The following is a 72,089-nucleotide window of genomic DNA, read 5'->3' as shown; positions in this document are numbered from 1 at the left end:
AGTCCCTCTACACAATTCCCCCTGTAATCCTTTGGGAAACTAGTCTCCCCAATGGAACATTTAAACATAACTATCTTATACCTGTAAAGATCTTCTAGCTAAAAGTATATACAATATTGCACTTTCTAAGAGGATGTTACAATAGTTAGAGATAAGAGGGGAAAAAAGAAGACGAAAATAAAAAATAATAGATACACTGAGAAAATTCTAATTAGGGGGAAGTGCAACAACTGATGCAGATTCTAAGAATCACAAAAATCCCCAAAATTAGAAGAGCCCATTAATGACAATAGAAAGCAAACCCACTATCATTAGGATTCACATGAGGTTTTATATAGCCACTTGCTGTATGCTGTATTATGTATGCTGTATTAAATGTATGACATATAAAAAATCTATGAGCTCATGGATACTTGTCACAAGTTCTTCAGACCTTGCTAATATTTTAACCTTGGCTGAGATATTTTTAACAAAGTCTATTATTACTATCATTCCAAAACTTGGCAAGAGAAATCAGAAAAACCTCTGTACTGTTGATGAAAACCATTTGGATATAAAAATGTCACCAAGAATCTAGATTATTCTGGTGGAAGGGTAGAATAAACCTGATTTACAAATATACAAATCCCATTTCAAAGCTATAGACATCACAGGAAAAATCATTCCCACATCCCAGATGAAATTATAACTCATTTCAAGGTAACAAAGCCACTTGGGCACCTCCCTCCCTCTGGTATGAGACTGTAACAGTGTAACAGAACTGTCTTCAATATGCCCCACCCACTTTCACATGGGGCTGCAGTCTAAATAGTGAAAATCTCTTCTAATGTCTCATCTATTCCATTTCCAACAAATTTGGAGAAGGGAAAATATAACAGTCCCATCGCACACCACTTCAACTACAAATGCACCCTTACCTCTTATTACAAACAACTGAGAGGCAGGTGATTGATCAGTCAGAGGTAAGGATGCTACTAGATATCTGAAAAAATATTTCTGAAGACCCATTAAAATCAATTGAGGATTTTAGCTCTTTAAATTTTCCAAAGGTCACTGATACAGGTTGTAATCAGTTTGATGATGTCCATCTGTCATCATCTATATGACAATTAACAAAAGCAAAAAGGAATAAAAAAACTGTTAAGGCAAAATGTGAGCTTGATGAAACTATTGAGAAATCTATCATCCATAAGGACTTATTGTTTTGCCAGGAAAAGGAATTTTTCAAGATGTTTATGGGTTTTTACAATGATATGTCATTCAGTACAGTCATATGGAAGGTACAAATAAAGACAGTGTAATCTAATATATAATTAATAGCCAAAACACAGTAATTTAAAGTAACATGGTATAATACAATGTAATAGATTAGATTAATATGTGAACTTAAAAACAAAGTTAAATTTTAGAAAAGTCAGTAAATACAACAAATGTGACAGGATATAGCCATTCAGTGTCAATAGATGGTACCCATTTTACATGGGATCAATGAATCAAAAATTCTTTTGTTCCAATTTTGATAACTTATGAAGTGGTTAATAGTAAATTACATACATCTTGTATTTTGAATTGTGTTACAAAGACTTCATTATGGGGAGGGGAAAAAACTGAAACAGTTAACATCAATAAGGCAATGGCGTCTGAAAGGTCTTAAAATTCCTTCCCTTCATGAGTACCATAATTCATCTAAATTCCTTTGTCCACACCTCTGGAGTCCCCCAAACTGAGGAGGGTTCATGCACTGAGTACAGATGTTTGCCTGTGAGTTTTTTTTTTAATTTGCCTCATTCAAATTAGTATTCCTCCTATTTTTATCATTATTCCTGAAGCTTCTATTTCTATTTCCCTGATTTCTCTTCTTATAATTCATAATTATAATTATGTATAATTACAATTAATACATATCTTATATATAAGGGAAGAGTTAAAGTAAAGGAAAACATGCAAACTCCAAGAGAAAACTATGATTTGGACCCAGATTCTGGAAGAACACAAAAAAGACTTCAAAAACCCAATAAGAAAGGAAGAGGAAAAGTGGGGAAGAGAAATGAAAGTGATGAAAGAAGTGATAAATTAAAAAAGGAGAACCAAAAACTGACAAAAGAAAATCAGTTCTTAAAAATCAGAATTGATGATCCAGAAATTAATTATTTCATTAAAAATTAAGAAACAATAGAGCAGAATCAGAGGAATGAAAAAAAAAGAGGAAAACATGGAAAATCTTATTGAAAAAACAACTAAGTTAGAAAATAGGACTAGGAGAGACAATTTGAAAATCATTGGACTATCTAAAAGTCTTAATTAAGAAAAAAACTTTAAACATCATATTATGAGAAATTATCAAAGATATCTGCCCAGAGATCTTAAAATAAGAAAAATAAAATTGAAATTGAAAAAAAAAATCATAGATCACCCCCCCAGAAAGAAATTCTCAAGTGACAACTTCCAGGAATATAATAGATAAATTCAAGAGTCACCAAATTAAGGAGAAAATACTTCAAGGAGGCAGAAAGAACTCATTCAAGCACCATGGAGGAATAATCAATATCACACAGGTCCTAGTGTCCTACATTAAAGGATCAAAAAACATGGAATATGATATTCAGAAAGACCAAAGATTTTGGTTTACAAACCAAAGTCACCTCTCCAGATAAATGGAGTGTATTGTTTCAAGGAAAAAATATACATTCAAAGAGATAGAAGATTTCCAAGCATTCCTGAAGAATAAGTCAGATATAAACAAAAAAGATGAAGTCCAAATATGAGACAAAAGAGATGCCCAAAAAGGTAAATAAGAGAAAATTTAAGGGACACTTTAGAGTAAAAATGTTTATATGTATACATGAATGGAAGATTTATGTAATTCTCAAAAATTACTCTTATTAGTAGAGATGACAGAAGGGATTTACTTAAAAAGAAGGTGGGGAAGAAGCTGAATATGATATGATGTATATAATGATATATGATGATATGTGTATGTAAAATAAATGATATGAAACAAAATGTGTGCTATGATATGTATGCATAGGAATGATATATTAAAAAATAGCAGTTTGAAAGGGAGGGTTGTACTGAAAGAAATAGGAATGGAGATATAGAATGAGGTAAATCATATAAAATAAGAAGATGTGAAAAATCATACAGAGGAGAGGCTAAGGATGGTTATGGGCAATGCTTAAACTTTATTCTGTTCTTAACTGGTTCAGAGAGAGAAAAACAAGTATACTCTGTGGCATATAAAATTCTATCTTAACCTACAAAAAAGAAGAAGGGGAATAAGACAAGAGAAAGGAGAGGCAACTGGAGGAAGGGGGAAGTAGGAGGGTGACAAAAAGCAAAATACTGGTGAGGAGGAACAGAGCGAAAATGAGAAAAGCAGGATCTAAAAGGGATAATGTGATGGTGAACAATAAAGGGTTAGTAATCATAATGTTGAATATGAATGGGATGAACTCATCCATAAAATAGAAGTAGATAGCAGAGTGGATTAAAAACCAGTCTCCTACCATAACCTGTTTACCAGAAGCACATTTGAAGTAGAATGACCCAGACAGATTCAAGGTACAAGGCAGGAAAATAATTTATTATGCATCATCTAAAGTAAAATAAAGCAGAAGTAGCAATCATGATAGCAGACAAAACTAAGATAGAAATTAATTTGATTAAAAGAGATTAGGAAGGAAATTGCATTTTGCTAAAAGGCACTATAAATAAGGAAGTAATATCATTACCAAGCATTTATGCACCAAATGATATAGCACCCAGATTTCTAAAGGAAAAAATTAAAGGAATTCAAGGAGGAAATAGATAGTAAGACCATACTACTGGAGAACCTCAAACTTCCCTTATCAGAACTAGACAGATAGAACAAAAAAAAAAATAACAAAGAAGGGAAGTGAAAGAAATGTTACAAAATTAGAGTTAATAGATATACGGGGAAAACTGAACAGGGATAAAACGGAATATATCTTCTTCTCAACAGTACATGGTACATATAAAAAGATTGACCATGTACTTGGGCATTGAACTATTGCAAAGAAATGTAGAAAACCAGAAATAAAAAATGCAATTTTTTCAGATCATATTATGATAAAAATTATTATTAATAATGGTCCATGGACAGGCAAATTTAAAATAGAGCAGAAAATAAATAATCTTATTCTTCCAAACTGGTTGGTCAAAAAACAAATCATAGAAAAAATTACTGACTTTATGATAGAGAATGACCATGAGGAGACAACATATCAAAATATATGGGATAAAGCTAAAGTAGTACTCAGGGAAAAACTTAGAACTCTGAATACCTATATCAACAAAATAGAGAAGAAGAGCAATGAATTGGAATTGCAACTAAAAAATTGAGAAAGAGGACCAATCAAAAATCCCCAGGTAACAACCATATTAGAAAATTCTAAAAATTAAAGGAGATATTAATAATATTGAAAGTAAAAGATCTATTGAACTAATAAATAAGACTAGGAGCTGATGCTTTGAAAAAAACAAATAAAATAGATAAAGAACTGGTTTATCTAATAAATAAGAAAGAAGAAAATCAAATTAACAGTATCAAGGATGAAAAGGGTTCTCTTACCTCTAATGAAGAAGAAATTAAGTTAATTTAAAGAGCTATTTGGCTCAATTATGTGGCAATAAATTTGACAATCCAAGTGAAATGGGTGAATATTTGCAAAAGTAGAAATTGCCTACATTAACAGAAGAGGAAATAGAATATTTAAAAAATTCCATTTCAGAAAAAGAAATTGAACAAGCCATCAAGGATCTCCCTAAGAAAACATCTCCTGGGTCCAGATGGATTCACAAGTGAATTCTACCCAACATTTAAAGACAACTAATCCCAGTACTATACAATTTATTTGGCACAACAATCAAAGAAGAGGTTTTATCAAATTCTTTTTTATGACACAAATATGGTACTGATTCAAAAGTCAGGCAGACAAAAACAGAAAAAGAAAACTACGGACCCATCTCCTTAATGAACATAGATGCAAAAAATCTTAAATAAAATACTAGCAAAAAGACAACAGTGATCACAATGATTATATACTATGACCAGTTGGGATTCATAACAGGAATTCAAGGATGGTTTAATATTAGGAAAACAATCCATATAATTGCCTATAACAATAATCAAACCAACAGAAATCATATGACTACATCAATAGATGCAGAAAAAGTCTTTGAAAAATAAAATACCCATTCCTATTGAAAATTCTAGAAAGTAAAAGAATAGACCTTTTATCAAAATAATAAACAATATATATTTAAAATCATCTGCAAGTTTCATCTGCAATTGGGATAAGTTAGAAGCCTTTCCAATAATATGAGGAGTGAATTAAGGATGCCCATTATTGCCACTGTAATTAAATATTGTACTATAAATGCTACCTGTAGCAATTAGAAAAGAAAAAGAAATTGAAGGAATTAAAGTAGGCAATGAGGAAACTAAACTATCAGTCTTTGCAAATAATATGATAGTATATGTAGAGAATCCTAGAAAATCAACTAAAAGCTGGTAGAAATAATTAATAATTTTAGCAAAGTTGCTGGATACAAAAAACCCACATAAAACTTTAGCATTTGCATATATTTCCAAGAAAACTCAGCAGCATGAGTCAGAAGGAGAAACCCCATTTAAAATCATTCCAGACAATATAAAATATTTAGTAATCTATCTGCCAAAACAAATACAGGAATTTTATGAACACAACTACTAAATAGGTTTCACACAATTAAAACTGAATCTAAATAAGTGGAATAATATTAATTGCTTATGTGTATGACAAAATTATATAATAAAAATAACAATTCTACTTAAATTAATTTACTTATTTAGTGTTATAAATATCAAACTACAAAAAAACACTTTTATGGAATTAGAAAAAAATTATTACAAAGTTCATCTGGAAAAATAAAAGACCAAGAATATTAAGGGAAATAATGGAAAAAAAACATGTGATGGATGGACATCTAGCAATACCAGATCAAATTTAAAAGGAAAGCAACAAATTAGCAAATTTTCATGACAAAAATCTCTGACAATGTCATTTTCTCAAATATATAAGGAACCAAGTCAAATTTACCAAAAAATCAAACCATTCCCAATCAACATATGGTCAAGGGATATGAATAGGCAGTTATCAAGATGAAGAAATCAAAACTATCAATAATCATATGAAAAAGTGTTCTAAATCCCTCCTTATCAGACAAATGCAAATAAAAACAATGTTGAGGTACCATCTCAAACCTAGAAAATTGGCCAATATGGCAGCAAAGGAAATTAATAAATGTTGGAGAGGATGTGGCAAAATTGTGACACTATTACACTACTGGTGGTGTTTATTAATCCAACCATTCTGAAGGGCAATTTGGAATGATGCATAAAGAGCTTTAAAAGAATGTTTATTCTTTGATCCAGCCATACCACTTTTGGGTTTGTATTCCAAAGAGATAATAAGGAAAAGTACTTGTACCAAAATATTTATAGCTGCCCTCTTTGTTGAAGCAAAAAAATTGGAAAATGAGGGAGATATACATGGGGAATGGCTAAACAAATTATGATATCTGATGGTAATGGAATGCTATTGTGATAAAAGGAATGATGAATTGGAGGATTTCTATATGAACTGGAAAGACTTGAAAGATTTGGTGCAGAGCAAAAGGAATAGAATTAGGGGACCAAAGTACACATATATTGAAGCATTGTGTCACAATCAAATGTAACACATTTTTCTACTAGTAGCAATACAATGATTCAGGACAATCCAAAGGAACTTATGAGAAAGACCACTATCCACATCCAGAGAAAGAACTATGGGAGTTGAAACACAGAAGAAAAATATATGATTGATCATGCAGTTCGATAGGGATATGATTGGGGTTTTGATGTTAAAACATCACTTTATTGCAAAAATGTATAATATGAAAATAGATTTTGAACAATGATACATGTATAATTCAGTGAAATTTCTTGTCAGCTGTGGGAGAGGGGAGGAAAGAAGGGGAAGAAAGAAGGAAAGAAGGAAGGGAAAAATCATGAATCACATAACCATGAAAAATATTCTAAATATATAAGTAATATTTTTAAAAATTAAAAAACTCCTTTTTATTTATTTGTTCTGTTTTACCTTATTGAAAATAAAAGCCCAAAATGAAAAGACTATTTCATTCAACAATACCAGGAGTGGGTGAAGTTGTATAGAATACAAGTTACAATGCCTCTTTCACTAAACATATAAGTAAAGCACTTCAAGGTGCAAGGTTGCTGTGAAGATTAAATTAACTCTCCCTGCCCATTTTTAGATTTAATCATCAAAAGTGTAAACACCTCACTCACAATTGAGTCTGTGACTCACATGTGTGATAGTGGGTGATGAATCAGAATCAACCATTTTCCCTGAAGGCACAGGAAGTGATGCAAAAGAAGTGTCTTTAAAAGGAGTTACAGCTTCCTGTGAGAAGGATTTCTTTGTCCTTGGGACTTCTGAGTTCTCTCATTCTTTGGAGTTTGGAGTTGGAGTTGGAGGCTGTTGAAGCATCTGCTGAGTGGAACTGAGACTTTAGACTTGGTGAGACTGTCCTTGAATCATTCTCTTTGGACTGACATGTGGTGAGTGAAAGAGCTGACTCCTTTCCTGGATTTTCTGAAGAGATTAGCCTCAGGAGAGATCTATCATCTTGAGAGATGCTCCCTGCATCCCCAGGTCTTTGGCTACAAGGGCTGAGGTCTCTCCAGCTAAGGGCTAAACTCCCCTGCCTGTTTTTGAGCCAGAGGTTGGAGCAAAATACTTAGTGCTTAGGCTAGATATCTTACCCAATCTTCTCTCTCATTTTCTTACTTTCACTCTTTCTGTATTTTATAAATAAAATGTTAAATAAATCTCTTAGAATTAATTATAATTCCTGGTGACCCTATTCTTAAATAATCCAGTCCACCCTTTTATAAAAACCCCTCACAATTTCTACCCCTTTGCAGTGTCTATATGCCAATACTTTTAGATCACAAAGTATCCATGGCAGTCATAGTGCCATTGAACTATATAATTTTTCAAGCAGGAATGGTTTTCAAGAGAAGTATTCCTCTATTATAAAAAATGAAATATCTTTTATCTGGAAAATAGTCTTATTCTATAGAATCAATATTTCATTAATATTCTAATTAAGACTGGGGCTGAGAGTCAATAAGCTTCTTCTTACTTGATACCTCCTTCTATATGGCTAGCACATTTATATTTACTGCTCAAATTATCATTATAAATTAGAAATGTAAAAAATCCAGGCAAAACTTATTTCACAATCACATATCTATACCTTCTCATCCCTATCCATTTCATCCTTCCCTAAACCATGTATTCTTTCAATATTCCATTCTATTGTGCCCTGTGGTCCTCCAAATCTATTTTAAAAGTTATCTTACGGTATTATTAGTGACTTTACTTTTATATTAAATTTATTTCTGAGATTTATCTGTGGTAACAGCATGACAAGGACAGGGACTTCCATCAAGCAAAGCTTTGGAATGCCCAATATACTCCAGCTTTCAAATCTATGGGAAGCCATGGCTTGTTCTTTGGGCAGGGAGAACATTTTCCTTAAGGCATTAGCATTCTGGTGATGCACTGCACAGGATTCTTTTGCTTTAGTAAAAGAATTGGCTGAGCTTGTGTTGGTGTAGATAAAAGTAGCTACATCAGTCATGGAATTCCCATAAGTCAGATATCCAGGTAAAGCAGTATGTGATCTAATATGAGCTACAAAAGATAGTAGGATGCTGTCAAACTCATTCCTGTAAATTTTTAAACTGCTGGAATAAAGATTCTTCTATTTTTGAAGTAATTAAAGCTGTCTTGATATATTAGAGTGTGTTATATACATACTGACTGTCCACATAAAGGTTAAGGGGGTACATAAGGAAATAGGATTAAAGCTAATATAACTTCAGCTATTTCTGCCCTTTAAGCAGAGAGATAATTGGTAGCTTGGGAATAGGTTTGATCTTGTGAATGAACTACTATCTTCCTATTAAAGGATTTGTCTGCAAATACTATGAGGCTTATGATTAATGACAGAATGGTAAAGAAAGGAATTTTTAACTGCAAATTGAATGAATTTATTTGGAGGGTAAGAGTATTTGATTTGTCCAAGGAACCCTGTGATTGCTATTTGAAAATCATCAGAGGTGTTGTTTAATGTAATTATTTGTTCTTTGGTAAATGGTGTCACTATAGCTTGTGGTTCTATTGAAAACAGTTGTATTGTTCTTTCTTCCCTATGTTATTTGTTTTGCTACTAGTTGATAATACGGGGTAATTGATTTGTGAGGGGTTGATGGAAGGTGTAACCATTCTAGTAGGCCATGGTCCTGGTAGAGTATCTATTCTGTGTACTTAGGCATTATAGTTTAGAAGAATTCATTTGTGAATCCATCTGACCTGGGAATATTTTCTCAAGTCGTTCATTTATGGCTTCAATTTCTTTCTCTGAGATGGCATTGGGTATGTATTATATTTCCTTTCTTGTTAATTGGGGCAATTTATATTTTTACAAATATTCATCCATCTTAATTAGATTTTCAAATTTGTTATATAATTGGTTAAAGTAACTCCTAACAATTAGTTCTATTTCCTCTTCATTGGTAGTGAATTCACCCTTTTTTCTCATTTTTGATTTGGGTAATTTTGTTTTCTTCTTTCATCTTTTAAATCAGTTTTTGTCTTCATAAAACTAGTTTCTAGTATGATTTATAATTCATTCATTTTCTTACTTTCAATTTCATTCACTTCATTTTTTATTTTCCAGACATCTAATTTTTTTTGGATGTTTTAAAAAGTTATTTAAAATAAATATTCCATGGTTACATGATTCATATTCTTTTCCTCCCCTTTTCCATCTCCCCTCTCATAGCCAATAAGCAATTCAACTGGGTTTTACATGTATCATTGATCAAGACCTATTCCATATTATTAATATTTGCAATAAATTGATCATTAAGAGTCTACATCCCCAATATTATCCCCATCCAAACATGCGATCAGGTAATGTTTTTTCTTCTGTGTTTCTACACCCACATTTCTTTCTCTGAATGTGAATAGCATTTTTTCTCACTAGTCCTTAAAATAGTCCTGTATCATTACATTGCTATTAGTAGAGAAGTACTTTAAATTTGATTGTGCCACAGTGTATCAGTCTCTATGTACAATGTTCTCTTGGTTTGCTCCTTTCACTCTGCATCAATTCCTGAAAGTTGTTCAAGTTCACATGGAATCCCTCCAGTTCATTGTTTCTTTGAGCACAATAGTATTCCATCACCAATAAATATTACAATTTGTTCAGCCATTTCCCAATTGTAGGACATCACCTCACTTTTTAATTTTTTTTTGCCACCACAAAGAGTACAGCTATAAATATTTTTGTACATATATTTTTCCTCATTAACCCTTTGGCGTAAAAACCCAGCAGTGGTATGGTTGGATCAAAGGGCAGATAGTCATTTAAAGCCCTTTGGGCATAATTCCAAATTACCTTCCAGAATGGTTGGATCAATTCACAACTCCATCAGCAATGTATTAATGTCCCAATTTTGCCACATCCTCTCCAACATTTATTCCTTTTCTTTGCTGTCATATTAGCCAATCTGATAGGTGTGAGGTAGTACCTCAGAGTTGTTTTGATTTGCATTTCTCTAATTATGAGAGAGTAAGAACACTTTTTCATGTGATTATTGATAGTTTTGATTTCTTTATCTGCCCCTTGCCCATTTATCAATTGGGGAATGGCTTGATTTTTTTGTACAATTGATTTAGTTCATTATATATTTGAGAAATTGGACCCTGTCACCATAGTATCTATCTAGAATTAGATGCCTTTTTCATTTTTATCAGTTTATTTTGTGATTTTTTTTTTACTATATCATACACTTGAGCCCTATTATTGGATTGGAGATGGTGCTATCCCACATGTCTTATGCTAAGGCTTGGGGCTTTCTTCTAGTTTGTACTAGACCTCAAGTTCTAACTGTTAGATTTGACTACTAGTAGATTACTAGATTACACTACTCTGCCAGATTGCACTGGTGGGAAATTTCACTGCTGATTTGTATTGAGGACAAAGAATGACCACTAGAGATCTACAGGATTGGATCCTCAGAGTTGGCTGGTCCCTAGATATGGAGCCACATGGGATGATTGCATGAGGTTGGGTCTCCATTGATGTTGGTGTATGGTCTCAGATGGGCCAGTGTGGCATAGGATTTTTGGTTTTCCATTAGTAAAATTAGGGAGGTGATTTATAAATACAATAAATTCATTCTCATCCTTAAAACCTATGTTCTTTTCTTTTTACCACAGCCTCTTCGTGTACCCCCTGGCACAGCTAGTATCTCATCAGTCTCTCATATGAACTATAGTTATAGTCACCTGCCTAATCACCTGACTAATTTGTCCCTTAATTTTGGCCTGACTATATACTTCACATAGCATCCAAAATAATTTCTTATCAAGAAATTGAATCTGATCATGTGAATCCCTTGCATAAAAACATAAAGTGGATCCCTTCTGCTAATAGTATAGAATGCAATCTCTTCATGTTATCATTTAATGTCCTCCAAAATCAGACTCAAACTACTATCCAGTATATCATGTTTCTCTTCTTCATAGACTCTGTATTCCAGTCAAATTGCAATACTTCTTATTCCATGAGCCTATATTTCCATCTCTACCTTTCATGCTCACCCCATATCTAGAATGTATTCCTTGGTATTTAAGTTTCAGAGGCTTTAAATTTAAGACTCAATATGGGGGGGGGGAGCTGAGTGACTCAGTGGATTGATAACCAGGCCCAGAGATGGGAGGTCCTGGGTTCAAATCTGACCTCAGACACTTCCCAGCTGTGTGACCCTGGGCAAGTCACTTGATCCCCATTGCCAAGCCCTTACCACTCTTCTGCTAGAACCAATACATAGTATTGATTCCAAGATATGACAGAGCATTTGCATTCAAAGAAGAGAGGCAATCTGAAGTTGCTGGATCTGCTCACCTCAATAGGGGAAGGGCCCCAGGAGGTCTGGAATGTTGAGAGAAACCAGAAGATTCTGATTGATATTTCAGTTGGATTTCTCTTAGCTTTGAGAGGCCTAGGGGAGAGGTCTGGCCAAGTCTTTCTTATAGGGACATACTCACCTTTTCCTCTCCCAGTGACAGTACATCTTTCTCCCCCCACCAATTCCCAACTGAAGTGATAGCTGAAGAAGACATTTTAGCATCTGTCAAACTTATCTCATAGCTCCTGATGCCCTGTTTGGATTTTAGATTTACTCCACTCTGCTTAGTCTTTAGAATTCTAGCAACCAGGAATGTATACACCCCCACTAAATCATTAAGTGTGGGGGAGGAAGGTCTATAACCCAGGTGTGATAGTAAGTGACAAATCAGAAACTGGGCCATCCAAAACCAAGTTTAAGTCAGCATGGATACATGTAATACACAGGAAGTGATGTAAAGAACTACCTTTATGTTTTGCATCACTTGTTGTGAGAGGGACATGAAGGAGTGTGAGATCTCATACTGCTTCCCTTAGACAATCACTTGGTGAGTTATAAGGCTGACTCCCCTTTCCTTGGCTTTTCTGGAGGCCACAACCTCTGAAAAGGCCCATCTTTACTCCTTTTCCCTTGGCTTTCTGGAGTCACTACCCTCTGGAGAAATCCCTTGGCTGAGGCCTCTGAACTCCTGCCAGGTTCAGACTAGGCCAGGGAAGCTATCCTTCCCTTTTGTTTTTCTCACTCATTCTTAATTTCTTACTTCTATTGTAAGTAAGCCACAATAAAATTTCATTCTGACTTGAGTATTTCATTGGGATTTAGAATTTAAATTCCCGGCAATCAACTAAAATATATATTTATTCAGTCCAACCATAAAACGTACCCCTTACACCTGCATCTGAACTGTGGCCAGGGGCCAAGACCAGGGCCCAAAAAACCTGACTCTTTCTCAGGGAGCCCAGGCTGTCAAGGCCTGAATTCCCCAAACTCAAAGAGGAGGGAGGGAAAAAAGGGTAGTTAGAGAAAGGACACTTTCCCCCCATTTCCTCACCAATTCCCTTCCTGCCAGTCATTTCTTTGTGTTACCCTAACTGACTTAGTTTATATTAAAGTTGTTGTTCTTTCCCAAAGTGACTCAAGTGTGAGTGGGACACCTTGGGTGTGACATTTAAAATAGTAGAAGCCATAAATCATAGTGATTAAAATAGTGGGAGTTATAAACTGTGGCGGATAAAAGAGTGGTTGGCTTAAATTGTGACTGCAGAAAATAAGGTTTCAAGACAGTGTCTTGTTTTAAATCAAATATAAGGTGGTCACCAGGGAAAAATTCCGAAATATGAAATATACCCAAGTCAACTGGGTTTTATAGAGATTTTAATTAATACAAATAAGGAATTAAAGAGAGAGAGAGAGAGAGAGAGAGAGAGAGAGAGAGAGAGAGAGAGAGAGAGAGAGAGAGAGAGAGGGAATAATGAGAAAAAAGGCTAGGCGAGCAGCTTAGGCCAGCCTTAAGAGAGAGAGATCAGTCAGTCTTCAATCCACTCAACACAAGATTTGTCCCAAGCAAAATTCTAGTGTTCAAAGAGACACCAGTTCAGCTTTGCCATCACCAGAGAGAGATTCTTCTGACAGTCCCCGAGAGAGTCCTGAGAGAGAGAGTCCTTTGCTTTCAGCTTTTCATCTCCTTTTAAAGGGAATTTTCTCCTATGTCACCTCCCCTAAGTTCTCACATCTACCAATCACAGTAGACATTTTCCAAAGGACAGGCCATTCTTAATTCACACCTTAGTAGATTTAAACTTTTGATTAAGTTCACAACTCAGAAAACCTCTGAGTAAGTTCTCACCTCTTTGCTCCTTGCATATTCACAAACTGCCTGACCTTTATAGGTACTTAGCACCCTTTTGTATTAGGTCCAAAAATAGGCACAGCTTAAGAACTTTTGCCTTACTATAAGTATCGGTTTAAGTATTTTTCATTGTTCAGTGAGGAGTTTCTTCCCCTAAAGCATGCTTAAGTATGAGTGGAGTAGAGTTCCCACATTCCTGATGTAAGTCCCTTCATTGTTTAAATGGGGAATGGTCTTAACTAAATCTTATGAAGTAGGGTCTGAGAATTTTTAAGATTCACATAAGGGAGGGGGGAGATAGTAATCTTCCTGAGAAGAAACCTTTAGGCTTTAGTAGTGGAAGTCAAGAGCCAGTTTGTTAGAGCAACCATAGCTGAGGAGGGAAGGCTGAAGGGAGGAAACTACTCAACCCCCCTCTTCTCTCTCTGAGCCAACACTAAACATCAGGTGCCTCTCCTGGATCCTGCTTTCAGGGGAAGATTTTAATTCCTCCTCTATCCTTTTTACCACCAACTAATTCCTCCATTACAGACAGAAGGTAAGGGTTAAAAAAAAGACTCAATTTAGGTGTCTTTCCTCTGCAACTGCCTTATGCCACCAGATGAAAAGGATCAGCATAACCCAAAAATATTAAAGATGCATTTAAATGAATCACTCCTTTGCCCATATGATAATCATTGCAAGTTATATTTTTCACTAAAAACTTAATTTTTTACTTTGTTGAATTATCAGTCATACACAATTCATCTGGTCCATTTTTATTATTGATAGATGAAGGAAAAGTGGGCCAGAGATTGTGATTTGACCAACATAACACTTATGAAAGACTAACTATCCACCTCTGACTCCAGTTTCTTTCTTTGAAAGGCTTCATTTTTCTCATATGTGAAATGAAGTTCAACTAGAAAATCTCTAATCTCTTTTCAAAATTAAGTTTTCTATAATTATGTAATTTAACAATCTGCTTCACTAGTTTTTTTTATCATTATTTAACATGGGAAATTTGGTAATTTGGCAATTTGTGTAACTAGAAGCAATTATATCTTCCACGTGGTAAGTTTGTAAATAATGTTAAGCTTAATTAAAGGAGTTTTTTCCTTGTTTGTTTGTTTTTGCATATGTGGAAAAAGAACCCCCAAATAGTAGAAGGGCTAAAAATAATTAAATGGCAAAAATGTTAATACTCTTATAATTACCATTTAACAATTTGAGAATAATGAAATATATATTTTGTGGTTTTATTTGAGAATCATAGGGAGTTGTGAGCATTTTAAATGAAGCAATCAAATCAGATTTCATAAGTTTGTAAAGCTTCCACTTTTATTTTTCAGAAGGATTTAGGAATTTAGCAATAGGCTATCTATATCAGGCTAAAGGACAGTCTTTCACTTTGAAATATTCTTCCATTTGTTTTATTTATAAATATCTGAGAAGGTGGGAAGGATGAGAATCAAATAGACGAGCATGGAAAATGTTAAAAGTTGTTGAAGCTTTTGGACTGATACTCCCTTGAAGATACTGACCTTGGGGTCATAATTTCTAGTTGTATGATTATGATAATGGATAGCATTATAATATAAAAGATAGGGACTTTTCAAGACCTCCATTTCTATATCATTTGTTTCTTGGAGGAAAAATTATAATTTCTTCTGGTTTCATTAGATTTGTAAATATTTTGATTTCACAAAATGAACATTTCTGGATTTTCATTATCAATCCAAATTGTTACCTTTGATGGATGAGTGACTTTCAATAGAAAGAATCTAATGCCAATTTTACAAGACTGACAGAAGTACTGTAACTTCTTGTTAAGCCAAAGACAGATTTCTTTGATAGTCTCCTGTTTTCATTAGTCCATTAAGTCTTCTTTTTTTTTGGTTGATATGGTAGAGAAGAGAAGAGTAAGGTGGTTTCTTTCATTAAAATACCAGCCATAAAGTTCTTTTGGTGGTAGTGAATAAATGAATATGAAAGGGATATCCATTAACTGGTGTATGGGGTGAACAATTTGTGGTATATAATTGTGATAGCATGGTATTTTTGTATAAGAAATGATGAGAGAAATTGTTTCAGAAAAACCAGGAAAGGCTTAAATTAACTTATGCAAAGTGAAGGTGGCAGAATAAGGAAAATATTGTACAAACCAAGAACAATGGACAAGGATTGCCTATGAAAGACTTAGATACTCTGACAAATATAATTATCTAAAATGATACCAAAGGACTCATGATTTAAAAAATGATTTCAGAGAAAAGAAAACAGAAACTTTGACTGAAGATATATAGATATAGATATAGATATACACATATATCCAGATATATGTAATTTTTCTTCAATTTTTTCAGTGTGGTTAATATAGAAATATATTTTTCATTGAAAAGCATTCAAAACACTATAGCAAGTGAAGATACATTATGAGTAAAAAGGATAAGGTAGGTAATAATTTAAGGAAATACTATATATCCTAGAATGTTAAAAATGAGTGGTATTTAGAGATCAAAGGATATTAGATCAGAACCAGAAGAGTTCCTAAGTGTTCTCTATTCAAACTTCCTCATTTCATAGAGCAAGAAACTGAGATAAAGAGATATAAAAGATAATGACTAAAATTAACAAAGTACCTGATCTGTGCTTTTACCTACGTTTATTGATTTCAATATATTACTACTAAGTTAATGAACATAGAGTACAGAGATTTGAGAATGCCCATATTTTCATTCTATAAAGTGTATAATGAAGCAGAGTTCACTATTTGAATTCTCCTACTGTTCTCATATGGAAAAATGCTTAATGTCCAATAATTTCCTACATTAAAAAAAACTTTCTGCTACTCATTTCTGTTTAACAGATAATGAAAAAACTCAGGATTAAAGATTAACTAAAAGTGTATTCAATAATTATCAATTTAGAGCCAATTTTAAAGTCTTTGCTTCTCAAACTATCTTTAAAACTCTCATGCATACTTGTCAAAAACTCAAATGAATTCTAAACTAATGTGTTTGAATTAAGATAAATTTTTATTTTTCATCGAACAGACTTTTAAAATGCTAGAATCTAAAATTACTTCAAAAATATCAACATCAAGTAAAAGAGAAACAAGGATCACATTCTTGCTTACACAATTTTTTTAATTCAGAGAGAAGAAAGTTTTAGTAAATTGTGCAAAAAGCCAAACAACTCCTGAGTTTCATTATAGATTTAATATTGTACCTTAAATATTGTCTGGAGGGTACCACAATGACAAGAGGCTCCAATTTCATATAAATTACAAGTTATGTGTCATTAGTTAGGAGTGTTCATCATCAACATCTCAGCAAGCTTGTTTGATAACGTTCAAAATGAGTAGACTTAATAAAACAAAAAATTTCCCATGTTAGCATATATTTTACCTCACTTCTCGTGCTTCTACTTCTTAGATGAACATCAGTAAAGGAGAGAGATGAAGGAAGGAAAAAGCAATTATAGGTTTTCTGTGAAATTTCCTATAATAATAATTTCTATTTATCATTCCCATGATGAAACATTAAAAAAACACAGAATATCATAATTTAAATTGAACAAAGGGCTATTCATTCTGCTATTTTCCTTTTTATGGTTAGGTTACAAAGTGTATTCTTCAAACACACATGGAGAGTACATAAAATCTCAAACCTTACTTTGATGTTAGATTCAGAAATAATTTAAATGTATAATAATGCAATACAAATAATATAACATTTTAGCAAGAAGATGAACCAGAAAACCTTTAGAACAACCCTTGAAAAATCTGTTTCTGCAATTACATTCCTCTTCCTCCTGGAACTTTTCCAGTTGTTTGATTCATAAACTCTACTGTGACACTGGCCATTGTTACCCAAGTATTAACAACCCTTTTAAGTCATTAGTTTCTACTTAATTTCACAGCAAGGTCTCCTTCCAAAATGAATTGTCTATGTGAAAGGGCCCTAAATGTATGTCTATAATTCACAATAGAAGCAGTATTATAAAGCTACAAAAATATAAAAGTCAATTTCAGTATCTAATTTATATGCAGAAAATGAGAATCAAGGGTTAAAATTTAATTATACTACTTTCTAATAGAAATAACATACATTATGTAGGAGCAAATAATAAAAGATTGCAAAAGAAATATATGCAAGTAGGTGGTGTTGGAATTATGTGACATAATTGAAATATTAGCATCAGAACATCTCTCCCTCCTATCACTAATCTCAGTGCTAGATGAGATTGATTAATTTTGGCTTTTTTTGTGCTTCCAAAAACTTTACTGGAATGATAGTTTTTTTTTGTTTTTGTTTTTGTTTTTGGTTTTTTTTTTTGCCTTTATCACCTGACATCTCTCCTAAGGTTAACTTAGCAAATCACTGAGAGCAAAATTCTTAACATAAAAAGGGACTTGGTAGGGAGTTGTGAGAGAACTGAGAAGATGAATTTTCTATGGAATACAGATTTCTTTAGAAGAGTAAAAGCAGGCCTTAAAATCACTCCATACAAGCAGATTTTAAATCTCTCCAGAGCACTTTTGTGTTAAGAAGGTGCTATGGAAATATAAAGTTCATCCACAAATGCTCCTTCAAAAATCCAAAAAGGGCACTAGATAAAACAATTATTGAGAAATTCAGAGAAACAACAGTAAACATTGTCATTCAGTCAAATTTGAATGCATCCAAAAAGGAATATCCTGAACGATCAAAAAATTACTAGTATTGACTGAGAAAGGAGGTCAATGTAAGCTCAAGCAAGCAGGCTGAAAATTGGCTAGCCCTCTAATCAAATATGATCTTGGATTGCCTGAAGCTACCAGCACTCAGATTCTGGATGGTATAAGGGGAACAGGAGCCTATGGGATCTCTATTTGGAAATGATCTTACAGGACAAGAAACTTTTCTTAATCATAATAGGCATATTCCTTGGGAAGCTATAGCCTACCACTGCCTTGCATCTGAATACCTCAACAAACATAGAAATAAGAAATAGAACCTCAGGAGATTGTGAAAAGCACCAAAATGAGCCTGATTTCCCCATCTAAGAGAGTTTGAAGGGGGAGGCACCAGACTTTGTAACAAAGTCCCAAATTAGTAGCTGAGAATGGGCATAGAAATAAAGAAGAAATGTATTCATAAATACATACACACACAGGCACAAAGAGAACAGATTTTAAAATACTCACAATCAAATAACACACCAAATAAAAGAACTCCATAAAAGTATGATCATATAATTATGAGAGAAAGAGATAACCACAAAGAATCCAAGAAAAAGAGTTATACTACCAAAAAAATCAAGACTCAAGCTCCCAATAGAATATGCTATGACGTTTATAAAAGAGAGAAAATCTAGGAATAACATTCCCAGTGATAAAAGACACCTATATTCAAAGATAAGTTACCTTTCCAAAATCAATATAATCTTCAAGGGAAAGTAGATCTTTAATGAGAACTGAGGGTTCCTCTTGATTGGGTGTGGCAACTTAGGTGAAATAATGATGAATGGGAGACAGCTTTTGTACTCACCCTGCAGCACAGGTTTCACAGGATAAACTGTTACACCTTGGCTGAGACTTAGCTTTATTTTATCCCCTCATGATCAAAAATATGCTTGGCACACAATTTCATTCTCAACATACATGTTTCCATAGAATCTAACAGATGTGAAGTCTAAGGAGATGGTCAATATAAATACTGTTGCTAAGTGTGGGGTCAGAGGGTAGAATCAACATGATACAGATTTGCCAGAAGTGTTTATGCCTAGAAAATAGGGTCTTATCTAAGTGGGCATATAAAAATCTTTAGGTTTAATTTTGTAAATGGGATCTCTTGGTAATATTCTGGGGGCACACAGTGAAAATCTGTATTAACCCTGCAAGCATGTTTCTATCATCTATTTTTCCTGGGCCTAAGTAAGCATAATAATCATAGAAATTCCAATTATAAGGGGATATTAATAAAGAAAGTCACTTAGGGGGTTTTCAGTGGATGTTTCCATCCATCCTGGGGGCTGCTTTGCAGTTCCTGTTTTTCATGTGTGGCCGTGTCAAACAGCGTGGTCTTTGATGGCTCCCAGCAAATCAGTAAACAGTGTAATGGCCTACCATAATCCCTGAAAAGTAATCATGCAGTATGTTAGATTAATATGATTTAATTAGAGAAATAAAAGAAAAATTGTGAAAAATGAGACACTTAAAAAATGAAATGAACTCATGTAAGAAAATTACTTAGAAAGAAAGTAAAAAAAACTTCAAAGAATAAAAAGGCTCCATAAAGCCTACAGTTAGACAAATTAAAATAATGATTCAGTAAGATATTAGTAACTGATCAAACAAATTCAAAAGAACAAAAAATTTTTAAAAATATCTGGCTGGAAAAACAGTTAATCTGGAAAACATATTTGGGAGAGATGAATGAATGAATGGATGGATGGATGGATGGATGGATGAATAAATAAAAACATATTGACTTTGTAAAGAATTTAAAACAATATGAAATAAACTTTATTTTTTGGGACATTAAGAAAATGGAAATTTATTTTGTTTGACTACCCATGTTTGTAACTGGATGAACTATTTTTCTTACTTTTGAGATATGGGTAGAGAAAATAAGTTTTTGCTAATTAAGAAAATAAAATTCAACCAAAAGAAAAGAATAGAAAGTAAACTTGTATATCCTTTAAAAGAAATTCACTATATACTCTTTGAAATGATTCTCTATCACTTGTAATATATGAAAGTTGAGATATAAATAATTCTATAGGTGATTTCTTGATAATAGATCTTGATAATATCCCATGGGTGAAAAATATAGGAAAAGGAAGTTTTCCAAATGTAACTAAGGGCTCATGTTCTTTGTGATGACAAAAAAAGGGAAATTTGGGGGTGTCCATCGATTGGGGAATGACTGGACAAATTGTGGTATATTATCATGATGGAATATTATAGAGCTGAAAATAATAATGAACTGGAGGAATTTCATGTGAACTGGAAAGACCCCTAGGAACTGATGCAGAGCAAAAGGTGCAGAACCAGGAGAACATTGTATAGAGATTATGGCACAATCTAATATAATAGACTTTTCTACTAGCAGCAATGCAATGACCCAGGACATTCTACAAGAACTTATAAGAACACAAAGAACTGTGAGAACAGAAACACAGAAGAAAAATATATGTTTAATCACATAGTTCACTGGGGATATAATTAGGGTTTTGATGTTAAACTATCACTCTACTGCAAATATGAGCAACATGGAAATAAGTTTTGAACAATGATACATGTATAACCCAGTGGAATTGCTTGTCAGTCCTGGGAGAGAGGAGAGAAGGGGAGAGGGAAATTATGAATCATGTAAGCATGGAAAAATATTCTAAATAAAATAAAATAAAAGTAGCTGAGGACTCTATGCCCATTTGTATAAGGTTGCATTGGTAGAGATAGATTACTTAATGCTCAAGGAGAGAGTTGGCTAGACTTTGGGAGAAGAGAAAGTCTGTTGTTCTGGATTATGGCTTCAAAAAGACACATGGTTGCAAATTCTGTTATTATAGGATCCTAGAGGAAGAAAAGAACTCTGGAAAACCCAAACTGTGGAGGATCCAGAACCTTGATCACAAAGGTCAATAATCAATAAACTTACTAAACATCTGCTATTTGCCAGTTATTGGACTATGTACTAGAGATACAAAGAAAAATAAAAGGTGTTCCCAGATGTCAGAAAACATAGTTTCATATGGAGACAATATGTAAATAACTATGTAAAATGAAAAAATAATTGATAAACTGGAGATAATCAGCATAGAGTAGGAACTAGATTTAAGGGGAATTGGAAAGACTTCTTGTAGAAGGATGGAGTTGGCCTATATCTTTTTAAAGGACTCTCCAAAGTGATGGCAACACAAAAAATATACAAACAAACAAATAGTAATTTTATTCATGAAGATTAATTCCCTTCTGTCTGTGTATTGGCTCCAAGGCAGAAGAGTCAAGTGACTTGCCCAGGGTCACACAGCTGGGAAGTGTCTGAGGTCATATTTGAACCTAGGACCTCCCATCTCTAGGCCTAGCTCTCAATCCACTGAGCCACCCAGCTGCCTCCAAGATTAATTCTTTTTTAAAAATATTTTTAATTCATGTAGAAACAATTTTTGACAACAGCCTACTGACATTTTGAGATTTACTTTCTTTCTCCTTACATCTTTTCCTTAAGGTAGTAAGTAATATGATATAGGTTATCCCAGTATTGTCATGCAACATGCTGTGAATTGACACATTGCATTTATAGGGGGGAAAAAAACTCATGAAGGAAATAGCATGAAAAATTATGTGCTTAGATGTATATTCAAACTTCAAAAGCTCCTTCTGTGGTTGTAGATGGCATTTTTCATGATGGATACATTTTGTATTTTGAGGGGTTAAATATGGGGGAGGCAAGAGTTTGATCAAAATCCAGTGTGCATTTTATAAAATGAAAAACACTTAGTTTATTATTAGGAAATATGGATAGGAAATAAGAAGGAGGAAAGTGAAAGTAATCTTATAATAGATTATAACTATACCCAAGATCCCAAACCTAACTATATTTCTTTAGAAAACTCTACATCTATTTGCCTTAGAGGGAAGTATCTTCTGCTAGACCCTCACTTACTCTCACTACTCTCTTTATCTGATAATACAACCACTATCTATCTACCTTATCTACCCAAGTTAATGCATAATCAATAAGGCTATTAAGCCTTTAATCCATTTCTCAGTCTCCTCACAGTCCCATAGAGATCAAACTATGAACACTCCTCTCTCCAGAGGACCCAGAGACAAAAGTCCCTTCCAACATTCTTCAATTTACAAACCATTCTCAGCAACACCCTTCTAAGTGTCACCAACTGCCAAGCAGCACAGTAGGGGGTCTGTAACTGCTAAATTGTACAGCAGGGGGCCTCGTTACTAAAAGATATTAATGCTACTTTTCCTCTTAAATGTAAAAAAGGAGAAATTAATAAAACTATCTTTAAAATATTATATAAAATAGTATTGCTGGTAATAGTTTACTCCACAGTTGATCATTATACATGTCTCTGATTGTACACAATGTTATCCTAGTTCTGCTCACTTCACTTTGCCTCAGATCATATGAGTTTTTCCAGGTCTTTCAGAAATCATCCCATTAATCATTTAATTTTTTCATTTACATATATAAATTTCTCAATTTTTCTCAAAATTTCTCAAAATTGTTTTCTAAAATTTTAAGATACAGATTTTCTCCCTCTCTCCCTTTATCTTCCTCCCCAAGGAAATAAAGAGTCTGATGAAAGATTGTTCATGTCATGTTAGAAGATATATTACACAAACAATAAGAAACTGAAGAACAAAATAAAATATAAGATTTGCTTTGATTTGCACTCAAACTCCAATAGTTCCTTCCTTGGCTGTGGTTACCATTGTGGATATCTTGGGAAATTGTTTTGTTGGTAGTTGTTTAAGACATTCGGAGCTGATCACAGTACAATATTTCTGCTATTTGAGTTTTCTCCTGCTTCTGCTCACTTCATTTTGTAGCAATTCATATGTCTTTCCAGATTTTTCTTTTCTTTTTTTATAAACCTTTACCTTCCATCTTGGAATCAATACTGTGTATTGCTTCCAAGGCAGAAAAGCAGTAAGGGCTAGGCATTGGGGGGTTAAATTACTTGCCCAGGGTTACACAGCTGGGAAGTGTCTGAGGCCAGATTTGAACATAGGACCTCCTGTCTCTAGGTCTGATTCTCAATCCACTGAGTTACCCAGCTGCCCCATTTCCAGATTTTTCTGAACTAATCCTGCTTGTCGTCTGTTATACAGTTGTGTTCCATTACAACCATATACTACAACTTGTTCATTCATTCCTGAAATCATGGACAAACTCTGAGTTTCCAATTCCTTGACACTACAAAAAGAGTTAGCTAAAATACAAGTATGGCTTTCCCCCTTATCTCTGATCTCTTTTGTATTAAGATCCAGTACTAGTATTGCTGGGTGAAAGTGTCATTATAGTTTTTTGGTCCTTTGAGCTTGGTTCTGTTCTGCTCTCCAGAATAGTTGTATCAGATCACATTTCCATCAACTGTACCTTAAGGTCTGAATTTTCTCATATCTCCTCCAACATTTATCATTTCCCTTTTTGGTCATGTTAGTCAATTTGATAGGTGTGATGTAGTATCTCAGAGTTATTTTAGTTTTCATTCCTCTAATCAATAGTGATTTGGAGCATTTTTATTTGACTATGAATATTTTTTATTTCTTCATCTATGAACTGCTTTTTCATATCCTTCAAACAATTTTCAATTAGAAGATACTTTATTTTCTTATAGACTTTGAGTCAGTTCTCAATATATTTGAGAAATGAGGCATCAAAGATACTTGTTGAAATTTGCACTCACCCCAATTTGTTGATCTCCTTTTAATCTTAGTTGCATTGACTTGTTTGTACAAAAGCTTTTTAATTTTTTAAATTAATTTTTAATTTCTTGTAACACATTATCAGATTCTGTTTCTTTTTCCTTGTTCCATTTTTATTTAATGCCATATTAACTAACTGTGCATTTCCACTTATGCCTTCATCCTCACTGTTTGAATCTTTTTCATTCTACATTATCCCTCCTCAGTTGTATAATATTCTTCAACCATTCCTGCCCCAATTCACACCTCTTCCAAAAAAGCCTTTTTTTATACTCTTCCCCCCTTGCCCTCCTAGTTCCAAATTGGTCCACCTTTTCAAGATATCTCTCTCTCTTGTCCCTTTACCCATATCTTTTAATTCTTATTCTATCCACTTTTCCAAAAAAAATCACTCCCTTATCCTCACCACCATGCCCTCCTACATTTTGATAGTTCTTTTCTAAAATCCCTTTCCTTTTTTGCCCAGAGAATCCTTCCCTCATCCCATGACAATCCACCATACCTCTTGATATGTACTCCTTTGCAGATATCTCTCCTTCCCTCCCTTTTCTTATCCCTTTGACATTTTTTCTCATTTTTTCTACCTTTTCATCTCTTATTCCCTCAGTCCCCCAAGAGATCCCCCAGCCCTTCCTTTATAGCCTCTTTCTTCACTCCTGTTTCTCTGTATATTAAAAAGATTTTTACCCTTCTAATCGTGTAGGTTGTTCTCCCCTTGTTCTAGTTCTGATGATAGTAGATTTCTCCACCGACTCCTCCCCTTCACTTGGTTTCTCTGTGGATTTTCCTCTACTCATCCCTCCTCCATATGAGATAGGCATTCCATACTATCTCCTCTTAGTCTTGCTTATTATATTCAACTAGACCTCAAGTATTCTCCCCTTATAGGCTCCTTCAAAGTACTCAAGCAATGATGGCATCCCCAGGGTCATAGAGAAATTTCCCATAGAGAAATTTTTTAAAATGACCTTTTCAGTTGTTTAGGATAAATCTTTAGTCATTACCTTTGAATGTTTCTTATGGATCAGTTTTTCTGCTGAATTCTGGGTTTTTTCCCCTAGGAATATGTGAAACTCTGTCAGTTCATCAAATATCTCCCTTTTACCTTGTATTATTATGCTCAGCTTTGCTGGATATTTTATTCTCTATTATAGATTCAGTTCTTTTGCTTTCCAAAATACTGTTACAAGTTCTGACTTCCTTTAATGTTGTGGTTGTTAAACTATTTAATTTGACTGTAGTTCCCCAGTATTTATATTTTTTTTGTTTTTCTTGTAGTATTTTTATCAACCTGAGAAGTACAGAATTTATCAATAATGTTCCTGTTCATTTTCATCTTTGGATCTCTTTGAGAGGGTGATCAGTGGATTCTTTCAATTTCAAAGTTACCTTCTGATTCGACAATTTATGGGTTAGCTTTCCCCAATGCTTTCCTAGTGTGGCGTCTAAATTCTTTTTTTAATCTTAACTTTCAGGCATCTAATTATTGTTGATTTGTCTCTCCTTGATCTATTTTCCAGGTCAATAGTTTTTGTGGTAAGGTGTTTTATATTCTCTTTTATTTTTTCATTCTTTTAATTTTGTGTTATTATTTCTTATTTTCTTAGGATATTTTTAGCTTCTCCTTTCCAAATCTAGTTGTTAATAAACTATTTTCTTCCATGAATTTCTATATCTTTTTCCATTTGAGTGATTTTTCTTTCAAATTATTCTTGACTTTCTTGCAATGCTCTTGTTTTTTCCCTAACTTTTCCTCCACCTCTCTTATTTGTTTTATTTTTAACATCTATTTTAAGATCTTCTAAAAGTCCTTTTATAAGTTTGTGGTCATTTTTAAAATTTCTTTGCTGTTTTTGAAATAGGTGTTTTTAATTCACTGTCCTCTGAGTTTGAGTAGAGATCTTCTCTGCCCACTTAAAAGTTGTCAATAGTAGAGTCATTTCTTCTTTAATAGCTCATTTTAAATTAAAGCATGTGGCCAGGAAAATTGGTTTAATTATTAGCTTTTTGATGAAATTCTAGAATTCCTAGTGTATTGGGGTATATTAACTGAGATTTCAGGATTTTGTTTGTTTATTTTTCCTTGGTCTTATTTAGTTATTTTAATTTTTATAGTTCAGAATATGAAATACTCATGGGTGCCTTGATCAAACACTAGTCCATTACTGACCTCTGGTGCTCCTACAGAGCCTACAGACAGTTCTGTCATTCTCTTGAGAGTAACCACAGCTGCCAGGGTCCCAGGATCTCATAAAAAATACTCACTAGTACACACTTCATCTTCACTCCTCCTCTCCCACTTTCCCAGACTGGCATAGAGGAAGTGTCTACTTCACATTACTTGGGCCTCCAAAGTCCTTCATTTATTAATGATATGTCCTGAATTGCTGCCCTTTAGGTCTGGCACTTATAGGCTCTATGGTGTCTACTACTTCAGTCCTGAGGTCTGGGCCAGCAGTGGTCTCCAAAACTGAGGCTATAGCAGAATCTACTCCCAGGTCCCTTTGCCTGATGATTTATATGTTATAGTGGTATAGTGAGGATTGCAAGCTTCAGGGCTCAGCAAGTAAGGCTAGATTATTAATCCCTACCCAAAAGTGTTCAGTGAGATTTCTGATGGCAAGAAAATCAGAAATCTTTCTCTGTGGTTGTCCCTGGCTATTTAGCTTCACTTCCAACTGCTGTCTGTTTTTGACACTTTTAGTAATAATTCTGTAGAGTTAATTTTGATTTTTTGGGGTGAGTATTTAGAAGGTAAGGAAGCTTCATATCCTATTTTCCTATCTTCCCACAAAGCACTCTCCAGAGTTTCCAAGGGTGGAACCAAGATGGGGGCATAGAGCAGAGAAGCTCCAAGTCACCATGAGAACCCTCTCCAACCAATTAAAATATTGCCACAAAACAAATACAGTAGTGAAAGAACCAACAAGGAGACACAGTGAAACAATTTTCAAAAAAGAAAAACCCAAAAGGTGGGCAGAGAACATCTTGGTAACTGAGATAAGAGGGGAACACAGTCAACAAAAGACTGTAGTAAGGAGTGAAGAGAAAACCACAAGCAAGACATACATCTCCACCCCACATCTGGTATTTCAAGTTGTGAACCTAAGTTCAAGACAACATTCAGACCCTGAGACCCTGCCTAAGCAAATAGTGGTCTAAGCCAACCCACACTCCTTGAAATTTTAAACTTGTGTGTTGGTCCAGAATAAAGCCAGGATCCCCAGTCTGAGCCAATGGAAAGGATGTGGACCCCAGTTTGGGGTGGCTGGTAGTAGTAAAGGGGAGCCCATATCTTTTTGCCTAAAGCTCAAAGCAGAGCTCCAGGACAGGAAAATCAATGGTTTGCCTGATTAAAACAAGTATACAGTAAGACCAAAAACTTATACCTAAGCCTCAGGCTATAATTGGAGGAGTTCCTGACCTGATAAATAATCAAAGTGAGACCAAAACTTACAACCAAGCATAAGGGAAGTCATTAAGCTATCAGGATTTCAAGGGTTAATTGAATTAGCAGTGGGAGGTAGCTTTCAGAGGTCTCAGCCCTTAGGCTATCACACCATCTTTGAAGAACTGAAGCAAGTAGAAACCCAGAAAATAAGCTAAAGATAGCATCAAGGAAGGAATGAAGTTTAAGAGGGTACCCTAACCAGCCAAAAAACAGAGCCTACCTATAAATAGGTAGGGAAAATGAACAAACAACCAAAAAAGCATCTAACTCTAATGACTTTTTATGGAGACAAAGAGCAAGGTACAGACAAAGAAGGGGACAGTAAAAGTAAAAGCAAACATATGCAAAGTCCAAAAGAAAAATATGAATTGGACACAGATTCTGGAAGAGCTAAAAAAAAAAAGACTTCAAAAACAAATTAAGGGAGACAGAGGAAAAATGGGGATGAGAAATGATAGAAATGAAAAAGGAGCTCCAAAAGCTGAAGGCAGACAATCAGGTCTTAAAAATTAGAATTGATTAACTAGAAACTAATGATTTCATGGGAAATCAAGAAACAACAAAATAAAATCAAGAGAAGAAAAAAGAAGAAAACATCTTTTTTTATGAGAAAATGAGAAAGTATCTCATTAAAAAAAATAAACACAGAAAATACATTTAGGAGAGACAATTCAAGAATTATGTTACTACCAGAAAGTCACAATCCAAAAAAAAATTAGATATCATAGTAGAAGATCATCAAGAAGAAGAATATCAAAGAAAACTGCCCAGGTATTCTTAAACAAAAAATAATATAAAAATTGAAAGAATCCACAGATCATTTTCAGGGAAAAAAAATCCCCAATGACAAGTTCCAAGAATATAATAGCCAAATTCAAGAGATCCCAAGTCAAGGAGAAAATATTGCAATCAGCCAAAAGAAAAAAAAAACAATTCAAAATCCATGGAGATACAATCAGGATCACAGAGGACTTAGGGACTTCCATATTAAAGGACTTGAAACCATGGAATATAGTATTCAGAAAGGCAAAAGATCTAGGTTTACAATCCACAGTCACCTATGCAGCAAAACTCAGTGTATGGTTCCAGAAGAAAACATGGATATTCAATAAGATAGATTCATAAGGAATGTCAGACTTAAAAAAATTGAATTCTAAACATGATACCCAAGAGAATACTAAAAAGGTAAATAAGAAAGAGAAAATTTAAGGGACTCATTAAGGGCAAAATGTTTATCTTTTTACATGGGAAGAAGATATCTGTAATTCTCAGATATTATTCATAGTAGTAGAACTGATAGAAGGAATATACTTAGAAAAAGGGTGGGGAAGTAAGTTGGTAATAATGATATGATATATTTGATGATTTCTCATATGATGTGAATGTAAATGTGATGATATGAAATGATATGTATGTATGATATGATGTGTATGTGTGTGACATAATATGTAAAAAATCAAGGAGTGAAAAAGAGAATTGCAGTAAGAGAAAAGGGAAAGGAGAGATAGAATGGGGTAAATTATACAACATAAAGAGGCTTGAAAAATCATTATGGGGAAAAGTGGATAAGGGTGATGATGGGCAATGCTTAAACTTTACTCTCATCATAAATGGCTCAGAGAGGGAAAAACAATTATACTCATCGGGGTGTAGAATTTTATCTTATCCTGCAGAGAAGTAGAAGGGAAATAAGACAAGGGAAGGGGAGGTATTTGGAAAGAGGGTTCTGTGTGGTGTGATCAAAAGCAAAATGCTTGTGAGGAGGAACAGAGTATAAAAGACTAGAGCAGGATCTAAGGGGTTAAATAAGATGGAAGGCAATATACAATTAGTAATCAGAACTGTGAGTGTGATTGAGATGAACTCTCCCATAGAACAGAAGTGGATGGAAAAAAAACCAGAATCCTACTATATGCTGTTTAAAACACTTTTGAAACAGGGTGACACACACAGATTAAAGATAAAAGACTGAAGTAGGATTTATGATGTTTCATCTAAAGTAAGAAAAGCAGGAGTAGCAATCATGATACCAGCCAAAGCTAATGTAGTAATTGATCTTCTCTGAAGTAAAATTCTCTCTCCTGTGTTGCTTTCATGATGTCATCTCCTGTCTCCTGAAAGACAGATACCACTGAGTAAACTGGGATATAGACCAGCCACCAGAAAAGAGATGATAAGAGTCATAAGACAGGAAGCAGAGATGAATCCTAGAATCAGAACCTGAATACCACCCCTTAACCCCCCCACCCCCACCCCATGGCACAGACAGAATGGGAAGCTATGATTGGCTCCTGAGATTTTACATGCTAGTGGCAGAGATTAAGCTGGATAAATTGAGGCAGCTCAGGAGCTCAAGTGCTCTGGACTTCCATGTTTTCTGGTGTCTGCTCACCTCAATGTCCATGGTAGGGGGACCAAAATGGGGGCCACAGATGAGAGGCTAAATATCTCTATTCTATTTTTTCCAGCTTCTTCCTCCTACTACTTTGGATTTAATAAAATTATTAATCTACAGCCAGTCTCATACATTTTTAAATCTTAAAATATTGAAAACCACAGAGACTGGTGAGGACTTTTATTTTCTTCCCTCCTTACATCCACTAAACTATTCTTAAAAGCAGTTAAAAATTAAGTCAGATTAGCTGCTATTCCAGGATTGCATGACACTGTGAAGCCAGGTCGCCAGAACACTGGGAAGCCAGGATGCCAGGATGCTGGAGCCAGTGAGCAGAACCAAAGCTGGGAGGTCTAGAGATCTAAACTAAAGGATTAGTGGGAACAGGATTTCCCTAGAACAAGTCTTTGAGTGTTGGGGGACGGTAGTTGGCTTAATTTTTACACTTTCCCAGGTGAGTTAGTTTTTGAGAACTAACAAGCTCTAATTGCCAGGTAGTGACCACATGGTACTGCTGGCCCAAGTCCAGAGCACCCAAATCCCAGCAAGCTTTTTTTTTTCCTTTTCTTTTCTTCCCCCATTTCTCCCCAGCAAACTGGCTCTGGCCCTACATTGCTGCTGATAAGATAAGATCTCTTGCCTTTTAAGGAGATTATCTTGCTACTGGTAGTCATTTTTGAGGCCCCAAGGTCCCCTCTCTTGGTCCCATGGGAAGGGGGTTTGAGGTAGAGCAACAAGATTCCTCTACCCCTGGCCATCAGGGCCTCCAACTGGAGATCTGGTCTCTAGCAGTGACCAGCAAGAAGAGCCAACCCACTCCAGAAGCCACCTGGAAGCCATTGGCAGCTCTGCCACTACCCTTGGCTCAGCTGATAGAAATTTCCCACCATTCAGGCATTTTCTTTCTCTACCCTTTACTCCCTATTTTTCTGCCTTTTTCTTGGGGGTGGGGTGGGTTTCACACCCATAACCCCACAACCCCAAACCAGACTAAACTTGAATTCAGGGGTTCCAGGTATTCTTAAGAGTTTGAGCCAAGAGCACCTGGTGGTCACCTAGTAAGTGCAGCTAGAAGCTACAGCCACATGGCCACTGGCTTTTTAACCCTAGCTCCAGCCTGCTCTCTGATCTAGGGGGGGAATGGGGGAAGCCCCTTTCTTACAAGCTTTGAACTAAGACCCAGACCATGCCCCAGGGAGTGGGCTTTGCCTGCAATGAGGCTTTTTTGTTGTTGTTTTTGCCTTAGAAAAAAACTTTGATTTATCTTCCTCCCCCCCCCCCCACCTTCCTTGCCAGCTTTCTGCCCTTGATAAAAGAAAAAAGTCTTTTCCCACCATCCATTCAAATGTTAGGCATTTCTGTGCCCTTGACATTTTTCCTCCCTAATCCTTAGGACACCCTACCCCCTAGCTCTGAGAGACCTTGGCCTCTGACCTAATTGCCCTTGGCTAGCACAGAGCCATCTACAAACAAGTAAAACTGAAGCCAATTTAAAATAAAATAAATAGAATCAACAAAATACAATTAAATAAATCAAATTGGATAAAATAAAATAGAAATTAACAAAATTAATGATATTTAATTAAATGTTATTAATTCAAATTAATTAAGTGTGAAGGAGCTCCGAGCAGGGAGCTGCTTGGTCAGTACAGCACATATCACTATAGAACATCTGACCAATAGACCCCTGTCAGGGAACCTAAATGTGCCAACGCCCAAAACGTAGAGTCCAGGAGAAACTTGTGGGCCACGTATGGTGGCTAGTGATATGCTGTCAGGCATTGGGTATAAAAGACTCTGCACTCACAACTGCAGGCGGAACTCCTGTGCTGAGCTTCCCCTGGTGCATACCAGAATAAAGGACCCTCCTGCTGGATTGCATTGTCTGGGGGTCTTCCATGGTGGTGGATGACGAACTGGACCTTAACAAATGCAATATTAATTATTTGGATATACTAATTCAGTGATCCATTATTTTAAAAAATAATAATCATTATCATTATACATATATTTATAGTTATTAATTCATTGCACTGATTTCTTATTTAGCCCTAATCTAGTTTGTTTGCTTTCCACAATAAACTAAAGGGCATAGTGTCTTAATTTTTTTTACTAGGGTATTGGAAATGTTTTGGGATTCTTTAATTATTCGAATACTTCAGCACTAATAGACTAGCCCCAGAGCTACTGCTGAGTTTCTCCTCAACAACAACAGGTAGAGGAGAAGCTCCAAACAGATAGTGTAAAAAGACCCAGATATTTTCCCCGATTAGGAAAGAAAGACTCAAATTTTTTTCTAAATTCAGGAACAAAATACCAGGCCCTATGGAAAATATTGTAGCAAATTAGAGAAATACAGGGGAAATTCCTCCAGGGCCACCCCTGTATAAATTATTGAGCTCTTGGAATGAACCTAACTTCCCAAAATGAGATGGTATGTCACAGAAGGAAGCAAAGAGGGTGTGTAAGGCACGGTCACTAAACTCATTTAATTCATTTGACTATAAAGTTCTAAAATAATTACAACTGGCAATGAGAATCCTAAAGAATATTGCTATTGGCTTCTTTAGGTGCTTCTCCTTAACAGTTCATCCAAACCCACTACCTCCAAAAACAGATTGGCTGAATCTGTAAAACCTGACACACTGCCTTACCAGCCTGACAGCCAAGCTTTTTTCCTCTTGATCCAGGTCATCTAGACTTTACTCCTCCCTTTCCCTACCAAGCCCCCTTCATCTCACCCCACCATGCCTGCCTCCTTTCCTCCCAGTCCATCTCCCTAAACCCCCTTACCATCTAACCCTTGCTATGCCTACCCTTGTTCTCCCTGTACCTAGTCTCTGCCTTGCCTGCCCATCTTCTCTCTTGCCTTGTCCAGCTTTTCCCTCCCTACTGCCCAACCTGGCCCTCTCCCTACACCACTACCTCTCCTTCCCTCTAGGACCAGCCTCCCCTTCTTCTCCCTACCTTCCTTTGGGCAATTTAGAATTCTGTCCAAAGGACTTTATCCTTCGATCCAACAATACCACTACTAGGTTTGTACCCCAAAGAGGTAATAACAAAAAATGTTTGTACAAAAATATTCAAAGCCACACTCCTTTTGGTGACAAAAATTGGGAAATGAGAGGGTGTCCCTCAATTGGGGAATGGCTGAATAAATTGTGATATATGAAGGTGAAAGACAACCACTGTGCTGTACAGAATGATTATCTGGAGGATGTCTACATGAACTGGAAAAACCTCTAGGAACTGATGCAGAAAAAAATGAGTAGAACCAACAGAACATTGTACACAGAAAGTGAAAAATTATGGAACAATCCAATGTAATGGACAATCCCAAGGGACTTATGAGAAAGAATGTTATCCACATCCAGAGAAAGAAACATGGGAATAGAAATGCAGAAGAAAAACATGACTTTTCATTCATTTATATGGTTGTATGAGTTGAGGTTTTGGTTTTAAAAGATTGCTCTATTGCAAAAATGAATATGGAGATAGGTATAAATGATAACATTTTTGTAATACAGTGGAAGTAATTGATGGCTCCAGAATGAGGGAGGGAAAGAAAATAACTCATCCAAGTATGGAAAAAATATTTTAAAAAACTAATAAAAGTAAAAGTAATTTTTAAATGTTGCATATGACAAATTGGAAAAAAAAACACAAAGCCCTCTCCATGTTTTTTATTGTATTTGCTATTGATGAGTCCCTTATAGTTTCCCTAAGCTTCCAGAAGATTTACATTCCTGACATGAATCCAGAGTAGTGAAAGTGTTTACCTTTAGTTTTTTTATTGCTGTAATCTCCTTGCTTATATTTAGGTTGCTTTTTAAAATTATTATAAATCAAAGAAACTAATCTTCTTCCTTTTTTCTCTCCATTGTTTAGGTATGAAAATGATTCTTAATATCACATAATGAATTTGACTGGAATTCTTTTTTCTAACAGTTTTTAGAGTATTGGAATTAAATGCTGTTAAGAAAACTTTGTAGGATAAACACAAATCTATCTCATTACCATATTTTGTTTATTTTCTTTAAGAGCTCATTTATGGCTTGCTCAAAAGATAGGAATATTTAAATATTTACATCCTCTTCTGTTAATTTGGAAAATAATATTTTAGTACCACCAATTCATTTAGATAATCAATTTTACTTCTCATAGTTGGGAAAAATAACACCAAACACCCCTTTTATTTTTGATATTATTTGGTTTTCTTTTTGAAAATTAAATTAGTTTTCATTATTATTATTTTAAATAAAACCAGCTACTTCTTTTATTTATTGTTTAATTAAAATATATTCATTCTTATTAATATCTCCTTTTATTTTAATGATTCTTATTTTGGTGTTTAATTGGGGATTTTAATTTCTCTAGGTTTTTTTAGTTAAATGCAAATTGCTTGATGAATTTTTCACTTTTATTGATGTAAATGTTGTGAATCTTAAAAATTCTCAGACCCTACTTCATAAGATTTGGTTAAGACCATTCCCCATTTTAAACAATGAAGGAACTTAGATCAGAAATGTGAGACCTCTACTCCAGCCCTACTTAAGCATGCTTTAGGTGAAGAAATTCCTTTCTGAACAATGAAAAATACTTAAACCCATACTTATAGTAAGGCAAAAGTTCTTAAGCTGTGCCTGTTTTTAAATCTAATACAAAAGGGTGCTAAGTACCTATAAAGGTCAGGCAACTTGTGAATTTACAAGGAGCAAAGAGGTGAGAACTTACTCAGAGGTTTTTTCAGGTGTGAACTTAATCAAAAGTTTAAGTCTACTCAGGTGTGAATTAAGAATGGTCTGTCCTTTGGAAAAATGTCTACTGTGATTGGTAGATGTGAGAACTTAGGGGAGGTGACATAAGAGAAAATTCCCTTTAAAAGGAGGTCAAAAAGGAGGTCTTGAGAGATTCAGCTGGGAAAAGCTGAATTGGAGGAGGCAGCTGGTATCTCTCTGAACACTAGAATCTTGCTTGGACAAATCTTGTGGTGAGTGGATAAAAGACTGACTGATCTCTCTCTTAGGGTTTTCAGCCTAGGCTGGTCTAGCCCTTTTTCTCATTATTTCCTTTCTCTCTCTCTCTTTCATTAATTCCTCATTTGTATTAATTAAAATCTCTATAAAACACAGCTGACTTGGGTATATTTAATATTTGGGAATTTTCCCCTGGTGACCACCTTATATTTGATTTAAAACAAGACACTGTCTTGAAACCATATTTTCTGTGGTCACAATTTAAGCCAACCACTCTTTTAGCTGTAACAGTTTATGACTCCCACTATTTTAATCATGACAATGTTTAGACATAATTTTTCTTTAAAGTGGTGCTTTAACTGTCTTACAAATTTTAATATTCTCATTGTTATTATTTTAATGAAATTATTGATTGTTATATATTTATTATTCTTTGACATTCATTCTTTAAGATCCGATCATTTACAGGGGCAGAGCCAAGATGGCAGAGTAATTCAGAAAAGCTCTGTGCCACCACAGGAATCCTTTCCAACCTAGATGAAAATATTGCCACAAAAAGAATACAGAAGTGAAAGAACCAACAAGTAGATAGAGTAAAACAACTTTCAAGAAAAGAAAAACCCAAAAGAGAACATTTGGGGGGGGGGCAGAGGAGAGCAGAGCCAGTAAGAGGCTGTAGCAGGGAGAGAAGAGCAAGCCAAGAGCCCTTTTACCCCATATCTGTTATACCAGGTATGGAACATAAGCCCAAGACAACATCCAAGTGTGGAGATCCTGCCTGGGAAAAGTGTGGTACAAGTTAACCCACATCAATTCAAATTTCAAGTGGAGAAGTCTAGTGTCTCAGCCCAGGGCAGTCTGGGCTGAAGTGAGTTGGTCCTTGTAGACCCAGAGTGAAGCCAGGAATCTGAATCTGGGTTTGGGATGAGGACATAGTACAGTTTGGGTGGCTGATAGTACTAAGTAGTAAGTACTGATCTTTCTGCCTAAAGCTCATTTGTGATTCTTGCAGACAAGATATGTTAGGATTTGGGTGTTTCTAATCCACTCTCTTATTTGCTTGTGTTTTATGGGAGAATTCATTTCATTCACATTCAGAGTTATGATTACCAACTGTGTATTTCCCAGCATTTTGATTTCCTCTTCTAACCCTGTCCATTTTTCTTTCACTATTTCCTTCTACACCAGGGTTTTGTTTTTAATCAGTCCCCCTAATTCCCACCCTTATTTTACCTCCCTTTTCCCCTCCCTTCTTATTCCCCTCTTATTTTCTTCACAGTCTTTTTAAACTACATCCCAACTTTCTCCCTCACTTGTATTGTTTCCCTCCCCATCAGTCCATTTATTAACCTTCTACTTCTCTATGGGGTGCAAATCGATTCTCTGCCCCAATGAGTTTGATTGTTCTTCCCCATTTGTGTCAATTATAATGCATTTAAGAATTATTTATTTCCTATTGCCAATCTCTTTACCCTTCCAGTGTTTTGGTGTTCTCTCCCCACCCACCATGAGCTCTTTATGACATATAAATTTATCCCATTTTGTTTCTTTTCCCATTTCTCTTAGTATTAATCTCTTTTTATCTCTAGTTATATATATATGTGTGTATATATATATATATGTATACATTTATCTATATACATAATTATGTCTTGGCATTTCATCCTATACAGTTTGTCACTGTTCCCTCTAAGTATAATTCATCTAGCTACCCAGGTGATAACAATTTTTAATAGTTACCCATATCCTCTTTCCTTATAGGGATACATATCATTTTAACTTATTGGGTCCCTTAAAAAATTTTGTTGTTGTTGTTGTTATTGTTGTTGTTGTTGTTGATGCTGTTTTCTCCCCTTTCTTAATTACCTTTTGGTGATTCTCTTGAGTTCTGTGTTTGGGCATCAAATTTTCTGTTCTGGTCTGATCTTTTCTTTATGAATGCTTGGAATTCTTCTATTTTATTAAATGACCATACTTTCTCCTGCACGAATATAGTCAGTTTTCCTGGGTAGTTGATTCTTGGTTGTAGACCTAGTTCCCTTGATTTCTGGAATATCATATTCCATGACTTTTGGTCCTTCAGTATAGATACGGCCAGATCTTGTGTTATCCCAACTGTAATTCCATGATATCTGAATGACTTCTTATTAGCAGCTTGTAATATTTTTTCCTTGGTCTGGTAGGTCTTCAATTTGGCTATAACATTTCTGGGCATTGTCAGATGAGGATTAAATTCAAGAGGTGATCTGTAGATTATTTCCATCTCCACTTTTCTTTCTTGCTCTAGAATGTCAGAGCAGTTTTCTTGGATAATTTCCTGTAGGATGATGTCCAGACTTTTTCTTTTGTCATGATCTCCGGGCAGACCAATGATTCTTAAGTTGTCCCTTCAGGGCCTGTTTTCTAAATCTTCTGTTTTGTGTATGAAGTGTTTCATATTTTCCTCAATTTTTTCATTCTTTTGATTTTGTTTTATAGTTTCCTGCATCCTTGTGAAGTTGATTGCTTCTAGTTGTTTTATTCTCATTTTTAAAGACTGGTCTTCATGCCTGGCTTTTTGGTCATCCTTCTCCTTGTGGTCTAATTTTCTTTGGAGGTCATCTTTCATCTTCTTTACCTTATCTTTCATTTTCTTTGCCTCATCTTTCATCTCCTTTGTATCATTTTCAGGTGGATTAATTTTGCCTTTCAAGATACCATTTTCTGTTTCCAGATGATTTATTTTGCTTTTTAAGGTCTTTTCCCAGTTGTCTTCAGCCTCTCTTAATTGTTTTTTGAATTGTATTTTGAGTTCTTCCAAAACCTGTGTTCAATTTGCTGGAGTTTCTGTGGTTTTGATTGATATTCCTTGATCTTCCTCTGTTTCATTTGTTCTCTGTTCATTGCCTGGATAGAAGGTATCAATTATAACTTCTTTTTTCTTTTTCTGTTGTTTACTCTTATTTCCCTCTTCTCACCCTTCCCCCCACCCCCTATGTTTGCCTATAGTCTTGCTCCTCATTTTGTGCTGGATCTGTGAGTTTGGGCTGTTCTGTCCTGAAGGGGCTTCTTCTCTGTCCTGCTATTTGGTCAGGCAGTCTGATCTTCCCCAGTTGACTGAAGAAGCTGAGAGGAGCTGGGTTTCCTGCCCTGTGGTCAAGGTTGTTGCTTGTAGTTTATTGCTATCTTTGCCCCTTGGAGTTCAGTCACCAAGGCTCTCAGATCAGTCTGTGGAGGAGGGGTGTTGAAGCTTGAGCTTCTCTACCCTCTGTAGGCTTCTTATCAGTCCTTATTGATGAGATTTGGCCAGGATAAAGGAGTTGACCTGCAAAGCTGGCTATGCCTTGAGGCCAAAACCTCCAGAAGGGGGGGCAAGGTGGAGCATTTTTTGGCTGATACTGGGCTACCTGCTGTGTTCTCCTCCAGCTACCTCCACACCACCTGCATTCTAAGCCCTGAGCCTGGCACACCTTTGCCAGTAGGGTTCTCCCTCCACACTAGTGCCCTTGCCCACCCAGAAATTCCAGCCAGCACTGGAGGCTCAGCATTGTAGGTGGGGGAGGGGTCCTGGGACCTTCCTTCTTCCATCCCCTTAAACCCACATGTTCTGCAGTTCAGCCTTTTGGGAGGGAGCATACCTTTTAATTTGGGTCCAGGAGAAGGGTTCCCTAGCTCTGTCCTGTTGTTAGATTTGGTTTTCAGTCCCCTGGAAGGGCTGTGTTTTTGATTGGTGTCATAGGGTTTACAGAAGTCTGAATTTTTGCTACCTCTAAACTGCCATCTTGACTGGAAAACCCATCCAGATCTTTAAAGGAAAAAAACTAAATGAGATACAACCAGAAAAAAGATAACAAATAATTTTAACAGGGGACTCCAATTTTCTCCTCTCATTATTAAAAAAATCTATCCAAACATGAATTTAAAAAGAAGTTAGGGAGATAAATTGAACCTAAGGTAGATTAAATATGATACTTGCCTGGAGAACAGCATACTTGCATGAGGCTAGCAGTAGATCTAGCCTGAGCATGCATATAATCCAAACATACTTTCTGGTAGGCCAGCAATAGTTTAGAGTACAGAAGCACTCTGCAAAGGTTTTACTTTAAGATTCATCATACTATGAAAGCAATCTTACATTCCTGTGGGGTTGTGGCATTGGAACAAAAGTACTACTACATATAACCAAGCTGGAAAGTCTTTGTTTTGGAAAGAGTATGGTCCTGGCAACAGATTATGTCTGCTACATAAGAACTCATCTAGTTACATATGACCTTGATAATGTATGGTAACTTAAGGCCTAAACAGATTTAGCTTATCAGATTAAATGCTGATAGGAACATGGAGAAACAGATCTAACTTTGTATTGCTAGAGTAGCTGTAAGTTGTTTGTTTGTTTGTTTGTTTTAAAACAAAATTGGATTAAACATTAAGAGCTGTAAAGCTGATTATGCTCATTTACCTAGGGATCACATCAGGATTAGGTCATTATTGATAGGGTAAAAGTCTGTGAATGCCCAAAAACATTCATGAAAGCTTTGTTTGGAATGACAAAAAAATGAAAATAAAACAAATACAAAGAAATGACTAAGTAAATTGTGATGTCTGAATTTATTTTATTATGTTATTATGAATGATACATATTTGAAATATAAATTAAATAAGGGAAATACATGAAGAAATGAAAAGATAATAAGAATAATACATTATGATTACATTAAAAAACAGGCACACAATCAAGAGGAAAAAAGTATCAATGCAAAACTAATCCAGAACTAACTCAAAATCAGAGAATATTTATATTAGCACACATAAATAATTCATATATTTTAAACAAATTGTAAACTTTGTGGAGTTTTTCATTTTCACATAATTTTTATTTGTTATTTATTTGTTTATTTTCTTGGTGTTGAAATAATAAAACTAAAAACAACATATCATTTTATTAATAGATGTGGAAAAAGGGAGCTGCTGGGTGGTTCAGTGGATTAAGAGCCAGGACCAGAGTTGGGAGGTCCTAGGTTCAAATTTGGCCTCAGACACTTCATAGCTAGGCAAATCATTTGACCCTCATTGCCTAAACCTTACCACTCTTCTGCCTTAGAACCAACAGGAGGTAAGGGTTTATTTTAAAAAAATAGATGCAGAAAAAAAAGTTTTAGACAAAATGCAATTCCCAGAGAGAAAACTAATGTGATGTCAGATAAAAGCACATTTTTTCTTTTTCTCTATTTTTCTTGCTTTTCTTTTCATAACATCTTAATGTTATTATTTTTTACACTATTCCTCATATATAATGGGTCAACATATTTCTTGATTTTTCAGAGAAAAATATCTTCCTTTTAACTTTCTCTAAGTGTTTTGCTTTTTGTTTATTTAGTTTACCTCTGGATTCATAGTTTTAGATAGAATTTAAAATTGAAAAGGACTTTCCATTTCATTAAGTCCAACCCATGCCTACCTCTCTGACAAGAGGTCTTCTATCTACTCCTTGAAGACCTCCAGTTCTTTTCATCTCACACTCACTTAATAAATAGCTATAATGTTAAATTTCCTCTGTTATGATTTAGAATAATGAGGATAGCACCTTCAACCTTGGAACAGGTTTCATCAATTACCAATTTTCTTTTTATTCTCAGATTATATTTACTTCTCTCCAACTTCCATTCATTTTTCCTAATTCAAAACCCCACTCCACTGAGAAACAAGAACACACAACTCTTTAAGTATTTGCAGATGGCAATCATTAGTCATTAGCACTTTTCACTCTTACTCTCCCCCCCAAAAAGTTCAGGTTGATGAACTTGACTTCTTCCCCTTTTGATTCTTTGAACTTGGGTAAATCACTGAACCTCTCTGTAATTCAGTTTCTCATATTTTAAATAGAGCCAATAATACATTTAGCAGAGTTTATGTGAAGAATGAGCTTTGAAGATATAGGAAATTATTTCAGATTTTCAAGTTGCAATAGCACAAATTAATAAAATTATGCCCCTAAAATGTAATTTAAATACTAATTTTCTTTATTCTATGCATATTAGTGGACAAAGGCCTGACAGTTTGATTGTTGCAGAGGTTTATTCATTGCTTCTTGACTTTGCAAAAATAAAATGATGTAGTTAGAATTTTGTTAAAAAACAACTTCTGGTGTACAGTCTCATGTTGTCACATGCTAATTGTATAACAGTCTTATGTTATCACATGCTAATTTCTTGACAACTCGTAAATGTAGGAATTGAAATTCTTTTACTTGTATTTTTAATCTGGACACATATCAAAAATTTTGCTTTGAATTAAATTAGCCTTATTCATAGTATATCAAATCAAAAGGGATTAAAGATCATCTTTTTTTTTTGACAATGGTAAAACAAAGTCCCAAAGGGGATAAATGTCTTGCCTATTGTATATAAGAAGTCTGTAGCAGAGATTGATTGACTTGACCTCAGTGTTAATTTCATAATATGAATTATCTGTTTTCCAAGATAATGCCTGCTTTCCTTAGCCATTTTTTTATTTCATGGTTTCAAGTAGCCTCATCATTCTGTTTGCTATTCTTTATGCTCCTTAGATTATAAATGTCCTTCTTTAATTAGTATGTCCAGAACTGAAAACAATATCTTAGTTATGGTGCAATTAGGACAATTTTATCCTAATTATGCTGTAAGAGTGATATGATAAGCATTTTCTACCTGCCAGAGATATAGATATTTTCAAATCAGAATATTTTCATTTATAAAAATTCTCTTTCTTTCACATACACACATAAACTATTATTTGGAAATCTGCAAAGGAACCAGGACCATTATTGAATATTGATTTGCTTAATTTTGTGTATAGTCTACAAGGAAGTTTGATTGATTTGTTAGACACGTAAGTTAATGACTACATGTGAAAGAGATTACAATCTGTTGCACAAAAGCAATCATACAATTAACAATCAAAATGGATATTCATATGTTAGTTATGAGAGAAATTATTAATTACTTTGAACCTGGTCAGGTTTAACATCCCCAATTTTATTATCCCTATATGTAGACTCTAAGTGCAAAGACCCATTTAAAATACTATCAATGAAATGTTAAATATATCTCTCTTTTCCAAGTCTATTTGTACTGAATTAGCATAAGATATAATGAGCGAATATTTGTTTTAAGCAGGAATTCAATATACATACATACAAAAAATTTACATACTTAACCTTGAATAGCCTTTGTCTCTCCAAAGTGCCAAAATATGTTCATGCACCATTTCAGAATGCCAGAGTGTGAGATTAATCCCTTTTCCTTTGATATGCAATAAGTAAGTTTTAATGAATTTAAATAAGTCCATTGGATGGGAAGAAGATAGAGGAGGAATCATTATCAGGTTGCATATTGCACAGATTCAATAGAAATAAGTTCCTTAGTATTTTTTTATACCCCAACTTGTTAACTTGAAGAAGACAGAAATGTATGCCATTGGTGGACAAAAGCACTGATTGTTTGATTGTTGCTGAAGACTATTCATTGCTTTCCTTTTGTTGCCAATGAGAAAAAAGTTGGTTCAGTTAAAAAAAATTATGGCCCACAGACTTGTGTGATAGCAGCAAAACATGTTAATTTTTTTGACAAGTTGAAAATGTAGAGATGGAAATCCTTTTGCTTCCAATAGAATCTGGATATGATTCAAATTTGAAAAAGAAAGTCAAATTTTAAATGCTTTGACAAATGTCTGCTTACTCAGACTACTTCAAGAAAGTCTCTAAAGATGATGGAAAAAAAGATGGAAAAGGACAAAATTATGGGTCTAGGAAATTGTGAATTATGCAAAAAACTAACAGAAATCTTTGCATGAGAATTTATTTTTACTATTTTACAACAAATATACTTTTTAAAAGCTGATTTCCCTGTCTATCTATCATAATCAAATAATTCTCAATATTTTAGCATCATGAACAAGAACAAAAAAATTAAGATTTTATTTCAAATCTTCACATTTCTTTTGCAATCATCAATAATGAAAAGCTGTTGAATATTAGGATTCTGACCTTACTAAAGAGCATTTCTTATGATGGTGTTTACCTATAACATAATATAAAACTGACACCTCATGAACCAATGAGAAAGATATAACTGCTTTACTTTAAATATAACTTTGACAGTTTGTTCAAAAATACTATCAAAAATCAAAGGTTAAAATGAAAAGGAAAATGAATGCGGAAACTTCATGATGCTTGAGCTTCTTCCACTAAAACGATTATAATTCAATCATTCTGTTTCCTTACTTCCATTGGGATTATAATGGCTCCATACTTTGTAAGCATGTGAGACTAATAATAGCATCCATCCTCATAATCATGCCATTAAGGCAGAAGATGACAGCAGGAGCAGGAGGAGAAACAATGCTATGCATAAATCACACTGACCTAGAAGAATGAGAAAACAGTAAAGAAATTCTGTTCAAAGCCAACCAGTAACAATCAGGAGAAAATCGACCAAAGTTAGGAAGCCACTAAGAGTCCATATACACATCTGTGCATGTATATGGAGAGGCATAATTTCCTATAGAGTGTTATTAACTTAACGGGCAGTTAAGGAGAGGGGAAAATACTTTAATTGTAAATATTGACATGAAAAAGCAAGTGGATGCTTGGTGAGATTAATTACTGTGGTTTGCAAGGTTGAGCTATATGTTTACAAAGAAATAGCAGGGATTTAGTTGCTTCACTGTTCAAGAGGTCAAAAAAACATTTCTATGTGGAATCATTTTAAGAGTGTACATTTTGGTTAAAGCCCATGTGTCAGTATTTACATAATATATAAAAAAGATAATGATCACAGATTTTATTTCTGTATAAACTCATTAGATTACTTCTTTTCCATAACCACAGATTTTACTTGTATCTCTAATCAGCTATCTGAATTCTGTCTAAAATCTACTTGGATGGATTTTTCATTGCATTTTTGAGACTAGAATTGGTATTTTATTCAAGAAGGCTGATATAAGAGCTCCAAAGGGCATAGTCTGTCTCAAATTCTTCCCTTTGTCATCAGGTGTCTGAAAATACTGACCAAAAAATAAACTTATATTACAACATACTATTGGAGAGAAATGACAAATTTCAAGAATTAAATAATTTAAAACTCTTGGTGGATTAGGAAGACAGAAAAGACTAAGAAATATGAATTAAAGGATGACATTATAAACTTCTGAATTTTAATACCACACTATAAAGCATATTGTGATAGTAAACATCCAATATTTCAAACAATTCATTAAATATTAATACTAAAAAAATTCAACATTTACCATATATAAAATGAAGATCTACAATATTTTTCAAAATATTCATACCATGTAAAATGCACAAAGATTAGTCTTAAAAGTACAATATGTAGTGTGTATTGCATACTGCTATTCAATTCAGCCAAACATATTATTAGCTTACTTGGAAATTGCTCAAGTTGGAAATATTCTACTTATAAATGTCATTTCAGGTATATTTGTTCACCCAAATATGTATTAGTTATTCAAACCCTTTAAATTTTGACATTACTGGTTAGATCAGGTAATAAATCAATATGCCTTGATTTCAACTACAACAAACAATTAAATTCCCAGGTCAAAAAAATACAATCCATTTATTATTATTTCTTAATGATCCTTAAAAAAAGAGAGAGCAGTGCTACCAGGACAGGAAATTTTGCTTACTTAATTCAGCAGTAATCTGTTTACCTAGTGATCAAAAAAGTGGGGTCTTTTTTTGTTCTTTTTTTAGTATCCTTCAATATGTTAGAATTCTTGCCACTTCTATGGAAATAGAAATTATCATTCAATTAATAAAAAGAATAAAAAATATAAAATCATAAAATTTACCCCCCCCAAAAATGCACCAGATTTATCTTTTACTTTGTTTAGAATGCATAATGATGATTCCATTATTTTCTTCAAATTGCTTCTAGAATTTTTTGATATTTTATACTCTATAATATTGATCCTGGTTACTAATTTTCAATATTTAAAGCTTGATTAACAATTCTTCAATTTTATATTGCCTCTAAGACTGTGTTTATCTGTGTATATTATAATTTCCTCTATTTCATTATGAAATTGAAGGAAAACAATGTGAAAATTTATCCCACAAGACTGATTCACTCATTGCAAAAGGAAAATTAAGTTCCTTCAAACTTGCAAGTGAGTTTTTGAAATTTCATGTAATCTCTTAGTTATACATTTGGAGATGGTGGTAGGTAAAGTGAATTTCTTTGTTTAGATACCTCATTCTCAATATAGTTGATTTGTTTTTTTTTCTCTTTTAATGGTCACTGAGTACACAAATAGTCCTTCATTGGAATGGAACAATTGATCTCTAGTAGTAGTAGTCTCTTGGTGTCCGAGAATGACAATTGTCTTTGTGCATTTTCATCTATGGTGTACCCTCATATGGCTTTGGAGTCCAAAGACTGAGGCTCAAAGTTTGTGACACATGGGGCATGAGACACTGAGTACACAAATAGTCCTTCATTAGAATGGAGCAATTGATCTCTAAGATGTATAAATCCTATAGGTGTAAGAACTGAGTGGACTACATAATTGTGAACTGAACTGACTTTCTCTAATGGCAGAGACTAATTCCAACCAAGCTGACTGCATGGTGAATGTGATTTTTAAAAATTAATTCTTTGTTTAAAAAAAGAGAAATAAAAACATCCTCCAATAAGAGAAGCTAAAGATTTTAGGAATGGATTAAAATGATTCCTAAATCCACTCCATGAAGAACAGTAAAATATATAAGAGCCTTGTTCCTTGCCCTCCCCCAAATACTTGATATAGAAAGGAAATCAATGTCATTGAATATTAATTGGGCTGGTTTTAAATTTTCTGTGATTCTTTTCCAAATATGGATTCTTCCTACCTCTGCTGGTCTCCAAAATCCTTCCTTCACACTAAATTAATCTTCTCATGTATGGAGATGTCCTGATCCTTTTCTTGCCTGAAAATTTTCTTTCATCCTGGATTTCTCTGTGCATTAGCCATATATAACATAGCTAGGCCAAAATATACTTCATCAATTTACATATAAATATATATGCTAATGTGAAAATTCTTTCATTTAGAAGTTCGTTGTTTAAAACAAAGTTACTACTTTAATATATGAGTTTAAAATTTGACAGATATATGTGTTTAAAAGAAGATATAACATTGCAGAATGCATTTGATCCTTTTTTTTTTGAGGATTATCACAACTATGTTATGTGTCTGTCTCGATTTAAGAGAGGTAAAAACTGAGAAACTGACAGATTATATTACATTATTTCTCTAAAATTACATTTGTTGTTGTTGTTGATCCATTTCAGTCCATGTCCAAGTCTTCCATTTAATTTTTTGTAACATTCTCTATGTCTTCTTTGGTCATAAATTTTTCACTTATCCATAAATATGACAGGTAAACTTTTCTATGTTTCCTAATGCTTTTATTGAATTATCCTTTATTTCTATAACAAGTATACATTTTGACTTTATCTTACAGTGACATATTGATTTCTGCATAATTTTGTGCCATATTTTTTCCAGTTTTTCCAAAAATTTTTTTGTCAAATTAGTGAGTTCTTCCCCCAATTACTTGGATCTTTGGGTTCATTGAACACTAGGTTACTATAGTCATTAACTATTGCATGTTGAGAACAGGTTAATTAAAAAATGGAATGACCTACCTTAATTAATGAGGAGTGAAATGAGAAGAACCAAGATTATATTATATATATATACAAATATACACATATATATGTATATATATATATACTTATATAGCTGTTGAACTAATATTTGAAAGGCCACCTCCACAGAATGAACTGAAAAATAGAAGCACAAAATACACAATATATATATATATAGATATATATATAGATATATATAGATATATAGATATAGATATATGTTGGTTAGGTGATGCCTCCTATGCTATGGATAAGGGAGAGAGGAAGGGAACAAGATATATGGGAATAAATTCTATTAAATCAATATTTTCAAAGAAAGAAAAAATATAATCACTAACAAAAGACAATACCTACCATAATTTCCAGGATGCAAAAAAATAATAATAATTCTTAAAGAAAAAAAATCACATAACCATAAACTACATAAGAAAATCCCCCCAAAAGAGCACGTGTTAAGTAATTATGGGACTTTTAATGTTTGAAAACTAACAAACAAAATAAAAAATAAATCATGAGGAAATTTTGAAAATTATCAAAATAAATATGTTGGCAAAAAGCCCTATAAAACTAATATATAAGATTAAAAGCTGCTTCATTTAAAATCTAAGAAAAACTAATACATTTTAGCAAACTGGTTAAAAATAGGGGGAACTTTCAGTAAAGATGTTAATATGAAAAATTCAGGTGAATCCCATTTTTCCAATAATTAGTACAGTAACTATTTGGAAAGGAACTAGATGAAATAATGTTCAACAAAACCATTAAGCAATTCCCTTCAATTCAGGAATGCAAAAGAAAACAACCAGAAGTTTATAGGTACTCTGAAAAAATATGAACTATAAGATCAGAATCTAGTCAGATATATAATGAATGAAAAATAAGCTCATAAGGATCTTGGTCCTGGGCAGTTGGAGCAATAGCATTGAAAGGAGATAAGCAACAAGACACTCACTACACAAGGGGATTGGACCATTAAGTGTATGAATGTACCTTAACTTTCCAAGAAAACTGAAGTCAGAGCCAAAGGAGGAGAAAGGGATCCAGTTTTCAGTTGATGCTACAATATGTGTTTGATGGTACAACTTCTACATAAATTGTGGATAGTAAATGTCCAAAATTCCTGAAAATACTGTGGTCTCCACTTTTCAGCAATATCTGAGAACCTACAGAAAACAGATTGAGAAGAAGGAAGCATAGAATTCTCTGAAGAAACAAAATTGTTCAAATAAATTGCATAAAGAGGAGTCAAAACTCATACTATGTTGGACTACCAGGAGCCAGAGCCTGAAGCCAGGGAGTATCAATGGGCAGAATCTTCTCTTAACTACCCCACTTATTAATTAAAGCAAAAGGGTAGAAGCATTATTAAGACAGCAGAGGGAACTAAAACTTTGTAAAAAGAAAAATTAATCTCAAATAAAAATATTATATTTTGGGAGATTTATTATTTATCACTAGAAATAAAGGAATAAAAGTGATACAAAATAAAAACTACTTGCCCATGGCTAATCAGCCAGTTCAATATCACCCAAGCTTACCACCATCATCCTTGCCATGAAGCCAAAAAAAACCACTGCGGCCCAGAACTCCCACTAAATTAATTCCCTGTCTACAGGAAGTATGTAATGACAGGAAGTAAGTGGGCTCCCAAGAAATGTAGTTCTTTTTTAGGGTAACAGATTTCCAATTACACAACTTGCATGATCTGCTCATCCCATCCAAAAAAAGATAGAAAGAGAAAAAAGCCTCTTCTTAACACAAAATCCAAATCAGGCATTGAGAATATAAACATATGTAAAGAAGAAAATTCCAAACACAGTGAAGAAATGTGATGGGTTGAGGGAATTCTGAGAGGTAACCTGTGGAGAAATAGGGCAAGCATAAGTGGATTCTCACAGAAAAACCAAAATGACTCTTGAAAAGGATTCTAAAAATGAGTAGAAAAAATGAAGTGATAATAAATAAAGTTAGAGTTCTAGTAGACAAAATATAAATAATAGACTCAAACAAAAAGTGAAATATATGACCCAATGAGAGGCTTACTTGGAAAAATATGAAACAAATAGAACCCAATATAAATGAGAGAAAAAGAAATACCAGAACATGAAATTCTTAAAACTAAGAAGAAAATGAAAACATCCAGTATCTAAAATAAACTTAAAATAATTTGAACAGGAAATAAAATATGAAATTTGTCTGCTCCCCCAAAAGCTGGTCAATGTTTATAAATGTATATCATAAATAACTCAAGAAATTATTTTAAAAATCTTCAGATATATTAGAACTGAGTTTAAAGTGAAAATTGAAAACATTTCTATTGATACCTTGAAAAAAAAAACCCATATTGAAGACATCTAGGAGTATAATTGTTAGACTCCAATGCTGCTAGGGGAAAAAAAAAGAAATAAAAAGTTGTATATAACCAAAGAATTCAAGTTTTTAAAAACTTAGAAATACATTAGGCAAATCTTCAAGTACCCTGAGAAAATTAATATATCAGAATATAATGGAAAATGCAAAAGATAAAAAAAAACTTACAAAAACATAAAACACTTTGCAAAACAATGATGCTCCTATGAAAAAGTTTTATTTAAAAGAACAGATAACTTTCAAGCATTCCTGATAAAGAAATCTAGGTAGAATCTTTGAAATGAATAAGAGAAATGGGAGAATTAAAGCAGTGGAAATACTGAAAATAAGGAAGAACTAAGTGATGATGAAGTCCTTATATTCTGAAACATTTAGAAGGGACAAAAATCCCTCCAGAATCTCGATATTGAAATTAATCAAAGAGTAAATTAAGAAAAAGACTGAGTGTCTTTTGTCTTTTGTTCTGTTCAATAGAAAAAATAAAAGGAAGGGGAAAAGGAAAGCACAAAGGAAAATGTGAAGACAGAAATTAATATTTGCATAATTGGTGTGAAACAAAATAAGATTTTTAAAATATTCTACTCGCTTAACTTACTACCTTTTTCATTCTTGAAAGCATATTTTCAGTTTCTACTCCACAATTTTCCTTGATTTCTCTTAGTGCTTTTATATTCTTCTAATTGTTATTCATAGTTTCAACTCTAAAAATAGAATCTAGAACTATATTTGGGTATAAATATTGTTCTTTAAAAAACTGACTTAGATTTCTCCCAAATTTTTACAAGCCTTGAATTCTCAATACCATTCAAGACACATGATTTCTCTAACATTTTATTTTTCTTAAGCCTGTCTTCTCCTACTCCATTTCCTATGGTTGCCAAAAGTAAAAAGTAAAGTATGTAAATATAAAACCAGTGTATTCATGAGGAAGAAAGAGAAAAGAGTGTGTCATGAATCTCATTCTTATTTGAACCACCCAAACATGGGTAAAACATAACTGTACCCAGAGTTTGTCTAGAAAACTTTAATTTAACAAAGAAAAAAAAAATGAGATAAAGAGAACTGGAAGTGGGATTGATGGTAAAGAAGAAAATAGAAGGGGATTGTGACAATAATACATACATAAGAAAGGGAAATTAAAAGGAAAGTGTAATTGCTAGAGTTACATTTCAGGATAACTTGATAGATTGAATATAGCAGGGAGAAAGCAAAATCAGGTCATTTCAATTATGGATTAATAAGGTTGATCCTGGGTAGCTAGGTATCACAGGGAATATAAAGCCCCATCTGCTGTCAAGGAGATTCATGTTCCTGAGTTCAAATCTGGCCTGAGTCACTAGATGTGTGACCCAGGGCAAGTCACTTAACCCTGTGTGGCTCAGTCTTCTTATGTGTTAAGTGAGCAGGAGAAGGAAAGGGCTAACCATTTCACTATCTTTGCCAAGAGAACTCCAAATGGGATTATGAAGTGTCACAAATGACTGAACAACAAATAGTATAGGAGTGTTCCAGGGGCAGAGTCAAGATGGCAGAGTAGAACAAAGAAGCTCAAAGTCACCATGAGAACCCTCTCCAATCAATCTTAAAATAATGCCACAAAACAAATACAGGTATGAAAGAACCAACAAAGATATAGAGTAAAACAACTTTTGAGCAAAACCTAAAAGTAGACAGAGAGCATCTGGGGCACTGGGGTGAGTGGGAAGCACAAAGACAGGAAGCTACAGCAAGGAGTGAGGAGAAATCCATGAGTGAGTGTTTGAGGTTCTGAATCTGATCCCAAGTCAACAGCCAGAACTTAAGACCCTGCCTGAGCAAATAGAGGTTCAATCAACACACACCCCTTGAAATTCCAAATCTGGAGCAAAATCCAGGAATTCCATTGCAGGGTAGTCTATGCTAAAGCAGCCTGATTTGTGTGGGCCCAGAGGCCAGAGAGAAGTCCCATTTTGGGTCTATGACAAGGACATAATTCCCAGTTTGGGGTAGTTGATAGATCTAAATAGGGGGATCCTATCTGATCATCTTGCCAAAAGCTCAAGACAGAGCCCCAGGACAGGACAATGTAGCTCACAATGAGACCAAAAGTTTACATATAACTCTGAGGCTAGAATTTGAGTAGTCCTTGAACTGATTAGGAACAGAGTGAGAACTAAAGCTTACAACCAAGGCTGAGGTGAGAACTTCATCTATCAGTGTCTCAAAAGTGAATTGAATCAGTAGTGGGAGGTGACTTTCAGAACTCTTAGCCTTCAGGCAATCATGTCACCTTGGAAGAACATGAACTGGCAGAAAATCCAGAAATAAAACCAAAGATAGAGTCGAGGAAGGACTGAAGCTTAAGAGGGCACCCTAACCTCCCAGAAAATATACCCTACCTACAAAAAGGGAGCACAAACAAGCAGACAAAAAAGGCACCTAACTATAAAGGACTTTTATGGATACAAAGAGCAAGGTACAAACACAGAAGGGAACAGTGAAAGCAAAGCAAACACACATATAAAGTCCAAAAGAAAAATATGGTTAGGACAAAGATTCAAGAAGAACTCAAAAAGGACTTAAAAAACAATTAAGAGGGATAGATAGGTGGCTCAGTGAATTGAGAGAATAGGCCTAGAGATGGGAAGTGCTATGTTCAAATCTTGCCTAAGATACTAGCTGTGTGACCTTGGCAAATCACTAAACCTCCATTACCTAGTCCTTTCTGCTCCTCTGCCTTAGAACCAATATTTATTTAGTATTTATTCTAAGGCCAAAAGCAAGGGTTTAAAATAAAAAAAAACAATAGCAACAATTAAGAGAAACAGAGGAAATGGGGGAAGAGAAATGGAAAAAATGAAAAAGGAGACCCAAAATATGTAGGGAAATGAAATATTAAAAAATAGAATTGAACAACTGGAAACTAATGATTTCATGAGAAATCAAGAAACAATAAAACAAAATTAGAAAAACAGAAGAAAATATGAAAAATCTCATTGAAAAAACAATAGACTTTGAAAATAGATCCAGGAGAGACAATTTAAGAATCATTGGACCATCTGAAAATCATAATTTTAAAAAAAGTTGGACACCATAATCCAAGAAATTATCAAATAAAACTGCCCAGATATTCTCCAACAGGAAATAAAATAGAAATTGAAAGAATTCACAGGTCATCTCCAGAAAAAAAATTCTCAAATGACAAGTTCCAGGAATATATATAATAGCCAAATTCAAGAGACCCTCAATCCAAGGAAAAAATACTGCAAAAAAAAAAAAACAGGAAAAAAATAATTCAAATACTATATTGCTCTATTCAGGATCACACATGACTTAATGGTTTCCACATTAAAGGATTGGAATCCATGGAATATGATATTCAGGAAGGTGAAAGATCTAGGTTTACAACCCACAGTCACCTATGCAGTAAAAATAAGCATATTCTTCCAGTAGAAAAATGGAAATTCAATAAGATAGAAGATTTCCAAGGATTTATGAGGAATAAGCCATACCTAAACAAAAAATTTGAAGTCCAAACATGACACACAAAGAAGCCTAAAAAGGTAAATAATAAAGAGAAAATTTAAGGATCTCAATAGCAAAATGTTTATATTTCAACATGGCAATAGAATATCTATAATTCTCAAATATTATTCATAGTAGTAGAGGAGATAGAAGGAATATACTTAAAAAGATGGTGGGGATGTAAGGTGATTATGATAGAATATGTAAAAAATATCAAGGGGCATGAAAGAGGATTGCACTCAGAGAAAAGGGAAGGTAAACAAATAATCAGATAAATTATATAACATAAAGGGGCATGAAAAGTCATTATGGGGAGGGGAGTATGAGAGTAATGACAAAAATGTTTAAACTTTACTCTCATCAAAACTGGCTCAGAGAGGGAAAAGCAAATATATTCACTGGGGTATTAAATTTTATATTACCTGCAGAGAAATAGAAGGGGATTAAGATAAGGGAAGAAGGAGGTTATTGGAGGAGGGGGAGGTAGAGCATGTAATAAAAAGGAAAATACTGGTGAGGAGGAATCAAGTGAAAGGAAATAGAGCAAGATCAAAAGGGGGAATTAAGATGAAGGGTAATACATAGTTAGTAATCATAACTCTGAGTGTAAATGGGATAAACTCACCCATAAAATGGAAGAGAATAGCAGAGTGGATTAAATCCAGAATCCTACTATATGCTGTTTACAAGAAAAACTTTTGAATCAGGGTGCACACACAGATGAATGGTAAAAGTTTGGAGCCAAATTTATTATGCATCATCCAAAGTAAAAAAGTCAGGACCAGCAATCATGATGTCAGACAAAGAAACAGTAGAAATTGAACTGATTAAAAGAGATAAGAAAGGGAAATATGTCTTGCTAAAAGGTATTACAAACAATGGAATAACAACAATACAAAACATTTGTGCACAAAATGGTACAGCATCCAGATTTCTAATGGAGAAACTAAAGGTGCTTAAGGAGGAAATAGATAGTAAAGCTTTATTAGTGGGGCCCTCAAACTTCAGCTATCAGAACTAGATGAATATAACCAAAAATAAATGAGAAATAAGTAAGGAAATTAAATTAAATGTTTAATAAAATTTGGGTGAAGAGTCTGGTGAAAATTGAATATGACTAAAAAGGAATATATCTTCTTTTCAGTAGTACATGGTACATATACAAAGATCAACCAAGAACTAGGGCAGAAAAACATATCAAACAAATGCAGAAAAGTAGAAATAATAGTTGCAACTTTTCATATCTTAATGTAATAAAAATTAAAATTAATAAGGGGTTAAAGAGAGGCAAGTTTAAAATTAATTGAAAACTAAAAAGATTAATTCTTCAAAACTTGTGGGTCAAAGAACAAATCATAGAAATGATTATGCTTTTACTGAAGACAATAACAAAGAGGAGACAACATATAAAAATCGATGATACAACCAAAGCAGTACTGAAGGGCAAATTTATATCCCTAAGTGTCTATATCAACAAATAGAGAAGGAAGAGATCAATGAATTGGACTTGGAACTTAAAAAGAAATTAGAAAGAAAACAAATAAAAAATCCCTGGATAAAAACTAAATTGGAAATTTTAAAACTAAAGGAGAAATTAATAAAATTGAAAGTAAAAGAACTATTGAACTAATAAATAAGACTAGGATCAGGTACTTTGAAAAATAAAGCATAGGTTAATCAAATAAAAAAAGAGAATCAAATTAACAATATCAAAGGCAAAAAGTGTGATCTCATTTCTAATGAAAAGGAAATTAAGAAAATTATTAAGAGCTACTTAACCCAATTCTGTGACAATAAAATGACAATCTACATGAAGTGTGCAAATAGTTACAAAAATATAAAATGCCTAGATTAACAAAAGAAGAAATAGAATACTTAAATAATCCCACCTCAGAAAAAGAAATTAAATGAGCCTTCAAGGAACTTCCTAGGGAAAAATTCCCAGGGCCTGATGGATTCACAAATGAATTCTATCAAACTTTTAAAGAACAACTAATCTCAATGCTATACAATTTTTTTTGACAAAATAAGCAAAGAAGGAGTCTTACCAATTTATTTTTATGACACAACTATGGCATTGATAATAAAGCAAGGCAGACCCAAAACAGGGAAAGAAAACTATAGACCAATCTCCATAATGAACATAGATGCAAAAATCTTAAATAGAATACTAGCAAAAAGACTTCAACAAGTTATCACAAAGATTATCCACTATTACTAGGTGGGATTCATACCAGGAATGCAAGGCTGTTATGACATTAAAGAAACCATTCACATCATTGACCATATCAATAACCAAAATAACAGAAGTCACATGACTATCTCAATAGATGCAGAAAAAGCCTTTGACAAAATACAACATCCATTCCTATTAAAAACACTAAATTATAAAAAATAGAAGAACCTTTCCTCAAAATAATGAAAAGTATTTAAAACCATCAGCAAGTATCATCTACAATGGGTATAAGTTGGAAAGCTTCCCAATAATATCAAGAGTGAAGCAAAAGTGCCCATTATTACTATTATTATTAAATATTATACTAGAAATGTTACTTGTAGCAATCAGAGAAGAAAAATAAATTGAAGGGATTAAAGTAGACCATGAAGAAACTGAACTATCTCTCTTTGTAGATGATATGATAGTATATTTAGAGAATCCTAGAGAATCAACTAAAAAGCTGATAAAATAATTAATAATTTTAGCAAAACTGCAAGATTCAAAATAAATCCATATGAGTCATCAGCATTTGTATATATTTCTAACAAAAGTCAACAGCAAGATTCAGAAAAACTCCATTTAAAATCACTCTAGACAATATAAAATATCTAGGAATCTATCTGACAAGAGAAACACAAGGATTACATAAACACAACTACAAAACACTTTTCACACAAATAAAACTAGATAAAAACAATGGGAAAAACATGAATTGTTCATGAGTAGTGTGACCTAATATAACAAAAATTAAAATCCTATCTAAACTATTTTATTTATTCAGTGCCATACATATCCAAATACCAAGAAACTTTTTTAAATTGAATTAGAAGAAAATTATAACAAAGTTCATCTGGAAGAACAAAAGGTCAAGAATATCAAAGGGATTAATAAAAAAATGTAAAGGATGGGGACCTAGCCATACCAGATCTTAAACCATACTACAAGGCAGTGGTAATCAAAACAATATGGTACTGGTTAAGATATAGAAGGATGGATAACTGAAATAAACTAGGGGTAAATGACCTCAGCAAGATACTGTTTGATAAACCCAAAGATCCCAACTTTAGGAATAAGAACTCACTATTTGATGGCAAAAACTGCTGGGGAAAATTGGAAAACAATATGGGAAAAATTAGTTTTAGATCAGCATCTTCCACTCTCTGTCAAGATAAATCCAAAATAGGTAAATTATATAAATATAAAAAGAGAAATAAAATAGAAATTAGGTGAAGATAGAATAGCATACCTGTCAGATCTCTGGGAAAGGAAGGAAATTAAGACCAAGCAAGAGATAGAAAACATTTCAAAATATTAAAATGAATGATTTTGATTATATTAAATTAAAAAGGATGTGTACAAACAAAACTAATCCAATCAAAATTAAAAGGAAAGCAACAAACTGGGGGGAGGTGGGGTTATAACAAAATTCTCTGGCAAAAGTTCAATTTCCCAAATATATAATGAACTAAGTCAAATGTACAAGAAATAATGCCATTCTCCAACTGACAAATCGTCAAAGGAGATACATTGGCATTTTTCAGATGAACAAATCAAAACTATCAATAGTCTCGTGAAAAAGTGTTCTAAATCCCTCCTCATTATAGAAATACAAATCAAAACAACTGAGGTACCACCTCAAACCAAGCAGATAGACCAATATGACAGCAAAGAAAAATAATAGATGTTGGAGAGTATGTGGCAAAATTAGGACAATAATGCACTACTGGTGGAGTTTTTAATTGATCTTACCCACCATTCTGGAAGGCAATTTGGAATTTTGCCCAAAGGAATTTAAAAGAATGCATGTCCTTTCATCCAGTAATGCTAGTACCAGGTTTGCACCCCAAAATAACAATAAAAAAGGATTGAACAAAAATATTCATAGTCTCACTCTTTGTTGTAGCAAAAAAATTGGAAAATGAGGTCGTGTCCACCAATTGGGGAATAGCTGAACGAATTATGTTATATTATGATGATGGAATACTATTGTGTAGTAAGGAATGATGAACTGGAGGATTTCTATATGAACTGGAAAAAACTCCAAGAACTGACGCAAGATGATTACAGGAATGGTTTTCTGAATTGTTCTGAAGCCAAAAGTAAAAAAAGGCATATATTGCAGCCTGAGAAATGTTACAAGTGACTTGGAAGCTGAGGGGATAACTTTGACAGGTAGGATCCTTTTGACTGAGTTGTTCATTGTGCTATTTCCTTAATGGACAGCAAATTTCCCCATCTATTTAATCCTGATCCTATCTTTTGATAATCTGGGAGTATGCGAATAGCTATCATATATGACCTACCTGGAATTATATTGAATTAAAGGAGTTTTTCTCCTCCTACATGTCAGGTCAATCTGTGCCCTTGAGGTGATAAGTATTAACACTGTTATGACTGTCCCTTCTTTTTTCCTTTCATAGCAAATTTCTATAATCATGCAGGTTAGCAGTAGATTACTGAATGTTATATTGTTTCCTTTTAATTAATTGGTCTTATTTGGTTCATTATTTTTAATATATTCAAGTTCATAACATCCTGTATTTTTGGTTTAGCCTTAGGCTGAGAAAGTGGCCTGTTCCTGATTTGTTGAGCAATTGACATGCACTGCTTAATAAATTAATATAATCATAACCTTTATTTCCTCAGTCATCTTATATTTTGCTCATCACAATATATCTTATCAAGGTATATTATCCAAACCTTCTAAGCAGCCAATAAAAATGTATGAGCTACAAAATCATGTTCCATTACAAACTCTAAATACTTTTGGCCTCCTGAGATGAGGTTGATCAAGGAAGACTAGAGTATTCATAAAAACCTTCACAGTTTCAGTGTGGTTCAATAGAGAGCACACTGTTACGGAAAGAAGAGAAACCTATGTTGTAGTTCAACTATTTTTTGAAGATAATTTTTAAACCTTAACAAGTTCCTTAACTTATTCAAATCTCAATTTCCTCATCAATAAAATATGGAGATGTTTGATTTCAATAGAGATATCTAAAAGATACCATATCAATTACTCATATTTACATAACTCTGTAATATTTGCAAAGTGATTACTATTAATAGCCCTATGAGTTAGTCTATTAAAACCTCTATCAAAATTTCAAGGAGATAAAAGAAAAAATGAGATAATAAAACAATTCCACACTGGACAGAGTAGTATAGTAAAAGGATTTCTGGATCTGGAATCGGAGAGCTTGTGTTGAAATCAAAACTGTGATATCTTGTATTTGTGAACCTTGGACAACTTAAATTCTTCAGTGTTAAATAAATGGGAAGAAAGCGAAATAATGCATAAATGGGAGTCCTTTAATAAAATCAATAATCTAAATATCTAACATGAGATTTTATATTTTTATATGTCCAAAAAGTCACTTGTGGTGGTTTTAAGACATTGTATAAAGGAACCATTTTCTCTAAAAAAAGTTTTTGAATTGACAGTAACCCACAAAGATAGACATTTAAGTTAGAGAAAAAATACATTCTTATTTTAAATATATATATGAATCAGATCTGTGGGTGCATCTCTGTGTTGTTTTTGGTTACTAGTATTGCTTATTTTTAAGTAGCCATGAGGCACAAAGGCAATAAAAAAATCTCAAATTAACATTCTTCATTACTTGCCCTTCATAAACTGCTGTCCCCCCTTGGGAAAGAGCTATTGTAAGCCTGAATCATTATCACTTCAGAAAAGCAGGGTTAGATGCACAGTGCCAGTAAATCCCAGTTTGTTTGCAGATTGAACTAATTGTTGAGATTTACATATTAAATTTAAACTGTGGGACTAGAAGTATTTTCTGTCAGTCTCCCTTCAGGAAGTCTCCCTGTCAAGGAAACTAAAAAAACATAATTCATAGACTATTAAAGATGTTGAAAAACAATAAAATCATTGAGAGAGAGGTAAAATTGAGAATAACTGTGCAATTCACTCAGATACTAAAGGATGTCAAAATTTTTACTTAGTCTCTAGCGGATTTATTTAATTAGGAAATCAAGTGTGTTTGGGTAGCTAGATCTATTCTTTCATGCAAGAGAACCTTCCTTATCTGGTAATTTACAAGTATTATTTCATATTTTAATTTTGGTCAACTGTATTTTTAACAGTACCTACATGTGCAATTAATTATATTGAAAACATTTTCCTTTTGCTGCCTAAATTTGAGACACTAATGCATTTTAATTTTCTGCATAGTCATGAATTACAGTTTAAAATAAAGGATTTCAATTTTGCACATCCATTCTGTAAAGTATGAATTATATTTAAAAAAAGGAAAAAATTAGAAATAAAAAATGAGTTCAGGATTTTCTTACTTAATTGGTTTCCTTTCTCACTGATGTTTTTAAGTCACTATCATTACATCTTAATAACATATCTTGTTTATGGATAGATTCAGTAACAAATTAATACTGTATAAAATATTTTTCTGAGGTATATCTGTTACTTGGGACATTGTTATGAGCTTTTGTTGGAATCATACTTTGACATAATGAGTTCAATGAAATCTCAGGCTCCAAATATTAGTTAGGATGGAGAAAACATGAATTTTCTCAAAATCTTTTGGATACTACATGAAAATTTCTAAGAAGAAGCAATGTGGATCTAATCCCATGTATCCCAAAATAAAAGTAAATATTATTTATCCGACTGAGTATCGTTAGAATGAGGAAGTAATTTAGATCAATCATGTGACTTGGATAACTAATGTGTATGTTACCAATATCCTGGCATGCACTAAATTTAAGGATATGTTATCCAAATATTTCATACTGATGGGAAGTTGACATACTGATCTCACTTTTTTTAAGAAGTAGAAATGATTCTCATATGTATATTGAACACAGAAGAATTGATCAAGGAATGGAGGGAGACTAGTGGAAAACTAGGAATATTATTAGGCTTTTTTTTTTTATAACTAGCACTTGAATCAGGTTATTCATTCTCAGAAAAAAACCCTCCCATTAAATTCCCTTAGGATAGTAATTTTAACTTCATTGATTTTTAAAAATGTTTTATTGATGCTCTTTTTTATCATTACTTTTACTTTCCAATAATTTCCATCCTTGCTTCCTCTCACATCACAGAAACCCCCTAGTCACAAAGTCTATTATTTTATTGTCTTTCCTTATCTCAATATTTTATGAGTACTCAAAAAATTGTGAAGCAATCCATGGAAGAATCAAAATAATTAAGACAATAAAATTAACTATGCATAAAGCAAAATATCACCAGAACTAAAAGAAATCTTAGCACTCATTTCATATGAAGAACCCAGGGAAAATGGGGATCTTAAAAATCACAAGCATAGGAAATTTAATCCACATACTCAAAGGATAACCTTAGGTTCTTTAATATGTACATGAATAGGAGGGGCTTTTGATAAGTGATTTTCTGCCATGTAGAGCAGACTGGCTGTATAGGTGTGTGAGGAGACATGGGGGACAACTTTGTTGCTTATCATACCTTACTGCTGAGATTTTAGCTACAAGTGGAATAAAAAAGCTGTTCCTTTGGGAAAGGTAGTATCTGTCCTGGGAGATACTAATTATATCTTTGTTTAGTTAGAACATACACTTTTTTTAGGTTAAAATGATTATTCAAGAGGTGAGCCTCTTCCTGCATGGCTGCATTTTTTTTCTATGCGGAAAGATAAGATTCACAGGATCTTAAAATTGGTAGCTTCTTCTGAGCTAGCTAGACCAAATATCCCCTCAAAAGACCTCTGCAATTGGGAACATCTGGGTGGCTCAGTGGATTTAGAGTCAGACCCAGAGATGGGAATTTCTGGGTTCAAATCTGGCCTCAGACACTTCCTACCTGTGTGACCTTGGGCAAGTCACTTAACCCCCATTGTCTAGGCCTTACCACTCTTCTGACTGAGAATCAATTGCCAGTATTGATTCTAAGACAGAAGGCAAGGGTTTAACATTTTTTTAAAAGACCTCAGCAAAAGGTGGTATACAGTATTACATGGGTTTTGACAGTGGTTTTTATACAATACATAGTTTATATTGCTCATGACAAGACAGAAAACACATATCTCACTCATAATGAAGAACAAACAAAGGGAATAAAGTTGAAGATGGCATTTTGTGATCCACAACCAGATAGCAACAGTTATTTCTTAGGTTGTAGATCACATTTCTCATCATGAGATCCTTGTGGATATCTTGGAATTGTTTTGTTGATAACAGTTTAGTACTTCACAGTTGATCATCATAAGATATTGCTCTTACTGTAATATACTGTTCTCCTGGTTCCACTCCTTTCACTTTGCATGAGTTTATACAAGCCTTTCTAGATTTTTAAAAATTCATTCTGCTCATCATTTCTTATGGTGAAATGGTTTGCCATTACACTTATATAACCATAGCTTGTTTAGTCATTTTCCAATTGGTGGACACTCCCTCCTTCAGTTTCAAATTCAAATAGCCACTACAAAAGAGATGCTCAAATATTTGTGTATAAGTAGGCCATTTTGCCTTTTCTCTAATTTCTTTGAGATACAGACTAAGTTGTGTTGTTGCTGGGTCAATGAGCATGCATACCTTATGGCCCTTTGGGCATGGTTCTTGTGGAAAGGAAAACTAAACCAAGTTATGGACTTTCTGCCACTGAGTTGGAACAAACAACAGTGGGAATATTAGAGAGAGAAGATATTGACAAGACTGTAGTTGGTGGGGGAAGGGGCAACCGGGAGTTGCAGTTGGTCTTGTGACTAGCACTTCCTTCCTGGCCCTGGGAAAGAGAAGTGCCTTGCTCCCTGTCCCTGGATAGAAGGGCCTCTATTTTTCCTGATTTTCCCAACTGTGTGCTCTACTAGGATTCCTGTGATCATGTCATTGACAAAAGGACTTAAGGGAAGCAGATTTTAATCAGTCCCCCTATTTCCCACCCTTATTTTACTTCCCTTTCTACCCCGTTCCCTTCTATTCCCTCCTTATTTTCTTTGCAGTCTTTAAAAAAACTACCCCCATCCTATCCCTCCCTTTTACTGCCTCCCTCCCCACCAGTCCATTTGTTACACTTTTACTACCCTATAGGGCACAAATCTATTCTCTGCCCCAATGGATTGGATTGTTCTTCCATCTTTGGGTCAATTTCAATGCACGTCAGCGTTGAATATTTCCAATCTCCAAGCTCTTTACCCTTCCAGTTTATTGATATTCTCCCTCCTCTGTCCATGAGCTTCTTTGTAACATATAAATTTACCCATTTTTGTTTCTTTTCTTTTCCCATTTCTTTTAGTATTAACCTCTTTTTTAGCACTAGTTGTATATACATATTATATATATATATATATATATACATATACATGTATATGTATTTATGTCTTGTCATTTCATCCTATACAGTTTGTCACTATTCCCTCTAAGTATAATTCTTCTAGCTACCCAGGTGATAATAACAATTTTTAAAGTTACCAATGACCTTTTTGCTTATAGAGATACATATCAATTTAACTTATTTAGTCTCTTAAAAATGAATTAGAAATGCAAATAAAAAAACATGAAAGTGAACAAATTAAAAACCCCCAAAAGAAAACCAAACTAGAGATCCTAAAAATTAAGGGAGAAATTAATAAAATCAAAAGTGAGAGAACTATTGAACTAATAAATAAGACTAGAAGCTGGTACTCTGAGAAAACAAACAAAATAGCCAAAGTACTGGTCAATCTAATTAAAAAAAGGAAAGAAGAAAAGCAAATTAACAGCATCAAAGATGAAAAGGGGGACATCACCAACAATGAAGAGGAAATGGAGGCAATCATTAAAAACTACTTTGCCCAATTATATGGCAATAAAAATACCAATCTAGGTGATATGGATGAATATTTACAAAAATATAAACTGCCTAGTCTAACAGAAGAAGAAATAGAATTCTTAAATAATCCCATATCAGAAAATGAAAGCCAAAAGGCCATCAAAGAACTCCCTAAGAACAAATCCCCAGGGCCTGATGAATTCACAAGTGAATTCTATCAAACATTCAAAGAACGGCTAATCCCAATAGTATACAAACTATTTGACATAATAAGCAAAGAGAGAGTTCTACCATATTCCTTTTATGACACAAACATGGTACTGATTCCAAAGCCAGGCAGGACAAAAACAGAGAAAGAAAATTATAGACCAATCTCCCTATTGAATATAGATGCAAAAATCTTAAATAGGATACTAGCAAAAAGACTCCAGAAAGTGATCAGAAGGGTCATTCACCATGATCAAGTAGGATTTATACCAGGCATGCAGGGCTGGTTCAATATTAGGAAAACCATCCACATAATTGACCATATCAACAAGCAAACCAACAAAAATCACATAATTATTTCAATAGACTCAGAAAAAGCCTTTGATAAAATACAACACCCATTCCCATTAAAAACGCTAGAAAGCATAGGAATAGAAGGGCCATTCCTAAAAATAATAAACAGTATATCTAAAACCATCAGGTAATATCATCTGCAATGGGGATAAACTAGATGCATTCCCAATAAGATCAGGAGTGAAACAAGGATGCCCATTACCCCCTCTATTATTTGATATTATACTAGAAACACTAGCAATAGCAATTAGAGAAGAAAAATAAATTGAAGGTATTAAAATAGGCAATGAGGAGACCAAACTATCACTCTTTGCAGATGATATGATGGTCTACTTAAAGAATCCTAGAGAATCAATCAAAAAGCTAATCAAAATCAACAACTTTAGCAAAGTTGCAGGATACAAAATAAGCCCACATAAATCATCAGCATTTCTATACATCTCCAACCCATTTTAGCAGCAATAATTAGAAAGAGAAATTTATTTAAAACCACCCTGTACAATATAAAATACTTAGGAATCTATCTGCTGAGAGAAACACAGGAACTATATGAACACAACTATAAAACACTCTCCACACAATTAAAACTAGATCTAAACAATTGGAAAAACATTGATTGCTCATGGGTAAGATGAACTAAGATAATAAAAATAACAATCCTGCCCAAATTGATTAATTTATTTAGTGTCATACCCATTGAACTACCAAAAACTTTTTTTACTGAATTAGAAAAAAAAAACATAACAAAATTCATTTGGAATTTAAAAAGTCAAAGATATCCAGGGAAATAATGAAAAAAAAATTGTGGAGGAAGGTGGCCTTGGGGTCTCAGATCTCAAACTGTACTATAAAGCAATGGTGATCAAAACAACATGGTAATGTCTAAGTGACAGAAAGGAGGATCAGTGGAATAGTCTTGGGGTAAGTGACCTCAGCAAGACAGTTTATGATAAGCCCAAAGATTCCAGCTTTTGGGACCAAAATCCAATATTTGACAAAACCTTCTGGGGAAATTGGAAGACAATATGGGAGAGATTAGGTTTAGATTAATATCTCACACACCCTACACCAAAATAAGCTCACAATATGTGAATGACTTGAATATAAAGAAAGAAACTATAAGTAAATTAGGTGAACACAGATTAGTATATATGTCAGATCTTTATGAAATGAAAGATTTTAAGACCAAACAAGAGTTAGAAATATCACAAAATGTTAAATCAATAATTTTGATTACATCAAATTAAAAAGGTTTTGTACAAACAAAACCAAGGCAACCAAAATTAGAAGGGAAGAAACAACCTGGGAAACAATCTTCATAACAAAACTTCTGACAAAAGTCCAATTACTCACATTTATAAAGAGCTTAATGAATTGTTCAAAAAATCAATCCATTCTCCAACTGCTAAATGGGAAAGGGACATAAATAGGCAATTTTCAGTTAAATACATGAAAACTATTAATAAGCACATGAAAAGGTGTTCTAAATCTCTTATAATCAGAGTGATGCAAATCAGAACAACTCTGAGGTATCACCTCACACCTAGCAGAATGACTAACATGATAGCAAAGCAAAGTAATGAATGCTGAAGGGGATGTGGCAAAGTTGGGACATTAATGCACTGCTTGTGGATTTGTGAATTGATCGAACCATTCTGGAAGGCAATTTGGAACTATACCCAAAGGATGCTAAAAGATTGTCTGCCCTTTGATCCGGCTATAGCACTACTGGGTTTGTACCCTAAAGATATAATAAGGAAAAAGACATGTACAAGAATGTTCTTAGCTGAGCTCTTTGTGGTGGCAAAAAATTGGAAAATGTGGGGATGCCCTTCAGTTGAGGAATGGGTGAATAAATTGTGTTATATGTTGGTGATGGAATAGATTTGTCCTCAATGGTATAATAAGGTGGAAGTATTCCATGTGAATTGGAATGCCCTCCAGGAATTGATGCAGAGTAAGAGGAACAGAACCTGGAGAACATTATACACAGATTTATACACTGTGGTATAATCAAATGTAATGGACTTCTCCATTAATGGCAATGCAGTGATCCTGAACAACTCTGAGGGATCTATGAGAAAGAACACTATCCACATTCAGGGAAAAACTGTTGGAGTAGAAACATAGAAGAAAAACAACTGCTTGCTTACATGGGTCAAGGGGGACATGATTGGGGATGGACACTCTATATGATCATCCTAGTGCAAACATCAATAACATGCAAATAGGTTCTGATCAAGGACACATGAATTGCGTGTCAGCTATGGGAAGGGTGGGGTTAGGGGAGGGAGGGGAAAAATATGATTCTTGCAACCAAGCAATAATGTTCTAAATTGACTAAATAAAAATTTAGAAAAATAAAAAAAGAAATAAAATATTAAAAAAAAAATAAAAAGAATAAAATTATCCCACACTCTTTTGTAGTGAGGAATCAGCACGATGCCATATGGGTGCTTATAAAAGTATCTGTTTAATACATAATTTTAGAACTTTACCAGGAATTGTCATCAAATCCACAATAATCTGTTTTGAAAATCATCATAAGAATTGCTCATCTCACGTTGTCAATTTTTAATAACTCCTCAAGAAGTTCAGCAACCATGTTTCCTAGTTCTTTTAGTATCATGTATGTAAACAGTGTATTTGAACTTCCTTCCTCTCTGTCACTGATTCTAGGTTTCCAGGTACAGTTAACCTTTTTTCTTGCTTGTTTTCCTATTATTCTTAATGACTTAACCTGAAAAGACATCAGATAATTGTGTCTCCTCTCCACTGTCAATTTTCACTATTTCATCTATCCTAAGTAGGTGGTCTATAATAAATATTTGTCTTTAAATAATATTTTATATTTTCTCCCATTTTTAATATTCATTTAAAATTTTTGAGGTTCAAATTCTTTCCCTCTTTTCTATTCTCTGTCCCTCACTTGTATCTCTCCTTCCATTCTGAGAAAGTAAGCAATCTGATATAGTATTCTTGAGATGCAACACAGCACAGTAACTAGAGTGCTAGACTCAGACAAACTTGGTTTTAAAACTGGCCTCTGACATTTATTAGCAATATTCTATGAACAAGACATTGAAAATTTCTGAGTCTCACTTTTCTCATCTCTAAAATAGTTATAATAATACCCATGATAGCTATGAGGTTCAAATGAGAGAAACTATGTAAAGTTCTTAGCAAATCTGAAATGTAAATATCACTATCATTAGTATTATTTATTTACCTAAAAAGCTTTAAAAAATCAAAACTTAAAAATAAAATAATAACACTAAAAATAAGTAAAATTAGATAGCAAAATAGAAATTGAAAGAATTCCTCAATCACTACCCCTGAGATGAAAATTCACAGGAACATCATGGCTAAGTTCTGTAATTCCCAGGTTACAGAGAAAATGTTACAAGTAAAAAGGGGGAAAAATACAATTTAAACACTGTGAAGTTAGAGTCAGAATAAGATAAGACTTAACAGCTTCAACGTTAAAAGAATGAAGGGAATGGAAGACAATATTTCAAAGAGCTAAAGAGATGGTATTAAAACCAAAAATAACACACCCAGCAAAGTAGATTATAATTATAATAATTAAAATGGATATTTAAAGAAATAAAAGGAGTTTCAACAATTCAACAATAAAAAAAATTATAAGGGATGTGACAAGGTGAAATTTGTTACTTCCTCTATGGAGAAATGTTATCTAAAGCTCTTAAAAATGAAATCTTTATTTGGATAATTCAGAAAAGTACACATAAATAGAAAATGAGACCAAGTTGTATATAATGGAATTACATAAAAATTATAATAAAATAGGGTTGGAAGAGGTAAAATGGAACAATTATCTCATTTAAAAGATGTTAGAATGAAAGAACTATCATGGTTCTCTAGGAAGGAAGGATTGAAAGGCTGATAGTACTAGAAAGGTTTCTCTATGAAATTTGGATTAAAATAGGGAACATTATATGCAATTAAAAAATAAATAAGTCTTCTTAGTTAAGAGAAACAAAATGGTGAAGGGACAGGATGAGTGAGAAAATAAGAGTTCCCTTAAGGTAATAAGAGACAAAGAGAGGAAGAGGATAAGAAAATGGAGGGAACCTTGGGAGGGAGTATGTATCAAGAAATAGGAGAGATGATGAGAAAGGCCTTTTTTAGAAAGGAATTTACATGAAAATAAAAGGGCAGGGGGCATAAGGATGGGATTTTGGATGGGAAGAATAGAACAAGAACCAGGAAGTAATGAAGAAAAGACAAGGGAGAGAAATTTAAAAGGGTGGGTTAATTTAGAACTAGGGAGGCAGCTGGAGAGAATGAGGAAGGAGTTCTAAGAAGTGGTATAAATTTGAGAGGTAGTGGATAAAAGAAACTGGATGTCTGATGAGGAATACATCAAAAGGAGAAGAGGACAAAAATGAGAGAAAATAGAATTGAAGGCAATACACAACTAGTAATTTTAAACATGGATAAACAAAAATTTAACCATGAATGTGATGCATTCACCCACAAAATGGAAACCTATAGGAATGCATCAAAACCCCAAATCTAACATTATACTGTTTCCAAGAAACACACTGAAAAATGAGATACACAGACAGAGTACATATAAAGAGTTGGAAGAGAATAGACTATACCTAAGTTAATACAAACTGCAGGAGTAGCAATCATGATCTCCATAAAGGTTAAAGCTAAAATAATAGCAAAACTGTATTATGTTGGAGCAGCTGGGTGGCTCTGTGGATTGGGAGCTAATCTTATAGATGGTAGGTCCTAGGTTCAAATCTGGCCTCAGACACTTCCTAGCTGTGTGACCCTGGGTAAGTCAGTTAACCCCTATTGCCAATTCCTTACTAACCCTTTACCTTGGAACAAAAACATAGAATTAATTCTAATTTAGAAGGTAAGAATTTAAAAAAAAAACTATATTATGTTAAAAGGTAGCATAGATAATAAAGCATTATCAATATTAAATCTATATGAACAAATTGTTACAGCAATCTAAATTTTTAAAAGAAACACTAAAAGAGTTTGTAGTGGAAAGAGATCACAAAACAAGAATGTGGGAGACTTTAATTTTCCCCTTTAAGAACTAGATAAATCTAACCAAAAAATGATTTCAAGGAGAATATAGAATTTCCTATAAATTAAATATGATATCTATCTCAAGAGAATTGAATAGGAATAAAAAAGTATATTGTTCTCAGTGGTATATGGTACTTTTACAAAAATTGACCATATTGTTAAGTCACAAAAACATTATAGTTAAATGTAGAAAAATAAATATTAAATGTATCCTTTTAATATCATAATTCAATAAAATGGTATATAATAAGAAACCATGGAAAATGAAGTAAAAATTAATTGGAGATAAAATAATTGAATCTTAAATAATGAGGGAGTTAAAAAAACAAGTCTTGGAAATAACAAATAATTTCATTAGAGTGACAATCATGAGACAATATATAGAAACCTGTGAGATACTGCAAAAACAGCAAATAGAGAAAAATTATATATCCAAATGCTGATTTTATGAAAGTTGAGAAATATCAGATCAATGAATTGGGAATACAATTTAAAATAAAGACAAAAAAAATTTTAAATCTTAAATCAAACACCAAACTGAAAGTCCTAAAAATTAAAGGCAAGATCAACAAAATTGAATATAAGAAAATGATTGAATAAAATAATTCCAGGCATTCATTTTATGGAAAAAATCAACAAAATAGATTAAAGCTTTGGTCTATTAGAGTTTAAAAAGACAGAAAAGAAAAACAAATTACAAGTATTAAGGATGAAAAGGGTGAATATACCACCAATGAAGATTAAATTAAAGCAATTATTAGGAGTTATTTTTGTGCAAATTCATATAAAAATTAATAATGCGAGTGAAATGAAAGAATATTTCTAATAATATAAACAACCTACACTAACTTAGGAGGAAATAGAATATCTAAACAAACCTATTTTAGAAAAAAGAATTTGAACAAACCTTTTTCTCAAAAACCATATGGAGGATATTAATTTATGTGAAATCTACCAACCATTTAATTATCAAATAATTCTAATATTAAATAAATTATTTGAAGTAATAAAACATTTCCATGCATGCAATCAAACTCTCTTTTGCAAATCTTTACCTTTAATCTCTTTTGCAAAAGTCCTGCTTTCTTTCATTCTCTCTTACATTTTCTCATATAAATTCTGTTAGGCCACAAAGTGTAATATTTGCAATTGTATTGTTATAGTTTCCTATCTAGTATATTTTCTATCACCCAACTGTCAGTAGCCAACTGCCAGTGGCCCTTGCCTCAGAGATAGACCTCCTGCTATCTAGAGATCTAGAGGCAAAAGCCCCTAACTGTCACCACTGCTTTCTTTTCACTCTCCTGGTCTTCCTGTTAATGGGATCTTCAACTCTGGTTCACTGACACCTGTCAGTTCTGATATACTTAGAAACCCTACTCTCTTGCCTCTTAAGGAGACAGAGAGAGAGATTAAGAAAATCCCTTCAACAATGGTGAAGTAAAGTGATTTTCTCCCCCAATCTGTATACACACAAAATGAAAGGAAAAAACCACCTTAAAATAAAGGAAATCTTAAGGAATATATCTCACTGCTTTAATCCATCCAGACTAAACAACATCTTTGAGAAATGGCAGAAAATGGCAAAGAATCCACAGAATAGGAACAAGCCCAGCTCCAGCCATTTCACATATGTGAATAAGGCAGAGAATCCAGGAAACCTACAGTCAATCTTGTGTGTCAGCAGAACCGTGGGGCTACAAGGGAACAGAGATGGGGACCTGGAATCAGTATATTACACACTACTACATAGCTTTACAATCAGGGGCTCCAGGGTACCAGGGAAAATAAAATGGGACTATAGTAACCTACTCACTCAAATCTGGGAGTGGAGTCCTGGAGTTAAAAGTGAGCAGAGATGAGGAAATTGGCATCAAAGAGTCTGAGGCAGTGGATCCCAGAGCAGGAGACATACTCAGACAAAAACAATTTGGTAGGGGCAGTGAAACAGCAGAGTATAGGTCAGATCAGACAACAAAACAAATGAGTAACAAGTAACATGGGATATTTAATATAGTTGGGGAAAAAAAAAACAGCAGAAAACCTCTCCAGAGCAAGCCACCAGGGTCACCTCCTCAACAGCCACAACATGGGAACAAGAACATCTGGTCCTAAATCAAGTACCAGAAAAGATTGCTCTGCAAGTTTGAAGCAATGCATCCTTGCCTCCAAGAACACAGCAGTATCTAAAAAGAACACAGATGTATCTCAATAGATAAATGAGATAATTGGAGTAGAAACATCTAAAAATTGATCAAAAGACAAAAAAAAACTGACCTTAGTAATTTACTTTAGTGACAGGGAAGAACCAATAACTCAGAAGAATCCAAAAATGCCAAAAAAAAAAAAAAGAATATGAATCCTCAGAGGAAACTGTGAAAGGATGTCCGACCCCAAAAGAACCGTTGGAAGAACTTGAAAAGTAGTTAAAAAAAAACAAAATAAAAGAGAATTGACATAAAAATTGAACAAGTGTGAAATTCACTGAAAAAAATCAACTCCCTGCAAATTAGATTGGGCCAAAAAAGTGAGGCATACACACACACACACACACACAGAGAGAGAGAGAGAGAGAGAGAGAGAGAGAGAGAGAGAGAGAGAGAGAGAGAGAAAACCTTGAAGAAAATGACTCCCTGATGAACCAAATTGAAATGGAGTTTGAAAAAAATAAAGAAAATAACTCTATAAGGAGTAGGATTGGCCAAAAACTCAAGGAAGGAATTAACTTCCTAAAAATAAGAATTGATCAAATAGAAGCTTATGAAACCATAAGACAGCAGAAAATAATAAGACAAATTTTAAAGTAATGAGAAATGAGAAGAAAGTCTAGAATGACTCACTGGAAAACTGTACCCTGGAAAATTGATTCAAGAGATAATCTAAGAATTATCAGAAAACCTGAAAGCCATGATAAGAGGAAATAAAATTAGTAAGCCTAGAAATTATATTATAGGAAATTATGAGGGAAAATACCCTGATTTCCATAAAAAAAGAGGAGGAAATAGAAATTGAAAGAATCCATTGATCATTTCTTGAAGGAGATGCCAAAACAACATACCTCAGAACTATTTTAGCCAAATTCCAGAATTCTCAGGCTAAGGAAAAAGTGCTACAAATTACCAGAAGGAAACAATTCAAATACCATGGAGCCATGATCAGGATTATACAAGACCTTGAACTTTCTACATTAAGAGACCAGAAAGCATGGAATATGATATTTTGAAAAGCAAATTATCTAGGACTACAACCTAGAATTACATACCCAGCAAAACTGAGCATTTTCCTTCAGGGTAAAAAAATGGACTTTTAATGAAATAGGATTACAGACTTTCCTGAACAACAAAAATACCTGAAAGAAATTTTGATGAGCAAACACTGAAGAGAAGCATAAAATAGTAAAGTAAAAACTTCAGATAAGGTTGCATAATGAGGAACTGTACTAGAGGGATGTTAGATGTTACAACCCACCTAGGAACTCCTCAAGGTCAGTTAAGCACCAAACACTTGTCTTATGGAAACAAAGTTTATTTTAACAAAAGGAATAAGGGAAATTAGTAGGTATGACCCTAATGCTCTTCAAATTACCTCCACCCAACTCCTAAATTCCCTGCTTAAGGGGAACCTTCTATTTCTTCTCTGGGTCCTGCCTATAGCATCCTGTCCTGCATACAATCCTTTCCCAAGCTATCTGACTTATTCTAATCTTACCACCAGGAATTAATAAAGAAAGGGAAAAATCTGGGTTTGGCTGCTGTACTAAGTTATCCAAAGTTA

The sequence above is a fragment of the Monodelphis domestica genome, chromosome 8 (assembly GCF_027887165.1).
Source record: "Monodelphis domestica isolate mMonDom1 chromosome 8, mMonDom1.pri, whole genome shotgun sequence".
In the NCBI taxonomy this organism is placed as follows: Eukaryota; Metazoa; Chordata; class Mammalia; order Didelphimorphia; family Didelphidae; genus Monodelphis; species Monodelphis domestica.
This window is presented reverse-complemented; position numbering follows the sequence as displayed.